Source organism: Morchella importuna, assembly GCF_003444635.1.
Source record: "Morchella importuna strain M04M26 chromosome Unknown Morimp01GS042, whole genome shotgun sequence".
NCBI lineage: Eukaryota > Fungi > Ascomycota > Pezizomycetes > Pezizales > Morchellaceae > Morchella > Morchella importuna.
In genome coordinates this window covers 301902-373545 of record NW_025763439.1, presented here as the reverse complement: position 1 = coordinate 373545, position 71644 = coordinate 301902, and the positions used below count along the sequence as shown (strand labels likewise).

Here is a 71644-nt window from a genome sequence, read left to right as displayed (position 1 = left end):
AAGGTAGGTAGGCAGGTAGGCAGTCGGGTAGGCAGGTAGTCGGGTAAGCAGGTAGTCGGGCAGGCAGGCAGCAGCGCGCAAAGGTAGGCATGGAGGCAGGCAGGCAGTCAGGCGCGGAGGCAGGCAGGTAGGTGGGCAGGCAGTAGGGCGTGGAGGCAGGCAGGTAGGTGGGAGGCAGTCGGGCGTGGAGGCAGGCAGGTAGCAGCGCGGAGGTAGGCGCGGAGATAGGCGCGATATATTTATATTAGGGTAGATAGTATATATAGTAATAAATGACGATTCACGGCATACATAGGAATTCGAGGCTAGCTTAGTGGCGTGGCGAGGTCACAAGCGTGACCTGCTTTAACTCGCGGAGACAAATTTTGCTCGCTGAGCGCATGGGGGAAAAATATATTTCATATTTAGCTCGCGGAGGAGAAACAAATAGGGTCGCTCCATGGAGACAAAATTCCTCCGTGTGCTCTGTGGGCTCCGTCGCCTCCATGGAGCCCACGGAGCAAAAAGATTTTTTGCTGATGTGTGTAATGATTGTGTAGTGGATAACCCTCAAAAGAATGTTGGCGAGTGACCATTTATGCGGCTGAGTTTTGATTCCACAATCTATATGTTCCTAGGAACATGTCATCGTGACAGCCAAAAATGGGGCTTGGCATAAATAATGGCTTCGGTAAAGTAACATCCTACACGATAGATAATTTTTCTAATCTTTCCTACTTTTTAAGGAGACCCCTTGAAGCTTTTAACTATCAAATAATAAGAATAAGGAGGGGATTGGTTGTGAAGATACACTGAGCTCAAGGTAAAGGGACGTGGTTTTGGGTCCCAAAAGGGACCCGTGACGGTCTAAGGGATACCCATTTTTACCCCAGAAAAGCAAACCTGACTGGTCCGTGGCAGTAATGCAGCAGAATTGCTAGAAATGGGCCCTCTTATTGGCCCATGAGGCCCTATTGCGGCCACAATTGTTCCACTTCCGTATGCCACCATATCACCTTTAAGAGTGTGCGCACCATATTTTTATCGATAGTTAAGAAGGCTGTAGTTATTCCTGAACAACGCATTTGTCCTACCTAGCGACTCTTGGCGCCAATCACTTCGCATTGAGGGCCTTTGCTGCGCCCCGGGTCGACGAGATGATTCGGTATGTGTTCTGGCTCCATAAAATCTCTTGATTCATTAAGTTCAATGTGTCGCGACCTGGTTGTGGGGGTGAGGCGTGTGAGGGAGCCGGCCCGTCTACCCTATAAGGCTCATCAGCCGGAAACCACAGTAGTGATAGGTCAGACAAAGTGTAGAAGTGCTAAGCCTTGTGGTCGGATCTTCATTATGAGCCTTCATTACGTACCCAAAGAGCTCTGATTTGAGGGTCGAAAGTATTGGGGAATGCGATGGTGAGGTGGACAGGGGGCGGAGTGCATTACATACATAGTGGCTGCTATGTACTCTACAATAGTTCCATTTGGCGGGCGGTGCTTTAAGGGTGTCGAAACTGAGGATACAAAGTACCTGCTAGAGTCGTTATTGGAGAATGTAAAGCCATAAATACATATAATTTTGCACTTATCGAAGGCCCGCACATCTTGAATACCCACACATATTCAATGCAGTACCTACATTAAGATGTAAATGGCTACACCGTTATCTCAGATTTAGTGATACCCGCCGGAAGGATCAAGCCGAACATTAAATACACTTTAATATTGCACTTGCAGTGATGAATATAAAGTTGAGCTGGTACTCACACCTACTAGAGACGATCTAATCCTTGGCCAGCTATCCTCTACTCAATGATCGAGTCGGACTACTGCTAGTATTCCGCCACTCGTCCATCCCCATATACATACTAGTACCTTTACAATTGCGATACAACGGTATATACAGTCATCACAATTCAAAACCGATCACTTGCTTATTCGTGGTTTGACAAGTCTATAAAGGTTTATTACGTAGCTGAGAAATCTCCATCCGATGTTGCCCCTGGTCCTATTCATTCAGCTTTATTGTGCTACGGCCGCAGCGACCACCGGATCCAATGTTACTGAGCCTTACGTCTCCTGGATGGCGGAGCTAAAAGGAAGGGGCACATGGGGACTGCTATTCAACTGCACAGTCACATTGATTCTATGTGTATGGAGCGTCATTCACATGTCGATTGCTATTAACTATTGAAGCGGCTGTATACTCATTGCTCGTGTGTTTATGATGGCCTTGATGCTTCTGGCCCTAGAGTTCTTAATCATGTCGGCTATTTTAGAGTGGGTTGAGGCGAAGAAGCTCCGTAGCGACATATACGCTAGCGGCGATCTCATTGACAGCGCCATATCGAAGAAAAAGATTGACATCGAAAAATGCTTTTTTATTCTTATGAATGGTCTTGCACAGGGTCCCGCCGACCATCTTGGGAACTATCCCCCAAAGGTGTCCAAGGACCAGTTTATCAGATTGTGGGAGAGCAGATCACGAGCGGCCCTATCAATCGATACACGAATAATTCGGGATAAAGTGAAGAAAGATGCAACATCCAAGTTTCTTGCTTTATCTCAAGCTCTCTTTGTGTTTGTTCAGTGCCTCATGCGCCTTCTCCATGGCTGTTCTAGAGCGTCATGTCATGATTCAGGTGATTTTTTTTTTTTTTTTTTTTTTTAAATCATGTAGTTTTAATTGATTCTAGGTACAAAACTCTGCATGCAGTCATAGACTATGGCATGAAAATACCTCTCCCTGGCTTGAAAAACAAATATCACGACCCCAGAGGAACAAAGGAAATATAAAGAAAGGGTTACTGCGCTAACATACTGACTGGCTGACGGCAAGGAGAACAGCAATCTTTGGCGGTCCATATCCGACATAAGAAATCCTTCCTGCTGGTTTTAAATAACCTGTTGCCCTTTAAGGGTCTTGTGGGTGTGGAGTTCCGTGTTGTGGTGGTGGTTTGCATTGGCTAGGTGGAGGAGGGTTGGCTAGGTGGAGGAGGGGGGGGAGCTGAGGGAGCTTGACGTCTCAGATCCGGACAGGAGGGGGGAGATGTGTTCCTTCCTAGGGAAGTTCGTTTTGGTGGCGGTGATGAAGGCTCCTAGAGCGAGTGTGTTGGTGTGGTTGCTCCAGATCTCTTCAAGGGTGCTAATTCCTGGGAGGAGTTGGGAGCGCTGGGCTGCTTTTGCTCGGCATGAGAGGATGGCGTGTTCGGTGGTTTCATGATTCAGGTGATCTGCATGGCTATCGTATACGGCTTTTGGTGGTACAAGACTCAAGGCATAACTACAGCCACCCCAATTTCTGAGAGAAACACGGATGGGTTGTTGGCCTTTTGATGAGGTGATGCTGTGTATGCCAGTGCCAGGATCGGTGGAATGAAGCTCTCTCTGATGTTGATGGAGGAAGGTGGGGTATTTCCGACGACTCTTTCTCTAGGCGACTCTTCATACCATTACCCAGCAGGCCAACCTCGGTTATTTTCATTTCACGGGCCAGACAAAACCATGAAAGACAAACGGGTCTCAACCACGATGGCTCAGTCACCATCTATGAAAATGAGTTCTTGATGCAACCGAATCTCCTTTGTATTCGAAGCGTCTATTATCCGTGCTCGCGAACCGCCTGGGACACCGGCAAAGTCGACGGTCGCACACTCGATCTACTCGTTCGCAAGGCTCATGCGATTAGAAAAGAATCGTTAAAGTTCCGCGAGGGTACGATAGGTGGGAGGCCCCAGTCTAAAAGATGTTTTTGGGAAGAGACATACAGCCAGGGTATCCCTACTCTCTTAAGCGAAGTTAGTGCCTATGTTGACGACCAGGCAACGGGAAACATGATGCTGCTTTGTGCATACGGTGCTATCCATTGTGCAGCATGGAATTTCTATTTTCCCACAGTCATTGAGATGCTCCTGTGGCGTGGTGTCTGCTTGGCATTGATTTGTTTGCCGTTCATACCACTTCTTCACGCATTTTTCTTTAAACTCCCGTACATCAACAGAGTGGAGGAAAGGACAGTGGACAGATTAAACAAACTCACCGGTAACTTAATTAGTTTCTTTATCTTCTTGTGTAGACTCTACATAATGATGGAGCCATTCGTAAGTTCGAGACACCTTCCGGCAGACGCCTATCGGACTGTGGCGTGGGAAAGTTTTTGGCCCCATCTATAGATACAAATCTTGATTGTGAAGATGAAATTTGAATACGGGCTATTGGCCGTAGGATATAATGGGAAGTCATGGGAATTGACCGTTGGATATAATGGGAAGTCATGGGAATTGAGTTTATTCTCGTCTGTAAGAATGGTAGGTTTTTTAGTGGGGCTTAGAATTGTAGTTAGTATAAACTGAAGGGGAATTGGTGAAATAAGCGGTCACATGAGTGGTAGAAGGTCTGGTGTCGGAAGTAAGGGCATGCGCTTGACTAGGGGTGGTCGGCGCTAAAATGTAGTGGCCGGTACCAGAAAGAAGGAAGGGGAAGATAACTGCTGGGAGAATCCACATGTATTGTAATTGCAGATTAGTTTGTAAGGAGCTCTGGAACCTATTTACTTGGACATGATATCGTCAGACTTCTGTTACCACCCACTACCATCCAAAGGCGTGACCTTTAACATATTGGATAATGTAGTGCTCGACTTCTTACACTATAAATATTAGGCTACGGTGATCTCGTGCCCATTTTGCTACCTGTCTGAACGGAGGTATATATAGGAGTTAGATTTGTAATATGGAAGACTCATAACTCAGTTTCATTTTCTTCGAAACTCCACTCTGTCAAAGAGGTCTGGGTTCGGACAGCCGAGTTTGTGGCTTCGTTAAGGCATTAGAGCAGAGTTTTTGAAACGTAAGCTACTTTTCGCTGTTGTAGACATAAATCCCAAACCCTACTACCAAAATCAACTTAACAATCAGGCCAAGTAAACTACAACTCTGTTTCAAAAAACCTATATCTACCACCACCTAACAGAGCAATTACTAAACCGAATTTGACACCTCCATTAGACATTCTAAGTCGAATGTAGTTGTATATATCGCAAACTTCAAGAATTAAACTGTCCTATGCATAGGGTCGGGATTCTTGGCGTTTGCCTTTATGAAATATGTCCAGTGACGATGTTCAGGCATATTTTTGCTGTGTAAATACCTTTTGACAACCTCTTTCCTCGCCAAATCTAAAGTGATCGAACTACGAAATGAACTCTCTCTGAGAACAAGACCTTGACCAGGACATGTATATGCTTCATGGGATAGGGTTGATGATCGAGTGTCACACCTCCGTTCTCGCTGGTAGAGATGGGCACAGCCCCAAACAAAACAAAACTAAAACAGAATATAATCTCCCTTTGATTGTCCTTTGCTGATGGATAAGGGTAGTCTTTCAAAGGTGCGCTGGGACGGGTTTAGTGAAGGTTAGGGTCTTAATGATGAGTTTGAGTGAGGATTGTGGTTTAAGGCTTGAAAATAAATAAGTTATCATTAGAAAAGAAGTCCTAAGACTTTTATAAAATATTCTCGAGGCTTGGTATATTTAGCGTTATTTTCTCTCCCCTTGTTCAAAGTCTCGCGATGGAGAAGAAATCTCGCCGGATCTTATCTTATGCCCATCGCGAGGAGCCAGTGTTTGGGATAAAACTAAAAGCGTTGGGTGAGATGAGAGATACACTTACTTCGGTATCCCCCTACAGCCCCGTGGTAATATAGGTGTATAGATAAAGCACTAGCTACGGTTATCGCACATGACGGTACCTTAAGGGAGTCTTATAACTTTTGAGTATTTATAACCAGATTTAGCTCTGATCTACCTGCATGTAATTAATGAATTAAATAAAAAAAAAAAAAAAAAAAAAAGCTCTGATCCACCGAAACTGAAGTCGCCAATAAGTAATGATGTATGAGCACGCGCGGTTTCTCCCACACTATTTCTCGATAGATAGCCAATTACTTCATCCGAGCTCCTTCGTTAAGAAAACATTGGATTTGATATCACCATGTGGGACACAGCTATCTCAATCCGAACGTCATCATTTTTTAACGTTTGATCAATCTTATGCGGGGCCGGAAGTTCGGCAACATCGAGTGCTATCAGCTTTCTTTCCTTGACAACTGCCATAAAGAACACTATTTCCTATATGTACCCACTCTTGAGTCAGGATGAATAAAACTAGCCAAAACCCGCCAACAATACAACACCAAGGCTCCGTGCTTCAACCTTTCATTCCCAGAGAAAAGCGTGATATTGGTACACAGAGTATGAGTTAAAGTATAGGTCTTCGCCTAGCCAAGGCCTAGGTGTTAACTCCATTCTCTGCGCGGGTCGTTTTGTCCCCTTGTACTGCTTGCGTCTTGGCGTCTTGGCACAACGTCGATATGCCAAGCATCTAACGACTTCTCTAACATTGTCAAGGAAGTTGGGAATGCATGAGTGTGATATCTTTCCTGGCTGCCTGAGATACGTTCATATGTGATTGGTGGGAAATGCGTAGCTATCAAGATAAATGGCACTCCCGGAAAACTTCATTCTCACGCTTCGTTACATGTACTGTTCCCAATGTCGGTATAGTCGATCCATTGAATGGGAGAAGACTTCGGAGGGATTAAAATTTACTTTATACGAGGAAGGGGGGGACAGTTCATGTACGTAGCGTTCTTTTTTATCTCTTTTCTCACGGTGGTGGCGTACATGTAAGCGAAAAAGGCATCAAGTTGTGGTTTACGGAAGCATGTAAATTGAAGTAATACCCGGACCCGCAATAGGAGAGGTTTAGCTGTTTATTTTTTTCTCTTTTTTTTTTCCTTCTTTCTTTTTCTTTTTTCCTCACGACCGAACGAAAAACAAAGACGATGAAAAACCGTTATAATTGAACTTTCACAGGTAGCTGCCAAACGTCATATGATACTGAGAAACAAGTATCGAACAGGAAATCTGAAACCAAAAGAAACCGAAATCCACCTTAATCCCGACGCCCAACCATCCCACAAAATTCCATTCCGAACCATAACCTTGACCAAACTTGAAGACATTATAGCCACTAGTTAGCAGTTATTTGAGGTGATTAAAGTGAGGCAAGACACGAACTACCTTTGAAAAACCTAACACACACATAAGGACCCGATTTATTCCCCCATTATTTGACTTGGAACCTATGGGTATTTGTTAGAGTGAACTGTCATGATGAGTGGAGGGAAAAGAAAACTCACCACTCGCAGTGGCAGAATATGAACAGGGTTATGTTTGAGACCTCATGAAGAGGCAAATCAAGCCTACTGCTGGGTCGAAGCCTCCGCCTTAAGAAGACGCAACTCCTCATCGTATTTCCTGATGAGAGGTTTGAGGTCCATGACCTTGTTGAAGAGAGAACTGCGTTCTTTCTGCAGCTGGGCTGCCTGAGCCGAGGTGAGCTCATTGTCATCCTCATGCAAGTCGATGCTGATCTTGTCGATGGACGCCCAGTATTGGTCGTTGAGGACCAAGATCTCCGCAATCTTGCTGTCCAATTCGCACATCTTTTCCTGCCTGGTTTGCTCGTGGATAGTGTCGGACATGTTTGGGGAAAGAAAAAAAATAGTTTTGTTCGAAAGGGTATTGAGGAGGGAAAAAAAATATTTTTTAAAAAGATATTGTGAGGAAAGGTTGTTGACAGAAAGTATTGCTGAAGGAGGGAAGTCACAAGCTTTTGTGTTGTGCGTGGAGATTGTCTTGGTGAAGGTGGGTTGTGTATGTTGGCGGGCGACAGCCGGTTACTTATACCATTTGGCTTACCCTGAGATTTGGATGAGCAAAACGCACCTCGTGCTGGCAATTTTTCACAAGTGAAGGTCAGCTGGTAAGAGGGAGATTAAGTTTTCCAAAGTCGAATTCGGAAGGAAAAGTTGGAGTCTTTCGTTTCTGCAGACTTTTTTCGGGGGGAATTTCCCGCGCATATTTATGTCACAAGTAAATTCACCGCTGAAAATAGCGTACTCTATGTACCCTCCACACAGACGCGGTTACAGTGTGGCATAACGTAAGTTATTAAACCTATAGGCATAGCTGAACACGATCATTCCATGACTGATAGTGTGGACATCTCTGAGTATTGCAATATTTTCACAGCCTTTTAATCATTGACATTTTGACCGCTCACTTATTCCTTCTCACAAGTCTTCACCTACGTATCACCAAGTAGTAATTGCAACTAACATACTTCATCATACGTTCTCTTCATCCACACCCTATTTTAAGGTCACTGCTATAGACAGAATACCCGCGGCATGAAAACCTAACCCTACGATTTTACACTCCCGGCCAGCTTCCCTACGAAAGGGTTTCTCTTCGCTATTCGCTACTCGTCCGAGGGCATCCTGTATTATACACCCCTCTATATTACGGCATGTGCATGATATTACTATCTGATCCTTCATCTTCAGCTATCGATCTACATCTCTATTGTTATATGTGTTGAGAGTTTACTACTGTCTTATCGATCTCTGGGCTCCGCCGCTCGCTGCTGAGTCCTCACCAGACCATCTCCTACATCCTGAATTATATCATTTTATCGCATATTACTTTAACCCCTCTCACTAATTCAACGACGTATAGATGTTCGTGTCCCTGTCCCATTGTACCGAGTGATAATCCATGATGCATATTACAAGCGCTAACTAATCAGACAAGCCTTCGAGGGAGTGAGACACAGAGACCACTAGGTATAATATTCTATATATTGATATCCAAAGAACTAGGTTTGAACCATTCCGACTACCTCCTACAAGGGCTTTAATGGAAACTACCGCCGCGCCACCACACAAGTCGGCACTCTTGCCCGCCACCCCAGGGAGTTGGAAACCCGAAAACTATAAGAGATGGCCCAAGCCTAAAGGTAGATCACAGCCTTAACCACAGCTGCCCTTAGGCTTTCAATGCGGAGTGGTTAGTTAAGAAACGTTAATTATTGTACAGTACGATGCCAGCCGTGAGGGTCAGGCGCAGCGTCGCAACGCCCCCCGAACAATCACGGGTACCAGCACAGCAACCACAATTGATCCTTTGGAGAGCTGAATTTTTGTATAGTTGTTAAATAGTAGATAAATAACAATAATTTGACATTTAATATCTTGTGTACCAACCTGCCGTGAAAAGGTTGTGGAAATCTGGTTGCGCGCGCGGCGTTGCGACGCCGCGCCTGACCCTCACGACTGGCATCGTACTGTACATTGGTATCCCATAAACCGTAGCTCGTTGAGGTCCCAATCGGGTCCTTTACAACGGGTGCCCGCGCGCGTATCACAACCACGGGTTCGAATTATATAGAGTTTTATTCAACGAATTACATAGTTACAGAGGAATGAAAGGTAATAAAACAATTGCGATCACTACTAAGACAAAGAGGCTCATCACATGTTAAGCATTTATATCTAGTTCTACCAACAACCCTTTTCTTTGAGTCCTTTTCTAGTCTACTGGACCACCTGCACTGAACGCAGTCTCTCCGCTCATCAACATGAACAGGAATGTGTTCACCATGCTGAAAGGGACGTGGTGCATCAGTAGAGTGTTCGCTTATGTGCCGAGTCTTTTTCTGGTTTTGCTTTTGGGTTGTTGGCGGTTCCTTTCTCTTCTGTACAGCGCCTTTCAATATCAAATCCCAACCAACCCGCATCCTAAATTCCTTATGAGATAAGTCCTTTTCCGCACTTGCATGATCTCCGTATATGATATAGGAATTAATAAGTATTGTATCCAATACCCAGAAGAAAATTGGATACCAAGTTCTTCTTGATATCATATGTGTAGCATAATAGGACCGGAGTTGGTCTGCAATATCAACACCATTCATATTGAAATTATAATCATATATGCATAATGGAATTGGAAGATTTGCTTTCCACTGCCCCTCTGCTGGCCAGAAATTCGAGGTTTTTACACCTGCCGCATTGGTGCTTTTCGGACCGGGTTTTTTTCGATCTGTGAATATTTCAGAGGAGCGGCCAGTAGTAGGATGCATAGTAGTCATGACTAGTACAGGCGCTGAATCCATCCAAAGCATGATAGCAACGCCATTGACAACAAGTGATGTCTTCCAGTGATATGGTAGTTTCGAATTTTTAGGTATTGATAGTTCGGTAGGGAAGTCTTTAGAGTTGGAGCGGGCCGTTCCACATGCTCCAACTCCAAGGCGTATTCTGAGTGCGGAAAAGAGGGGTAAATTTGTATAGAAATTATCCATAAAAACATCAAAAGATTGATCCAGGCCATACTCCTCACAATTGCGTTGCATGAGGTGAAAAACTAATCGGCTAGTAGCGCTCATCTCATCCACCTCGGGAAACCCAGAGGACGGTATTGGGTCAGGGCCAGAATGGTTCGATGTCGGGAAAAAATCATAAACATAACCGGCAGCTGCATAGCAATGGAACTTATAACCTTGATCAATCGGTTTACTAGGCATTTTGTACGTATCTTTAGAATGACCGGTGCATTGTATCATAGCTTCGTCAATTGACACCTTTGTTGGTGGGCGTCGGTACTTCCGTGATGCAGCCCGTAATTGATTCAAGAGGGGGTCAACTTTTGAGTGCCAAAGACGTCGTCCTGATGTAGTTTCCTTTGGTGCCTCGGGATGTGCAACGTGGAAATATCTCCGGATTTGTTCGAAGCGTGTAAGAGACATGTAATTTCTAATATGATGCAACGGATAAAGACCATTATTTTTCCAGTAGTCTTCCACGGCTGGCATACGGCAAACTCCCATGTAAATAATGATTCCGAACCATGTCTTCATTTCTTCTAAAAACACTGGCCTCCACCCACGTCCCTCTAGTCCAGCATCCTTCGTTGTAGCATAGCAATTGGTATTGAATGCAATTTCTGACATCAAAGTATCGGTGAGGAAAAGATTGACAATTGTACTGGGCTCAATAACTTTTGACTGTTGCAACCGGCGTGGCAGAAGATTCTGTGCCACTCTAGGAGGTTTTGAGTGTCTAATAGGTGAGAAGGGGGTTGATTTAGGGAGTGTATTCTCCAATGGGGGTGGTGAGTGAGATCTGGTGACCGGGATTTTGAGTATCTTTGTAGACTTATATTTTTTCCCTTTGGAGGCGGGTACTTCTGGGTCTTTTTCAGATGTCTCTAGCGAGTAGGAAAGATTAAGATTACGGGGGCGTAGAGCTCTAGAGGCCATGGTGGGCAAATTGAATGATATCGCTGCTGTTCAATTATTTTGTATGGAAAATCACCCTCCCCAACTGTTCAATTTATACACTCAAGAACCCCTCTAATTTCGAATTCTTATTATTATTATTATCATTGCTACCTACTCCATCATACATACAGTATAATGACATAACTTTCTTGTGGTGCTGGTTGACAAAGTGCGAGGGAGAATAGGGCCGTTGATATCATCACCCGATTGGGTCCTCAACTCCGTTGCTACGGTTCATGGGATACGCTTCAGTAACCGAGAATCCGGATTTAATTGCTCATAGTGGGTGTAACGTTGAATTTTGCCAAGCTCCACACAAACGGAGGTCTTGATACAAGTTTTAGGATTCTCCCTAGAAGGATGCGATAACCTGTGCGAGAAGCAACGTTAGTAAACGCCCCCGTCTAGCATTCATATGTACTGTACCGTCAAATTAATCATCATATTCGCGCAAAAAGCAACGAATCACATCGGGGTCTGCCGAGACATGAAGTTTACCGAGAGCGGAAAGCACCTCTCTAATATTGAGTGAATAGATAGAGATAAGTAGGACCAGACTCGGTTCAAGAGCTATGTGTACACCAGAGCTATTGAAGGAATTGGATGGAGAAGAGTTGTGTGGAATCTACGAAGCCCTACACAATTCGAGGCGGGTATTTCATGTAGATTGATGTTTTTACCAGAGATGGCACGTATTATGGTTATAAATGACATCAATTTGTCTTTGGTTTCAAGGCGGTTTTTTTGATGCAGATCACCAAGAAATCGAAATCGAAAACCAGTTGACCCCGCAAGATATGGCCACTTTCCCCCCGCCAAGCTAGCTGGACCCAGAATTTAAAGGGTATACAATGTTTGCAAGAGATATTATTATTATTAATTGTGACCAAAAATAATTTTTTTTAACGATAGAACCCTGGTGAGTATTATATATATAGCAAAGTTTATTGCCAGGTTGAGAGTGGCGATGTAAACTATTGCTGCTTTAAGGTTACTCGGTATAGTATTCGCCACTAAATCTTATGCACTATGAGGAAGAACTGTGCTATAGACACTAGACATCGAAATTCTCCTAATCCGGCTTGACTAACTAATCTAGGTGTTTATATGGCGCAAACAAGTCTGTTCAGATGCTATGCTAGTTTGCAGTACAAAGAGCATGGAACTGGTACAGCGGGAATTTCTACTGGGTCAGAAACAATAATTTCATAGGATTAGCTACTGTACAACTGCGGCCACCAACCAGCACCTTAATATGCTGCTATGTCATGGATCGGTGGGGGGAGGTAGAGCGATTCGTCTAGCGAGTCGGTTCCGCGCGAGTAGGTTCTGAGCGCTAAACATGGCTTTTCACATCACCATAGCGTTGCGAATGTTTAGCACACATAATTACAGGACACGATGAATACCGGTGAAAGGTAACCCGGGGTCGACGGAGGTGCATCATGACATATCACTCGATATCGTTTGCCAAACGTATGTATGTTAAAATCGGGCTTCCGAGCTAGGAGCCCTTGTTATTATGAGTTCACCGAGTGCTCCCAGCCAAGACTACATGGTGTCTACATGGATTGCTATGAGTATTAATTGATATTGCTATGGTTCCCGGAGATGGTGGACGGGAGGAGGGAATGGGCTTCGTCTGGGATCTGGGTTGATGAATAGGGTGGTAAACGCAAGTTGATGTCAGAAATAAGAACTTCCAATAAGTACAGGGCGCTGATCGAGGTAAAGCCTTGCTATAAACAGATATATAATTATAAATTCGACCTTTCTGACTCAAGTTTGTAGTTACGTGGTCAAGGCCAATTCATATTTCTGAAAACGGTCTGGTCCAGTCCGGAGCGAGTTTTTGAACTAGTCCTCGCCACTTCAATTCATACCAGTGGTAGTGGCAGTTGCAATGGACGCGGACGATACACTAGCTTACTATAAGGACGATCGAAGTTCTCTTTATTTCCCCAATGTGACGACGTGATATTTCTATTTGACTGATTGAACTTGATACTCCAACGGATGTGTATACCGGGATACACTCACAGTAACTTTAGGTGTAGTACAAGGCTTCATGGCATCACTACTCACTGCAAGATCAAACGTCCCTGCGATCGTAGACACCATCATAAAAGCATCATCATGATCATCGCCTAGTGATAATCGTCTCAAATCACAACAACCGAGCGATCACTACACCGCAAAGTGTCCCTTGGACATTCACGAAGCATGAAAACGATAAACTCTACCAGCAAATAATTTAATCTGTAAAATCTTGCTGAAATACCTCCACTGCACTACCCCCGGACGAAAGCCTTGTGCAACAAAAACATTCCGACCGCCGATAGCGACGGGAACTTCCCTCTTTATATACCGTGCTTCCAAAACCGATCCCCGCTTAAATACCCAAGAATTTCAGCATCAACTTCAAATGTAATGATTCAAATATGGTCCTCGACCTCACTTTAATCGCAGTCTATCACTCGCCGCGTGAGATCTCATGAATATCCCGCCCTCCCCTCATCTACTACCGCACCTCCGGCGTCAAATCGCCAGTATTCATCCGCACTGGATAGAGACACGCGACAGAAGAGTATCAGTTGGGGCGGAGGTGGTGTTGTGAAGACGGTTTGGTTTAATTTGGTTTGGATTGCTTACTACTAGCTAGGCGGAGTGGACATGAGCAGCGGGAGTGGCAGATAGAAGCCGGGGGTTTACAGAGAGAATGACTACCGGCCTGTGCTGTCTTGGTATGGCAGGGTAGAAGACCTATGAAATTGTGCAAGGGTTTTTGAATTATGGAAATGTCATGGAAGTAATTACGAACATGCTATCAAACCAAACCCGGACCCAAACCCAAACCACCAAAACAAAACAAAAGAAAACGTGAAAGCCCAACGCCACAGCCCCATAGCCACCTACGGTGCCCTGAACGCAACCCAAACCAGGAGCTAAACAAACCAAAAGAAAAAAAAAACGAAATAAAAAAAAGAAAATAAAGCCAAAATTAATTAACACTCTAATTCGCCTTTTCTAAAAACGTACCCGTCCAACCCGGCCATACGTACTCCCCACTCCTTCCACCCCCTCCTCCCCCTCACCAGCCCCCACCGCTCCTCCTCCCGCATCCCGCACTCGCCCATCACGACCGCCACCTTTCCCGGCCTCCCTCCATCCTCTTCCACCTCCCCTCCTTCCCGACCCCCCTCTTCAACATTTCCGACGTGCACTTCTTCAAAGGCAGGTCCGTACCCCCGTTCCCTACTTCTACCCCTACCCAGCTCAGCCTCTGTCCCAGTACCTGTTCCCGACCACGCACCCACCACTTCTCCAAGCTCACTCCCCCCCTCCTCCTAGATCCTCCCCCCCCACGGCACCACCAACCACCCTGCCACCGCCCTGATGCGCCTCACGCACCCACAGTATATGCAACTACAACAACAGCGGCCACACCGGCGGGAGCGACCTACATGCTCGATCGCAGCTCTAGCGGCGTGCTAGAGGTGTAGGTGTAGCGGGAGAGAGGGAGGAGGTACGGCCGGGAAGTGCAGCGTTATGTCATACTGGGGGGGGGGGGGGTTGTTAGCTGTGGTAGTGGGGTAGTCAGGGTGGAAGGGAAGAGGGATTGCTTACGCTGCTCACAATGCTGGCGTCGTAGTCGCCGCTCCATGTGCCGGAGTAAGGCACCGGCGCCATCTCGATCGCGCCAGTGTCAAAATAGCTATGCGAACGCGCTTCGAGGGTGACGATTCGCTAGCTCGCCGTCCCTCTCCGCGCCATCAGCCATCTACAGCGTCACCCACTAACTCTCCCCGCCCAAAAACAGCCCCAGAAACCCGTAAAACGTATCCGCCTTCGCGCCGCGCGCCAGGGGCGGGGTGGCATGCGCAACGTCGAGCACGCTCGGCTCCGTGATTGCCGTCAGCACGCAGCGGGGCGTATCCCGTGTTAGCGCCGAGGCGCGGAGGGTGCCGGAGCGGGCGGAGGAGCTGCTGTTGCGCGAGGGGGCGCGGGATGGCGTCGGCGGCGATGGCGAGCTCTGTATAGGTGTGGGTGTCGCGAAGAGGAACATGATGGGGCGGGGCTCCGCCGGTTCCGCTGAACGCCGCAGCGCGGATGTGATCGTGTCGGCGTATATTGCCAGCCACTGGCCGGTGACGTCGCCGCGTGCGAGACGGGTTACGAAACCGCCCTACCCCAGTGCCGCCCGTTCGCCCATTGGGCGGCGGCAGGGGTGTGGCTGCGCTGTTGACGAGTGCCGCGAGTTGGCTGTCGCTTGGTGGAGAGGAGGGGGGAGGGGCGGTGGTGCTGGGCGTGCGTGGTGCGGCGGCGGCGCTTGGAGGATGTGGTGGAGGGCGGGGCAGGGGGCATTAGGGCGGCGTCGGAAGAGGTGGAGGAGGGGGCGGGGCGTTTGGGTGTCATTGGCCCTTGGGTGCTGCTGCGGTTGGTGTTGACGGTGAGCGGTGTTGACGAGGCGAGGTGTGTGGCTGCAGCTGTGGCACAGGGTAGGTGCCACACCAAACCACGCAACATGCGCCACTCCCCGCCGGAAAAAGGGCGAATACGCGAGAGAGTCTGTCTAAGTGTAGAAGGAAAGGCATCACCGAATCTCTAAACACTAAAAATAAAAAAGAAAAACTAAAAAAATAACAGAACACAGAGCACAAATGGGTCCTTCCACCGCGGTACCCGGAGAGAACAAGCGCGAGTGATACTTTGTGACGCCTCGGAAATCTGCATACCACAAGACCGCGGCAACCAACCACAAGACCGCGGCAACCAACCCCAAAGCGGGTGTGCAGCCCATCTTTTTCCGGCGTGAGACGGTAACCCTACATACATAGGGTACATACTCTACATCCCATCCCGCGGGACTAATCCATTTCCGGGCGTGGTCACGCCATGACTGTGCACCCCTTCGCATGTCCCTCAACGGTTACCCCTTCGGACGAAGCCCTCAGAGAATACACACCTCCCCGTAGCAAGAGAGGAGATGCAGATACCGGATTGAGAGGAGCCCTGATGCTGTTTTCAGCGTGTGCAAACCAGCTGTGTGCGGTTAGGCCCCGTGAGAGGGCGGGAGGTGTGCAGGTTGGTGTTCGGTGGGTGACTAAGCTGCCGCCTGCCGCCTGCCAGAGCTGTGATGATATGTAAGCTGATTAGATGTGGCGTGCCGTGGGCGGTTATCGTTTGCATTCGGAAAGCGCCCCAGTCACTCCGCCTAATCCGGCCTGAGCAGTCCTATGATTCCTACATTTTGCTGTCCTTATCTCTCATATATACATTTAGCCACTCCGTTAATACCAAGATAATCGAACTTTATATGTCCCTAGTTCTTTTACAATTGCCATCTCATCACTATATCTGGGAGTAAGCTCGGTACTACGAGAGCGCAGGCAGACCCCTATATATCTGTTAACCAGGCCCAACTGAACAGACAGTTAATCAACCGCGATTTCACATCCAACATTGCCAGCAGTATATAGGAGTCGTTAGTCATACAGGGCCATCCAGGTACCGAGCAGAGCGGTCTGTAGAAAATAGTGTGAGGTCGATAACTAACCAGTCATCCGCGCGCCGAATGGTCACAGGCCGTTGTAATATTGGGGTTGAAATATATCACCAGTTCCCAATCCTTGGCCATTTTTTCGTTGAAAGCCTTTCACTCCCTCATAAAACACCATACAATCACAGCCCTAGGTACAAAACTCGTCATTTTAATTTAAACAGGGTTCCTTAGGATAACTTAAAGAATGCGGGTGATAAGCCTTGGAGTGGTAGTAGTCAAGCTTTGGAGTGATGTAGTCAAACTTCAGAATGTTTGAGTTAAACATTGTGTTGCTTGTTTGAGGTTTATCAAAACCCGTTGAGTGTTTAACATTACCTCTGCATAGCTTAACCTAAACACTGAATCGTTTGTTTGAGGTTTAATTCAACCGTTCAGGTGTTTAGCATTAGTAGAGGCACAGGGTATTTGGTAAAAGAAATATTCTTGACAGTTCCTCCAGCACCACCGCCAACTCATGTGGCACTCGCGCCAACACCAACCGAGGCTTGCACCAACCCAAACCCAAATCTGGAACCAACCCACTGTTGCTATGAGTGGCAGGTTCTAGAGCGGCTCGAACCGGCGATCTTACGAAAGAGATTAAACACCCATCCCATTGAGCTATAAAACATTTTATGTTCTGCCATAAAGTAGGACGCTACCTGTTCATGGTAAATTCAGTGTACAGGATGGCCTGTAGGGGTAATATCCGTCTATGGGACAGGAAAACTTCGGTCCTCTGGCGTCCGCCTAACCGGTAACCTATATAAAAAACATTTCTGAACAGGCTACCAAAACCATTGTATACGACTACCCAAAAAATTGTATATACCGAGGATGAGTAGATAATACACCACATGGGATACCCGGGTAGCAACAATATAGGTTGATTTATAGAGCGGCGAACCCAATGTCAAACACTTTAATAAGAGAACTAGTTTGTACATAAAAAGCGACAAATTACGGAAAATCTACCGGTGCAGCTGAATGGTCAAGGCCACTCATGCTGCAGGTCGCATAGGCCAAGGGTCGGTCGAGAGGCAATGGTTGCAAACTTATTAGCTAAAGTTCAATAAAGCATTCTTCGAACCCAACATCCTGCTATATATATCATTCACCCGAATTTGTGTAGCTTTTACTCATTTTGACATTCACTCTATAAAGAAATCCATGGCACTAATCTATCCCAGCCATATTTTACTCCACCCATTGAGTGAAGGTTCCTTTGACGGGCTACATACCCATATGGTAGACGGCTATTTATTTGCAATACCACAACCCATAGACGGAACATCAAGATAGGCACCTCCACTATATGGGTCAGAAAAGCTACATAGCGGTATGTGTACCCATATTGACAGCCAATCAGCAAAAGTGTTCGTGATATAGTTTAAATGTCGGTGCGCAGTGTGGCGCACCCGTAATACTGATGTTATTAAAGTTGAGATTCAAAAGAACGAGAAATATATAATAGTTCGTGACTATATATAAAAAGAGGATAGGTCATTGATCTTATTCTTCATTAACTTGGGCGCCATTGGTCACTGGAAATGTCTTCTCTTGGGGATTCTTGATGGCCCACCGCGATTACATATGGAGAAATGTCTCACTCCGAAATCGGAATCACGAACACTTTTTCAGAGTGGCTGTAGATATTTAAGTTATATCTAATACGTATACATGATTATATTAATGTAACCTGAACACTCGGGTGTTTAGCATCAAGAGTTTCAAGTTGGATATGTTTAATATGTGTAAATAATAGGTTTGATTTAAGGTAAGCCTCTAGAAGCTTAATACAAAAAGATGCCAAATCAAGCATATTCAAGTTAAACTATGTACTGTTTATCATGATATAAACAGTACAGAGTTGAAGTTAAAAAAAGTTTTATGACCGAAAAATTTAGAAAAGTTGCGAAGTTTAAAAGACTTCCGTTTTGATTAACTTGAGCACGCACCGGGTTTGGAGTAAACATATCCACACAAATTTTGTACCATAGGGCAGGCACAACCAATAAACGAAAGGAATATATACATGAAGATAATTATAAGCAGGATGCAATATAACAAACACAACAGGAATGTTTCGCCCGCGAATGGCTCCCCCATCGCTATATACTTAAATACTATTCTACAAAAGCCCCAGTCCCAGGGTGTCGGGCTGGGTGCCTTGGCGTTGATTGTTGCTGGGTCCTCACGGTCGTTGATCTGGTCTGACTCTTCGCGTCCCATGGATGCGATGCTGGCGCAGCGCTGGTCATATGAAATTACACTGCGGGCGGTGCGTGCGGTTGGGTTGTAGCGATTGTGCGGGGTGTGGCGGTGCGGGGGGGGGGGTGGTGCGGGTGTGGGTGGAGGTGGTACTGGCGAATGACGCGCGTCTCGATGTGCTCTGGTGAGAGAAGTGGGTGCGTGCTGAATGATGATGGTGGTGGTGATGATGATGGGAGGGGACCTAGGCATGTTCCTTACAGCGGTCTCGGTGGGAGTCGACTCCTGGGGGAGTGGGGCGGAGGAGCTGTGGCTGAGCATGTTCTTACACGCCACGATCTAGTCCCTCAGCGGCCGCGACTGTTCGGTCTCTGCGGAACAGATGCTCGCGATAGCGCTTTCAGAGGGTCAGCGTACACCACACCACACGTTTCTCTGCACCCCCGAAGACTAAACCTACAGGTTCACCGCAGTAAGCGTCATGTCCATCGCCAGCTTATAACTACGCGGCAATGCTATTCTTCAGCTGCCCATTCCCCTCCTTCTTTAGCGTCGGGCGATACCCCTTTCACAGGCTGCGCTGTCGCCCATCGCCAGCCAGACTTCCCCTTGGGTCCAGCGGGGATGTTGTAGAAGGCACCAAAGTCGGCCATGATTGAGCTAGTGCAATAGCTCGGCCAGCTGGTCGGCGGGGAGGTGTGTAATGAAGTGATGTCATATAGCCAGAAGAGCTAATTGAGGTCGCTGAGCGCTTTGCAGAGCGAGTCGAGCTCTCGGCTGAGGCAGACTAAAGTTTGTGGAGCGCTGTGGACGGTGCCGATGGTGGTGTAGAGGGTGTGATATTGAAGCCAACGGCGACGATACTGGCGGGGGAGGCGAGGGAGGCGAGGCCTGAGTGGGGTCGGACATTGTGGGGTCTGCGGGGTCTATGGAGGAGGGGGAAAGGACGAGGGGTGTGGATGTGGCGGTCAGGGGCGATATTTAGATGATGCTAGGCAACTATGGCTGCGCTGAGTTGTGATGGCTGCCAAGTAAAATGCATTCGCCAATTGTGCATTGCGGGGGATGCGTGGCGATTGGCTGCGTCTAGCTGCAGATTTACACAACGTAACTGAATAAACGTGCGGGTGACCGAAGTCTCCTATCTGAGGAACGAATAACATGCGGCACGGTGAAGCTTAGATCGATCAAGTCTTACGGCGGATCATGTTGCTTTCTTAAGCTGAACACATATGGGTAACCATTACCACAACGCAGTTTTTGTATTATTATTTGTAATGTGTTTGAACACCTATCCCGCTAATCCGCCTCAGAACATGGTAGGTAGGCTTTGCACCCCGGGGGCCTCGACCGAAGAATACTTCGTTTTGAAGCGCCAACCTGAATTACTTCACCTTAATAGTGAATGTATGGAATGACACTTTACTCGATCAGATTCAAAATATTGCGCCATTTCTATTGCTAGAAGTCAGGGCATGAATTAAACAAAAAAAAAAAAAAAAAGAAGCTACAAGTGAGGGCCCAGGTAGCGGTAAAACTCTTCAATAAACATCGCTTTATTTTACCGTAGGGGGCTGATAGGATCGCTTGGCTGATAATCATCTCGTGATAGGCGCGGGGTTAGGGCTCATAACGATGGCTTGGCCGCAGGAGAGGTATCCGCCAGCTAGTTCAAACCAATACTCAGTGGAGAACCTGACGATCCCCACGTCTCTGAGCCTAGACTCTTACTATCTATTATCCTAACTCATATTATACGTTTATCCTTCCCCAGAAATATCGCGAAATGGTAGGAGACCGGTATTCAAGCGTGACTGTTACTAGCCCGCGGCCAGCGGGGTTTGGGTATCCGCAATGGGACATGTGGAATACGCGTTGAGGTGGTAAGCATACTTGCGTGACTACTGTTCCCAGACGCCGGCTAATACGAAACGTTCCGAGGGTAGATGGATTCTTTAGAGGAAGAAGAATGTTTAACCATTCTGACCTCCGGTGGAAGGGTCAGGGGCGATTCTACGTACCGAGATAGGAGCCTAAGCAGGTTTGCTTTATTGTGGGGTTTTATGATGAACTGTTGTGCAAGCCCTCCCTTGTGGCAAGGCTCGACTCGCTCGATATGAACGTTGAGATAGGTTACGCATTGGTCGATGCTGCATCAATTAGTGCATCAATAGGATTACTGATTTCTGGATCGAGAATATGATTTATCACTAATATATTCGCAGCCTTGGGATTGGGGCAATGTAATGATAATAGAAATAATAAAAATAACAGTAACAAAAATAAAGCGAGAACTAAACAAAGAATATAGGCATCAACAGGCAATTTGATCAACAGAGACGTAGATAAATATGAACAAACTCGTAAACCTATATGGTTAAGCTCTATAGGAAAATACAACACAAATATACAAATGTCTACGAGAAATAGGTAGAGATGGCTCATGGTAGATATAGAGATCTAAAACCACCTAAATATTCCAGGGACGGTCTAAATGTTGCAGCATACTAATCAGTCGTATCTTGATAACAGACCTCAGAAGGATTGACCCCTTTAATTGAAAGTAACCCCACAAGCTCCTCCGACCCGGCCACTACCGCCATGTGCATTGGACACTGATATCCTGGAGTACAGCCATGCGGGCGTGCTCCCCCATTCAAAAGAATCGACACCATCTCCTTGGATTGCTTTTCGACCGCCATCTGCAATGGTGTCTTTAGAGCGCGCGCAGAGCATCCTTCAATATTTGCTCCGTGGGCTATCAGAAACAGGGCCATTTTCTTATCATCTATTCCTACCGCTATCTGCAACGGCGTTCTAGGCTCCTCGTATGTGTATCCATCGATCTTGGCACCTGAGGCTAAAAGCCGCCTCGCCATGCCCACAGAGTTTGGGGGTTGCATTTCTACAATAATCTGTAGTAACGTACGCCCAGGAGAGCAGTACTCCATTTCCACATGGCGTCCAAGAAGGGTGTTGAACATATCCAGATCCCCGTACCCGATCACCTTTCCGATCGGAGTGTGTGCACTCTCAGCGTAGCGGGCATCAATATCTGCTCCGAGTCCAACGAGAAGTTTGACCATTTCGTGGTCACGGTTATCGACTGCTATTTGAAGGGGTGTCCTGCGCTCCTGTTCTGAGCACTCTTCAATATCAGCTCCCTGGTGCAAAAGGCAGTGCGCAATGCCAACAGAATCTGGGTATCTCCCCATTGTCGCTGCCTGTAGTAGTGTCCATGGTAGCTTGCCGTACGCCTTTTCAGCATTGGCCCCTCGGAGAAGCAAAAACTGGATCATTTCGTAGTTTTCACAGTCCACGGCCAGCTCTAGCGGTGTCCTACGCTCCTCCTTACAGCACCCTTCAATACTCACTCCCCGAGCCAAAAGGCAGCGCGCAATGCCAACGGAATTTGAGTATGTCCCCATTGCCGCTGCCTGTAGTGGTGTGCGCGGTGGGTTGCCGTACGTCTTCGAGGCATTGGCCCCCGGAGAAGCAAAAACTGGATCATCTCGCCTTTTCCGCTGTTCACGGCCAGCTCCAGTGGTGTCTGAGGCCTCTCTTTACAGAACCCTTCAATATCCGCGCCCAAGTGCAAAAGGCATCTCGCAACACCAACAGAATCGCTGTATCTCCCCATCGCCGCTACCTGTAGTGGAGTGCATGGTGGATTTCCGTAGCCCTTCTCGGTGTCAAGCCCATAGAGAAGAAATAGCTCGATTATCCTGTTTCTGCGCGATTCTAGTACCAAGTCAATTATACTGTGCTCTGGCTCTTTCTGCTGTACTTCAATATGCGCCCCCCATTCTAAGAATAGCTCAACGATGTGGCTATTTCCTCTGCGGATTGCGTTTTTAAATGCCTCCACCAATTCAGTCCCAATCCAAACGCCAAAGCGTTTTTGAGCGCTCCAAGATAAAAGCAGCCCCACCAGGTGTAAATCATTATTAGAGATAGCCAAATCTAGCTTGTCCCTCAAGAAGCTGGAATATATTCTGGAAACCCTAGGATAGCGGGAGAGCTTTTTACTCAACTCCCGGGCGATCAATGGTGATTTCTTATTGTAATGCGAGAAGGCCGGTAGATCTCTGGATTCGTTCATTCCATCTCTTCGAATTTTCGGTTTAAGCCCGAAGATCGATAGTAGGATACATAAACCAACCTCTGGCAACTCTGGTGGAATATTCCCCCCCGGGTATCGCCAGTCGTTGTAAAACGTCATCCCATCGATCGGCAAGGATATCCGATGTATTTCTTTTACCTCAGAAATCCTCTTTGTATCAAGGTCTAACCTGCTAAAGGGCAAAGAAAATACTGATGCATCCGAACCGATTGTGAATTCAGACCATGGAGTTGCTCTTTGAGATGTAAGGACGGACTGGGCCGAACTATCAAAAGCTTTGGTGCCGGCGTACGGTTTGGTGTTTCGCAGTTTGGATCTCAAGGACTTGCCCGAAATAACGCTAAAGGGCTTCTTAACAGTCATCAGGGAGGCAGTTTCCCCACCTGCCGTAGTGGAGGCCCCTTGATTAACAAGGATTAATGTGTGGGAAATATCCCCCGACGAGCCGCCATGTAGGACGTTATCTATTGATGGATCCAAAGGTTGCGGAGGGCGCCTGTATCGTGGATCTAGAAGATCTTTTAAAGTGTCGTTTAAGAGGTCGTTCGAAGCCTCTGCTTGCGCAGCTGACTGGCTAGTTCCGTAAGCCTACATTGCAGGATAGTGGGTATGGTAGAATTAAGCGCAATGTATCACAAACCTCAACCATATCGTAAGGAGAAGATTCAGTGTCAGTTTATGACTCTGAATGCGGGTAAGAAGTTTTGCGAGGTCGCTATCTGCGAGACCCCATCTGATGCGGCGGATGTAGTCCATTTTAGACTGCGACAGTAATGGATCAAGTGTCTTCTCTACTTGGGCAAGTGTTGTCATAGAGGATGCCAGAGTAAGTATAAGTTGGCTCGTGTCGGTCGTCGCTCTTCCTAATGGGGTTATGTTTTTATTTTGCCACACGCAATCTCTGAGCTGCAAAAGGGCGTAACGGAAGTCTCGAATCTCATCGCGTGTAGTTTGGGCGATAATTGGCGCATCACGACATGAAGAGAGGAACGCATTCAGGGTGATATAAACCTGAGAGGCTGCAGTGAGAAGCCCCACTATGGATGCCGCCACCTCCATACTACGATGAAAGTGCTGGGGATGGTAGAGTTGATATTATAGTGCGACGCAAACTGGCGAGGCTTCCCCGCTTCCAAAGCATTCTAAATATAGTTTAGCCTGATTAGAATTTCTCACGGCAACTCGAGAACCCAAAGTGTTAACCCTGGTGCCAAGCAAACCTTCCTATACAAGTTAGACGGTGTGGCGTAGTCTTGGCAAAGCATATCAGGGTCATACATACAGTACGATGCGTCAGGGGCGGCATCGCAACGCCCTCGAACCATCACGGGTACCAGCACAGCAACCACAATTGATCCTTTGGAGAGCTGAGTTTTTATATAGTTGTTAGATTGTAGATAAATGACAATAATCTGACATTTAATATCTTGTGTACTAAACTGCCTTGAAAAGGTTTTCGAAATCTGGTTGCGCGCCTGACGCTCACGACTAGCATCGTACCATACATACCATTTATTTCAGAAGCCTACACCAATATACGATCAAGTCCCACAGGAAACACTCACGTCCTATACATCATCCCCCGCCCTAATACGGGGTTTATCACACCGAGAACAGGGGAAGTGCGGACTCCTGCAAAAGCGGTGAATATTGGGACCTCATTGATATATAGCTCAATTCCGGATATGGCGGCTCGGGCCTTCTGTGTGTGGTATGAAGTGTGGCCGAGGGGTTTATCGTAATTGGAGAATCTCGGCGGGATGGCCTTCGCACCAAAATGAAAATCACCAAAGTTGATTGCTTCCCCAACATGCAATCTCCATATCTATGCACACACATTCCAAGGGGCACGGTTTAGCAAACTATACTGCTTTGAGTTCCTGGTTTTAATCAGGACCGACCGTCTTCAGGCTGCTTCGTGATCTGTGGTCGCGAGGATGGGAGGATAATCTTGATTGATTTGCTGATGATGAGCATAAGCCTCGGGATATGTCCTTGTATACAGTCTTAAGCTAGTGCCAGATATGTACAGTTCGTACTGTACATCCTTAACCGGTTACACCCCATATCGCATATCCCCTCAACCCTCAGTAGGATTCCTCTGTAATAGTACACACCACTCCAACTCTCATGAAATATTCCCGCTCGATCTTTCCCGCTGCTCTCAACCCAGGCACCGCATCCGACCTCCAAAGCCAGCATGATGGCTCCCCACTATCAAAACCGACCTCACGACACTCAACAAAGCCCCCACAAGTATATGACTTTGTGTCCTAAATTAGCCTCAAGGAATCAAGTAATAATGCCTCTTTGTTGCGCCGGAATCCTAACCCTGCATCACCTAACCCATATCCCACACTAACGCGCCACCCGCCACCACAATACCACCCGCAAAGCCACCCCTAGCCACCCGCAAAGCCACCATTGTGATTAGTGGGGGAAGAGGAAGGTATCGCTGTTGTGAGTAAACCGGGAGCAATAAATGAGGAGTGGAGGAGCGGAAGGTGTGTTATGTGGCTTTTTGTCTTTGGGGTGCGTCCGGTGTGGGGGTGAGGCGAAGGTAAGCGGCATTAGGGGCGTTGTTTTTTGTAGAGATACGGGTTCTGGAGTGGAATGGGTAGGGGGAGTATGAGGATTGATTTCTGTTGCTGTAAAGCTCGGGATCGTCTTTGGGTCTCGGCGGCCTGCGGTTGGGTTGTGTCGGGGGTCGGTACTGCCGGAATATAGCTGGGGTGCAAGTAGTATATGCCGTTCGGTTCCAGAAGCCAATGTCAATGTCAGCGCCGCACAACGATTACCAAGCCGAACAGATACTAGTACTCCGTTAATCCCGTTATCGTTCTCTACAAGGTTGGCAACATAGGGAGACAGCAGCGACAGAGCGGATACCAGATGACTGCCTAGAACGGGGGTGGTACAAGCTGTCTTTCTCCTGACGTCCGCCTCTAAAACACGGGCTCGGGGTATTGCAGCAGTATTGCGACACCCCCGGAAGGGCGGGACGATGTGGAATTTCGGGTGTCCGCGGTGGTAGTAGCAGATCGGGATTGTAGCTGTAGCGTCAGCACCATCTCTCAGGAGTATACGTTACCGTCGTTGTGCGTGCTATCACAACCCGACGTCCGGTCAACCTTGTAGACCATAGACCCAGTGTTAACAAAATCACCGTCTCCAAATCTCACTCATTCGCCCGTACCAAGCGCCCTGGTGGAGCGCACAAGCTTGCCCGCGGCGGATCTAAAGCTCTTGACGCGTCGCGCTAGTAAGCGATGTTAGCGGGCTCTGGACAAGGTGGGGTAACTGTAACGAGTCGCAGGCCGGGTGCCGGTCTGCATTGTTGCTTGAAAGCTTGAAAGCATGAATGTGGTTTCCTGGTCAAGATACCCGTCTGGCAGCTTGTGATAAACAGTCGTCACCCCGCAACCATTACCCCGCACTAGCTAGTCCTACCGCGGCTTGTTCCGCGTTACACAGCCAGGGTTCAACCACCCTGCGTCCCGGCACCCATGTCCCGAACCGAACCGATCTTCCGCCACTGTTCCCGTCCGTGGTTCATATCCCTGGCGCCGGTGTTAAAATAAGCTTTCAAAGGACCCTGCATGCTCTTCTCCTTGCATGGTCGCAACGAAGGGTGTGCTGCTGGGTACACGCGGCGGGGTAACTTTGAGCGCCGTGCAGTGGTGCCCGGAGTATCGTTGGCTAATCGTGGGGTGATAGACTGACACTCGAAGCGCAACCTTCTTTATCACACCCCCAGAGCATCCAACAAGTGCTAATTCTCCATCGTTCCGTAGAACGTCTACATTGAATTCTGCACCCCCGCCACACCCCTCCTCCCCAAGCCACACCCCAGCGAGGCGCTAGTGGGTAAACCGTGGTCTCGGGGGAATAGTGGCAGGCAGGTTCGGCAGTGTCTATCATATGTCTTCAGCAGTCAGCCTACTCCGGCGATTGATGCATGACCCCCGCCAACCCAACGCCCGTCCCCGTAACATACTCAAATCCCACCACTACCTAGTAATGCGCCCAAAGGGGGGCGGAAGTACTCGCGACCAGCAACAAGAACCCGAAAATGCACGTCCTAATCTGCAATTTCCATTGGAGTAGAAGTCAAAAATACATCAAAGACTTGCAGCTGCATGTTCGGGTTCTTGTTTTTTTTTTTAGATCATAGTTTCATTTATTTCTAGGTACAAGAATATCGCATGGAGCCTAAGCTATGGCGTGAACAACACCTATGTTCGGGTTCTTGTTGCTGGTCGCGAGTATATAATACGGGTAACCATGTATGCATGGTGGTACGACATGTCAACACCCCCGTGCCCGATTACATAACCCGAATATGTGGTCCGTAGAAATGTGTCGCTCGCGGAACTCAACATATAGCGGGTTGGGGCGAGCACCCCGCGTTCGGCTGGATTTGTGTTTCGGCGATGGGGTCCTGAGCTCTGTCTGGGTATAGATGGCCTACGAGGCAATGGGGTATGGCTGCTTTGAAACGCGGCATTCATGTGTTCTTCAAGACTGTTATATCGCCACCCCGGGAACGCTTTACCCTATGCACCCCGCCGACCGGTTCAGCCCGGTGTCGGTCGGTGAAAAAGTCTCAGACCCATCGAAATAGACCGGGGTGGGCGGTATCCGAATGATGGGTTCGTATATATCTCACTATATATAGGGTCATAGGATGATTCTACTACGAAAAGGATGCAAGGCTATCTACTTACACATATCTACGTGACACGTCTAGTTAAGCTAGACTGTGACTACCGTTGCTAAAACTACCTTACGCTTACCCCCGGCGCTGGGAGCGCAAGAAAGACCTAGTCGCCAGAAGAGGGCGGGAACGCATTGGGGTAATCAGCGGTGCTCTTCTGCGGTGCTGTGGCGGTGGCAGAGGAGAGAGTGTGGGCGCAGCCGCTGTAGATTTGTACGCGGTTGGGATTCATGACACGAACGCGCTGATGTGGAAGAAAAAGAGAGAGGTATCACTTGTACTTCGCTTGTCTAGTATTAGGTCCGTGTATTCTTCCACTACTGCTACGAAGCCCTACCCCCTTGACCGGTACCAGCGCGTGTACTCAATACTATCCTTCGCCTACGATGCCAGGCGACATAGATAACGAGAAGTAACAGTCATAGGCTCGCGATCCGAGTTATGGGGACGTATTGTGACACTGTCGGTGTTCCCAGCCTGGTGAGGCTCTCAGAGATGTTGGTATTGCAAGGATGTCTTATCGATAAGCACGTGTACTTGCATGAAATGGGATTTGCTTAAGGTTTAGCGCGAGGCGACCCTTATGTCGATCGCGGGCGAGCTACAATCAACCTCCACCCACAGCACTCACCCATGTAGACTGCACAACCACTACATCTCTAAGATTCTACATGCTCAAAGTCGCCGGTGAATGCGAAGAGGTCAGTCAGGACTACTTTACCCAGCAATGGCGGGCGGATTGCTGGGCGGGATCAAGTCGTAAGGTTATCGGCGCAAAGAAGGCAGCCGATGACTCTGCACAGGCCTAATTAAAAGAGTCTATTCCAGACTCAGAGTGTGTGGTATTTGAAATAAGAATAGAACCGCAGAAGTACTCTGAGCGGTAGCCGCATACGCGTCATCCACTGCACCACCCCCGAAGATGGACGACGCCTCGTTCCCGCCGTCGCACGGTACCGGCACTCACTTCTTGACATTGCATTACCATATCGATCAACACAACTGCCGCAGGCCCGGGATATTTGATTCCTGACGAGTAAGTGTAGCACTTTGCACCAGAACCAGCTGTATATTCGCAACCAGAAAAAACTCAACCGGCGCGGAAGAGCGCTGAGGGCAGCTTCATCTGTATCTTTGAAATTTACTGATTTTCTACAACAAAACCCGCTCGTGAAAACCAAGGTCGGAGAGTGCGGGGAGTTGCTTTAAGATTAAGGCGGGTGAAAGAGTGTGATATGTGGCGCTACGCGCGCCGTTTCCCCAGCGATGGAAGTAGACGATGGTCATGCGAGTGTTCAGACATTTCAATATAACGGCTTGTACAATCTCCCAGCTTTGTCCGGGCGGGTTGTCCGGCCGCCAACCACCCGGTTCTGAAAAAGAAAGACTGTAAGATGGAGTGGTTTATATATGAAATGGCACAACGAAATGTAGGAAAAACGAGTGAAAATAACCATAAACGTAAAACAAGAAACAAACGAAAATAAGACAAGATGTGAAATAGATAACATATAGCTAATCGCCATGAAAAGAAAAAAAGAAAAAAAACATCCAGAAATACGATCGCGAGAGATAACACAAAAATGTGCAATGAGACAAAGGAAATGTAGACCACATTATCATTGTTAAGCAACCAAGCTAGCGATTTTGTTGCCTTAGAATTGGTCTAACCAGCTCACCATATAAATCAATTGGTGCCTGATCAATCTCTTCCAGTCTCGCCGGTAGGAGAACCCTATCCACGACTTCTACCAAGAAAAGGTGGAGGCGCGGGTGAGGAGAAATTACTATGAACGGTCACAAGTTAGTGTCCTGATGAAGAGGTAATCCGACGAGTACAGTCGATGGTTACATACCTCATCAGCGGCTATACGCTCGACCGGAAGCTGATGGACTGGGTCCGATACATTAGCCAGCTCCGCCAGCCTTGTCTCTAGCACCCTCACTACCTCCGAGTAGCCTTTCACACGCGCTTTATCTAACGGGGTCTCCCCATCGCTATTCTTAGGGTTCGCATCTACTCCCCCCTTCTCCAGCAGCAGCTGTACCACCCTCGCGTAGCCGTTCTTTGCCGCCCAAAATAATGGCGTCTCTCCATAGTTATCCTTGGAATCCGCCTGCAGCCCCTCCTCCTCCAGCAGCAGCTGTACCACCCTCCCCCGGCCACGCTCCGCCGCGTAGGATAATGGGGTTTGTCCACCACTATCCTTGAGTTCCACATCCGCTCCCTCCTTCTCTAGTAGCAGCTGTACCACCTCCACGTGGCCATTCCTGGCCGCATAGTGTAGTGGGGTCCAGTTGGTGTTATCTCCCGAATTCACATCCACTCTCTCCTTCTCCAGCAGCAGCTGTACCACGTTCTCATAGCCATTCTGCGCCGCGTAGGACAATGGGGTCCGACTACCCGCATCCTTGGAATCCACATCCACTCCCTCCTTCTCCAGCAGCAGCTGCACCACCTTCACATGGCCACGCTGCGCCGCGTAGGATAATGGGGTTTGTTCACCATTAGACTTAGAATCCACATCCACTCCCTCCTTCTCCAGCAGCAGCTGTACCACCTTCTCATAGCCATTCTGCGCCGCGTAGGACAATGGGGCCCGACTACCCGCATCCTTGGAATCCACATCCACTCCCTCCTTCTCCAGCAGCAGCTGCACCACCTTCTCATGGCCACGCTGCGCCGCGTAGGATAATGGGGTTTGTTCACCATTAGACTTGGAATCCACATCCACTCCCTCCTTCTCCAGCAGCAGCTGTACCACCTTCTCACGGCCATTCCCCGCTGCCCAGGATAGTGAGGTCCGACCATCGCGATTGCGAGAATTCAACTCTTGATTTGAGACGCGCAGTAGAAGCGTGTCAAGATACTGTAGCTCGTAATGACAGGCGACCCAGAACGGGGAAGCCGCCGCCTCACCGCCCTCCGATAGCGCTAAATCACCATCAACCTTCGTGATTGTGGAGCCCCATGCCTTATAGGACGCGGTAGACTTCCAAAACCTGTTAGAAAGATCCTCTACTTTCCCAGACGTAGCCTCTGACAGACGAACATGTGCTGCCCAGTTCCTCGCGGCGTAGGTATATAGATCTTGGACCGGGTCGCTCGCATGATGATATAGTAAGGTTGTAAGGCAAACCTTGGCTATATATGAATTGCAGGTTTTTTTCTCGTATTCCGCCTGGGAGAGTAGGAACTCTTGGACAGAGAAATGCGCGAACCGAAAGATGTTCAGAGTTTTGTCATGTATAACAAGGTTCTTACAGATTCCCATAATCTTTAGTACTGTCCAACTGAGTCCGCTCTTGTTCAAACTCTTCTTCTCTGGCTCTACTGCAAGAGCCTGGATGACGCTTCCCGTTGTACAAGCTTCCTGCGCATATAGTAACCACTTTAGGATCTCTTTTGCAACCCGATGGGCATTCCGGTCCTGCGCTTTAATCCTCTCCATGACCTGGAGGTAGGTTTCGTTCAAGGTTTCTGGCATCGTACTTAGTGCAGATCTGACATCTTCGGCAGTTTGCGCAGCGCACAACGCGTCAATCTGTAGGTTAACCCACATAAACCTAAAATGTATTTTTTTAGCCTTTATGAGGATACGCAGCAGTGGGACGGATAAATGCATACATCCCATTCGCTTTAGACCGGAGCGTTTCTGTTATTAAATCTCGAAGATCCTGGTCAACCTCTCCTCCAAGCAATAGCGCATCTTCACAGTGAACGTTACTCCCATCGCAGCGTCGCTTGAGTTCTGCCTCGATATAAAGATTAATATCGGCGGAATTATCCTTTGCTTCAATATAATAATTTGGGATCCCAGAAAAGAACTGGTGGATGTCGGCGTCATATCTGCTGGTCACAACAATCTTGACCCGGGTAGCCGTCTCCGCAATCCTGTGCAATGCAGAAAATAAAGCCCTGCGTGTCTGAATATCGCATTCATCAAGGGCATCTACAAGAATTGTTGTCGATTGGTACCCTTCGGAGAGACCTATTATTAGTTCTGTGCTCTCTTCCGTGCTAAGTTGGCCCCTCGCACCACCCTTTGCTTCCCTCTCCTTGTAAATTCTATCAACGAGTGTGGGAATTTTATTTTCTCCTCTTCCCTTGACGCAAAACTGCTTTACCAGTGTCCGTAGAATTGACTCGGTGCTCCTTCTGGTAGGTTCCTTATAATTGCAGTAAAAATACGCCACCACGTGATCATCGCTGGTTGATAGATGTTCAAAGGAATCGACGACAGAGGAACTACAGAGAATTAGTAACATGGTCTAACGGCAGTCCGGACGATCAGTCTTACGCTAGGATTGTTTTACCGAAGCCGGCTGGGGTCGAGCATTAAAATAGTCCTATACCAGAGGTGGGAATTTGCTTCTTACCATCTGCACGTAGCCAAAGAATTGGGTTCGTTTCCGACTCCCTCCATCGGATGAAGTGCCCGCTCTCCTGCAGCCAGGAACCTGTGCCGTGTAGTCGGCGCTGCACCGAGAGTAGGTGGTGACTCTCATACTCGACCTCCGATAGCCAGGTCAAGATCTTGAGTCGTCTATCGTCTGAAAAACTTAGTATGTCTCCTACCGAAGGGAGGATTCAATCTTTACATACTTCGAACTTCGTTGTATATAATTTCTACCACGTGCAATGTCCCCGCGATTGGCTCCTGTATTTCTATCAAAAGCCCTCGCAGTTTCTTTATATTTTTGTCCTGGTCTTCGAAGCAACGATTAGTACTTCGCAGCAGAAATCCAAGAGATGGTGGGGGCTTACCAAAACGGTTTGAGGCAGAGGCTAAAAGGTAATTAGCAGTTTCCGATCACGTCAATGATAAAAGAGGGCCTCGGACCTTCTTTCTCCGCAACATCTATCTTTTCCTTGAGCTCTTGCTGTTTGGATTTAATATCGTTCAGTAAGTCCTGGATTTCCTGGGAAAAGCTCCTGATAATTCGGCCTATCCGAGTTTAAAGCATTAACGTTCCATATGAACAATGTGAAAGTATTATATCTTACCTCCTGTATTATGATTCAGATAGATACTCATTTTACGGAGATATTTCAATATAGATGCATAGAGATTCACAAAACATTTGTTGAGATCTTCTGATATGCCGAACTTGGTATTGCAGTATAGCTTCTCGTATATATCGCAGCAGCAGAGAAGCTCCACCAGGTAATCCAAACTTTCGGATACTGAGCGCATCAGATTGACGTATGCAATTCCAGCCTAAAATAGTCAATAAAAGACTCGTAAAACCCCGAGATTCCAATTTCTATACCTGGAGAAGTCCTCGAAAGCCTGCCCAGACTAGGGCGACTACCTCCGGGTTGTGTTGAAGGGCAATGTCACCAATTGCTGCATATTTATTTAGTTGTACCAGAAGATTGTCGACGATAAAGACCTTCCTGTCATCCTTTATAATAAACCATCGCTTATCGTCGCATTGTTCCTTTCTCTCTTTCAAATCGTTGATGATGTTTTCAACCAATGACCCTTTAGGAAATGTCTCATCCCCTGAGTGGCCATTGTTTGGCTCTCGTATTTTGGTAAATGCCTTTTCCCACAGAACTGATGGCCTCCTAAATAAGTCAGTTAGTCAGGCCCATCGGCGATGCTAATAAGATGGGGTATATACTTTTCGGTTTCAGCTTCGGGTGGCTGTGATTCGGCAACTGTAGGGCCGGTCATAATATCTGGGATGTATGTGGTAAGTATCGCGACTTGGTTAGTAGGAGGGGACGTAGAGGTATCGGAAGCCGTCATGGAGGATTCGGTGAGAGTGAATAGATTCTTCTCGGGTTGGTCTGGAGTGACATCTGATGGAGGAGTAAGACTGAGGAAGTTCGGTGTTAGTCGAACCAAACCCCATGAACGTAAACCCTCAAAACCGACCGCGGTGATAACAGCAGATGACACCTACTTCTCAGACCTCTGAGTATCCAAGGGTCGTGCTTCAAAGACCGTGTGGCCAGCCACAGAATTGGCCGGGTAAGGAGCCGTTCCGGCGTAATCAGCGACTGGGGGTATAGAGGTGTCCGAAGATGTTATGGAGTCTTCGGTGTGAGTGGATTGATTCTTCGAAGGTTGGCCGGGGTTGACATCGAGAGGATAACCAGTGCTATAGAGGTATACGGCGTTAGAGTTGCTAAATATCAGCGAACTACATCTCATTAACATACCTCACTACCGTGTTTTGTTTATTTCGTCGCGAGCTCGGCTTCTGTTCGGACACCCGTGCATTGTCGGCGCCATTCTCCTCCCCAGAAGTCGGACAACACTTAGAGCATATACAACCCATCGGTCGGGATGTCTCTCGATTTGTGGGCGTTCGGAGAAGAGTGGGTTAGTTGTTGATTAGATGGGTGCTAGAGTATGTTGTTCAAAACCTCGCGAAATGGGTGTAATATGTTGAGAGAAACTGAGAAGCTGAGATCGCGTAGCTGAAGAGGGACAGCGCATCAGATCTACCGCCAATAGGTGTAGACGTCAGTCTCACACATCTGATACATGCAGTCGCACTCAGTAAACCTTCTGGGCGTGATACATCCCAGCCATTAAGTGCAAATGTGCGCGTACTCGTGCGCAGTGTGGTCCTACACGGTATAATTGGCCAATGCTGTGAGTATCGCGGAGAACTATACCCGATCCAGATCGCCACTGACGCCACTGACGCCACATACCGCCATAACTCGAAAAATTGGCTAGCTTCCAGAGATCAAAATTACTTGTGTGGGAAACTTCTGATGCAGATCGATGCCATACAACCAATCACTCGAGCGATAATCCCTGGCCGGAGATAGCCAATTTTTCGACTTTTGGCGGTACATGATGCGGACTGCATGTCCCAATGTGATAGTGCTTACTTGCATGTAGCACAACCAACCCCGGAGCCGGGGAGGCCAGCCTGCATGATATGCACGAAAGACATACTCTTACAGTTGGTGAATGGTTTATTTATTTCAGCCTAGGCAACTGCAAGTTCAAATATCTCCATTCATTCGACGCCGCATAACTCGAGAGGTGACAACTGGGGTACAGAGGTCGAGTGTTATCCGGCAACTGTTATCAGCACGGCCAACCGTCCAACTCTGTCAAGGATTGATTTGAGTGGCGGGTTGCAAAAAGAATTGAGTTGGTTTGCCAAGTGCTGCACAATTCTTGGACATTTGTGGTTGTCCACAAACGGGAGTCTCAGGTGGCATCAGTAGCTAAAACCAAAAAACCTACAGCTTGCGGTAAGATTATTGTAGAAATATGGGAGGAGTCCTATTGGCTTGCCCAGCCACAGAAACCCTGTTTTTAGACCCCTGTTTCTACAAAAAATTTTCCTCTCGCTGTACTCCCGTGGGGTGAGGCTCAAGACAAAGTTGCCAAGAATTGCAAATCAAGTTGCCGAGAAATATTTTGCAACCCACAATTCCAGTTGCAATCGTTTACAGTTTGCGGCAAATCCATTTATTAATTCAATTCTTGGCATCAATTGATCCCGATGTCTACCGTTGGCCGGCTGCACGGCGTAGTTGTTGGCGCCCCTGACTGTTATGTCGGGTATGGTGGGCGACATGACATCGGGGTCGGTAAAAGTAGACGAACACCAAATCCTTCTTGTCAACCACAACACAAGATATTAGTAAATATAGGCCGTACTTTAAATATTTATGATTAGAATAAGAGATCCACGCCCTTAAATCAAGAAATAATGCACATGGGAGTGCATAGTAGTGGGGCAAAGATACCTCAATTTAGGCGAGGGGGAGGGGAAACTTTACGCCAAGAGATGGGTGCAGGGGTGTTGTGCAGGGATAAACCGAGTGATAGCCCATGAAGGAGCGTTTCTAACCAAACCTGTCGAACCAAACCTATACTGTTCAGGTCAACAACAATAACAGAGAAAGATACCTAACTATATCATTGAAGGGTCTATTTGATGTGTAGAATCACCTCTCAGTCTCCATTTATGCATATAATGCACGGTTGCTGAGCTGTAAGCTTAATAGATACGGTACCTGCAAATACTATTTGTTTCCACCAATCATAGGTGGGTCTTTTAGGGGAACAGCAATGGGCAAGGGTACCAGACAATATGATTTAAAGGCATATTTTATGTGTAGGATCACCTCCCGGTGTCCGTTTGTACATACGATTCACGGTTGTTGAGCTATAAGCTTAAGAGATGCTGCAACCGTAAATATACCTATTTTAAAAAAACATACCTGGATCGTTCAAAGCAACAACAATAGATAAAAGTACCAGACAATATGATTTAAAGGCCTATTTAATGTGTAGAATCACCTCCCGGTGTCCGTTTGTACATACGATTCACGGTTGTTGAGCTATAAGTTTAAGAGATGCTGCAACGGTAAATATACAGTACGATGCCAGCCGTGAGGGTCAGGCACAGCGTCGCAACGCCCCCCGAACAATCACGGGTACCAGCACAGCAACTACAATTGATACTTTGGAGAGCTGAATTTTTGTATAGTTGTTAAATAGTTGATAAATAACAATAATTTGACATTTAATATCTTGTGTACCAACCTGCCGTGAAAAGGTTGTGGAAATCTGGTTGCGCGCGCGGCGTTGCGGCGCCGCGCCTGACCCTCACGACTGGCATCGTACTGTAAATATTTTAAAAAACCATACCTGGATCGTTCAAAGCAACAACAATAGATAAAAGTACCAGACTATATGATTTAAGGGCATATTTAATGTGTAGAATCACTTCCCAGTGTCCGTTTGTACATACGATTCACGGTTGTTGAGCTATAAGCTTAAGAGATGCTGCAACCGTAAATATACATATTTTAAAAAACCATACCTGCATCGTTCAAAGCAACAACAATAGATAAAAGTACCAGAAAATATGATTTAAGGGCATATTTAATGTGTAGAATCACCTCCCAGTGTCCGTTTGTACATACCATTCACGGTTGTTGAGTTATAAGCTCAAGGGATGCTGCAACGGTAGATATCCATATTTAGTAAATCATACCTGGTTCGTTCAAGGCAACTATAGGTAAAGATACCGAACTATATAATTTAAAAGCATATTTAATGCATAGAATCACCTCCCAGTGTCTATTTGTACATACGATTCACGGCTTGTGAGCTATAGGCTTAAGAGATATGGTAAACGTTCAAAAAATAGTTCTAACAACTAAAATCTTGCCACTTGATATGATAGATAAGAGTTATCAGAATGCTGTGCCATCATTTCTAGACCTAAATTACATATAGGATTCATCCCCATTGTCCATTTCCAAGTGAAATATACGGTTGTAAAAATATAAGCAAATACATACGGCTAAACTAGACTACTTTTATATTCCCTTCTGTGCGATCGATACTGTTTATCAACAAATTCTTTCTGTTCTTTAGTTAACCCGTCAGCATAGGCCTGAACCCAGCGTCTACTTCTATTGGCAAACCTCCTAATTGTCTTTAGACTTACTGATTCGAGTCCTTTCCAAATGGTTTCTTTCAGTTCCGAGAACGAGTAAGAGCAGTTTTCTCTAGTATACCTTTTTACTGCAGCTCAAAAGAACTCGATATAATTGAGTTCACAGTGGAATTTAGGATAGAAAATCACTTCATGTCCTCTCTTTGTAATTTCCAACTCCAGCAAAGATTTCTCACTTTTGAAATCGGTTTGAGCCTCTAAAATCCGAAGACAACAGCAATTTCTACCTTGTACACACTCGTCTATCCTTCTTTGATCTCGTTCCTCCTCAGTCTCCCCTTCTCTTCTATCCATTTTCTTCTTATCCGACCCGCACTGCTTTAATAAACCGATCCTCCACAATTCTCTTTCTTGTAAAACCTGTTTCATGCCCTTTGGTGCGGTAATAAGACCAGCTGAAATTGGGATTGTGGTATCCCAAAAACAGTCACCTATACGGAATACCATTGATTGTACGTTTCCGGCATAATAGGTATCATGCATAATTGGTTGTTTTCCGCCAGGATTGATATTTATTCGACTTGCCACAAGAGCATCTGGTGCCTTAAATGAATGTCCGCTTGAGTTATCAAATGCAAAGACTCCCATATGATTAGGGAAAGCTTTTTCAAATATAGGAATTGCCTTTTCCAAAACCTGCTTTACCATTTTATTTGAATCCCACCAACCGTTATCATTTTTACCACTCCCGTATTTTATTATCTCGAATGCATACTGTCGGGACCCCAATTCGTGATCGTAGATGGACAACCGACCAGTAGCTTCAGTCAAAGATTCAGATTTCATTATACCTTTCCCTCGTGACTTAGGTTTCAACCATTCTTGGCCCTTCGGCTTCCAGGAATATAATTTGCCGTCATTTGCATTAAACGTTGACTCATCATGGGTAATAAGTATACGTCTTTTAGCACCACAAGGTAGATTTTTATGTATCTCTCCATTGTCATCATACTCCCGTAGCGTTATCGAAATATCCTGTAAATAGTAAGTATGTATTTTCCCGGTCTACTATTATTTCAAAGACTTACTTTCCAACGAGGATTAAAAACGTTTGTTGTATAGTCCACTACATCCTCCCGTTCATGACCTTAAATATATCCTTTTTTATTCCTACTGTAAATCCAACCTAACTTTGCGAGCCAACGTTGTACTGTCCTAATACTAATTTTGATTGTTTGAGTAGAGTTCGGATTATCGTTTAGAGCAGGAATAATAGACAGAGCGTAATGATAATGGTTTAAAACAGCAGCTATCCCCATAATATTGGCTGCTTGACGTGTGTATAATAATTGGCCAATCACTTCACAGATTCCTTGTGGTGTAGCTTTTGACATTGCAGTATTGAGATACTCTCGTATAACCAATATTACCTTAATATTTGGGTTAGTAAAAGATAGAATGAGATATCGGTTATTCAAACTTACACCTTCATCATGATATAAGGTTCTAACAGTCATGTATTGACCTTTTTGTATTTTAGGTTGTGGAATTTTAAATTCCTGCCAGTCACAGTGCCATCTGCACAGTGTCTTTGCCCACTTATTGCCCTTTCCTTTTGCCGCTGATATAATTATGGAATTATCCACCCAATTGTGATCCCGACCTTTTTTAAGCTTAACCTGAAGTAAGTTTATTAAAGCATGTACCCTGTTGTACCACTCGCCAGTGGGATTATGTTTCTTGACCCAAACTTGTAGCTTCCGAATCTCATTTTCAATCCGGTCTTTTGGTAATGCCATCTCAAAATCTGGTGGAGAAAAAAATTTTGTGCTAACCGGGAGCCTACTACTGGCAGTTGAAGATTCCAGAGCAACAAGGAAGCGGGAGATAGACCCATATATCTCCTGCATATTCCTTCGCGTCTCTTCATTTTTCTTTTTGTGGTAGTGCAACAACTGCCTAGAGGGAGTGGCTGCAGGATTTGTGCCAGGAAGTTTGAACTCCGTTAAAATCCAACCACCAGCTGGTTGCCCTATTTGGAGAATATCTTCTTCAATATCGCCAAGGGCCACAATCACATCATCTTCTTCAAAAGCCGATACTCCTACATAACGGGTAATTATAATAGATTAATTACAAATGCACCCGGTACTGAAAGTCTTACCAGGAACTTCCCTAACTTCCTTCTGAATTCTTGACTGTACCCTGAATGCTGCACAACCCGCAATCGAAGCAGTTCTTTTTTGTTGCTTATTTTTTGGAACTCGAGGCATGATTACTGACCAACAACTGAGTGTAGTAGGTGTAAATCTTAAGTAACCGATTAATCCTCCTCCTGAAAGCTCTTTGGCTACTCCTGAAGACCCCCAAATAGGCTGAGACATACATATAAGTCATCACAACGCTTGATTTTTACATGCGCCAAGACCGACCCCGATATCGTGTCGCCCACTATATCATTCATGATTCTTGGCTATTCGATGCATTCTTGGCAATTACAACATGAGCCTCAGAAACCCCAACACCCCTGTTGTGTAATTTGTAAAGAAAGTATCAGAGAGTTATTTGTTCCTCAGGATAAACTCATATGTTGATATTCCGAGCAAAAGTATCATTTTGGGGGGAGTTGAGTGCTTTAAGATTATGAAGGTAATCTTTTGAAAAAGATTGGAGACAATTGAAGATTATGCAGCCCTCCACAAGTCAATTCAATTTTTAGCAGGATTGAACGATTGGTTTTGCTGGATGCCACCATCCTACCAAACATAAAGCAGTAGTTCAGGGTCACCACCTATTCTAGTAAATCCTACCTAGAGATTGGCACTCTTGATGAAATAAAGAATCTGAACCCTGGCTGTGGCACATAGAACCCTGATACTCTACTACAGTAGGAAATGTATCGTGGTATTAAATCAGGAACTGCATCCCGTTTCTGTACACAATGATCAGAATAATGCGTTCGTATACTAATAAATTGGCAAATGCATCCCCAGTCCCACTTTACGATTTTATTGCTGAATTTATTATTTAAATTTCAGTCAATTGGTCAGTCAATTGGGCAGAGAGTTCATCAGTTAATTTGTCAGTCAATTTGTCAGTCGATTTGTCAGCCAAATCGTCAACTAATTTGTCAGTAGATAGATCAGTAAAAATAAACTTGAATCCAATGTTGGAATTGAACTTGTACTATTTTGCTTAAATATTTCACATCATATGAATTAGGCTATAGCTATTGTTTGATAAATTGAGGCAATAGATTGTTGCTATATCAATTAAACCCTACTAGTAGAGTCACGTACATCTAAAACTATGGGTGTACCACCTCGGGACCATGAGTTGTTGGATTATGAGTACCTATCATGATTAAGTAAATATACAATGTATATGTAGAGGGAACTCCTTCCACACCGCCCCCTGCTTTTCCAATACCCAATCCACCCTTTTCACCTCCCCACAGCTCCCCCTCCCACTCCAGCTCTCCCCGCTCCAGCTCTCTCTTCTCCCCCTCCTCTCTCTTCCCTTTCCCCTCCCCATCAGCAAGATTGCACATATTCATGAGTCTTCCAACAGTCTCCTGGGTCTCCTGAGGTTCTCCTGAGACCTCAAAACGGATTTTAATTCTCTGGAGACACAGGAGAAGCTTTACAGAGTTTGTTGAGCTTGCTGATGCCCCCTCCCCCATCCCGCTCCAGCTCTCAGTCCAGCTCCACCTCCCGCTACAGCTCCAGCTCCCCGTCCTGCTCCAGCTCCAGCTCCCCCTCCCGCTCCAGCTCCAGCTCCCAATCCCCTTCCAGCTCCTCCTCCCACAATCCGTCCACTTCATCTACCAACTCCTAATCTCACTCAGATCATATTATATCAATATTTAATAATAGAGCTTTTTAATTTAATTATACAAAGATAAAGACTCAACGGTGCACTCCCATGCCCAAATATTATCAGTTCCATGCTCGGATATTCGCGATTCCATGCTCAAATATTCGCAGTTTCATGCTCAAATATTGATTTTTGTGCTTATTAAATACCCTATCGTTCTCGACCAATCAGACTGCAAGAACCTCGAAAAATCATTATTCTAGTACATAGTAGAAATGCATAAAAATCTATTGAGTCCAAAATTGGGAGAGTATGTCAAATACCTTGACGGGGAGCATATTTTAACACCAATTTGTAAGGTCACTGTGAAATCACTAATGAGTTTTCAGACTATAAATCTATGACTTTACTGATGATTTTCCAGCAAGAACACTTTTCTGATTAGTTTTGTCCAGAAAGTCTTGGGAAAAGTCTTTGAGTAAATATTAACTGATGTATATACTTCCTAGAACACAATTACTAAAACATTTACAAATACATTTTACGCATCTATTAATCGAATGAAAACATCTATCACGAACCTCATTTCGACCCAGCCCAAATCCCTAAAATGAATTGATTACGCGAAGAGGAGTGAGTCATCGTTTATTTCTGGAAGATTCTGTAGTGTTAGTAATCGGTTGTTATCTTCTTGTTATATAAGGGTCTCTCACCCTTTCTTGTATCTCTTTCCTTACTTCTATATGCAGCATCTTGTATTTTACTTTGGATTATCACTATGGGGGATTTATTTCGCTTCAATACAGACTCTATCTCAAGCAACGTTATGTCTGCTGATCCAATATGACCATCTCGATCGTCATTGCTGCCCTCTGGGCATTCTCTACCTTTGCTGTCTACCTCGTGCCCCTCGTCACTCTTATCTCCCCCCTTTCGGTCATAATGACTTTCGCTGCCTATGTCACTGTCCTCGTCCTCGTACAAGCCACTCTCCACATCATCCAGTGCACCGCTTTCCCTCGTCTTAGTTCGAGCCCCTCTCGGTGTTTTTCAACCCCTACCGCTATGCCTCGCCCATGGTTCCTTACAACATTACACGATAACTTTAACTATTACTTCACTTACTAAATATGGTAGAAGGACAGAGTTTAACCGTTAACGACTTTCGATATGATTTTCCATACGATTTTCTCAATGAGTATCTGTAGAAAACTTTTCAGTAAATGTGTTCTTCGTAGATTATCATTGGTAAAGTTATCCATAATGCATGCACCATACGATTTTACATAACCCGCAACAGGATATGCATCAGTTGATGCATTTACGTGCCCGGCTGACGTGTGAAATGCATCATTTGATGCATTTACCGCCGTGGTAGAGGCATACATAAGTGCGAGAATAGGTTTCACTGACTGCGAACATAACTCTTATGGCACGTGTCTCCGAATAGGCAAAGATCGTTGTGTCGAGTTAAAAATGGAGGTAGAGCCGAAGGAGATTGAAACTTTCATTTCCCCTCGTATTCCCGGATGAACACGAACAATATTGTGTGGCATCTAAACACGCATAATGAGAGGTAAATACCTTTATGCGAGGTAAGGGTTAGGGCTATTTCAGCTGGTCTCCAGGGCGTTCACTCCCTCAACGGATTGGTACATAATAGTAGCTGACTCTACTTTTCTGTCTTTCCCGGGACAATGATGGGTCTTGTCCTATGACGAATTGACCACAGAAGTCAACTCTATGGTTAGCTGAAACTCACCATTCGCCATTACCCAGTTTCGACATCGTACAAGAAGGTACTATAATACTAACTATCCTTTCTATAAGGCAGCGCAGCAGAACAATGTCTGGGTATACTCTTATGAAAAAAATTTTTTTTTTTTTTAAATCATGTAGCTTTATTGCATGAAAGCACCTCTCCCCGACCTGTTGAACAAGAAAACACAACCCCAGATGAAAGAACAAAGTAGAAAACTGAGACGCGAACGGAAATCACTCGAAGTACAAAGGAAAGATGAAAACACCCTGGCAGCCCTTATTTCCGACATAGGAAATCATCCTCCATGGTTTTAATGATAAGGATACCTTGATTTTATACGCGGGGCCTTTGGAACATTGCCGAGCCAGCTCACGTGCCGCCCCTCAGTCCCTGCGCGGTTAGGGCATATCACTAAACATAGGTATCTTGGCACACAGAACGCTTGGCGCTTCACCACCTGTCCCATTTGTCGAGGGCACCCCCCACGACACCAACATCTGCGCCCAACACTCCAAACACCCCAATCTCCTCGTCAGTCTACAAACAACGAGCAACTCTAGACACCAATCCTGCCCAACAAGCCCCACCGACGCAGACACTCTAGTGCAGCGATCGACCTTTACGTGGATGTGGTCCACCCGGCGGGCATGGCGGCGATTGGTCAATAAGCGCATCGAGGACAACCATCAATGATAACAAAAGTGAGAATCGGCAAAGTACGCTTCTTTCAACGGCATACTTGGTGCTGCTGTCGGTACACTAGATTGCGGCGCGGTTAGGAACCCCCTCCCTACCCTCCCACCCCAGACGGATAGCTACGCGTATGGGCTGAGCATGGTACAAAAGGCCCTAGAACAATCAACGCTACTCCGCAATACTAAGCCTAGCTCCGCAATACACGCCTCAAAGTGCTGACACCTGATACAGGCCCGGTTATATCCGCGTACACCCCCCCAAACCACGCGCTGCGGAAACGGAAAGCCAAACAACCCCCAGTCTGCGGCGAGATAAGCGCTAGAAGACCGCCGCGTGGCCAAGCACGACCGCCGCCGTCCCGCTACGTTACCCCACCTCGCCCCTAGCGTCCTGGCAACGCCCGCAACGGTCAAGACAACGCTACATGCAACATCACTCCCTCTGCCATCCATCCCACCGCACCACAGACATACCCACTGCCGAATATGGCCATGTTGTGACCACAACCCCTGCGTCGCGCTGCGCTGGTGGCGTAAGAGGTAGTGAGTGGTGTTGAAGAAGGTTCGCGGTAGTTAAGGGACTTTTTCTTGAAATAGGACGCTCGACACGTTTCATAGTTCTGGAAGATTCTCATCATTTCATTATAGTATTTGTCATCGGCGTATGACTCACTTTCCTATTAGTCATCCTATTACTCACACGTCTATGACTCATTGTATTTCTTTTGTCCTACCTTTCATTAGTATAAATACGGGGCATTCCCCCTTAGCTAGAACAATAACACGATCAATTACTTTACTTCTCCTACATACTTTCTCTAGGTTATGAGCCCGGAGACCACTCACGCTTATACACTCTTCACCATTTTTACCACAAAGTACACTTTCTCGTTTCACTTTCAATCATGTCTGAGAGGAGCATCAAAATTCCCGCACTCCCATGCAAGCTGGATGGTCTAGGCCATTACACTGTATGGAGGGACCTTGCTACCCGCATGCTGAAAGTTCACGATCTGTGGAACTTGGTCAATGGTTCGAGCAAGCGTCCCGTGTTGACAACCACCACCACTACTGTAACTACCACGGCACCACAAGCATCAGGAAGCAAAGCTGAGGATGAAGAAGACGAAGAAGAAACCTCCGACAATGCCGAAGAAATCAGCGACTGGGACAAAAAGGACAATCTTGCGGTTGTATTCCTTCAATCTAACATCGAATTCGAAGTTATTCTCACACTGACACCGGCCGACACCGCTCATCACCTCTGGACTCAACTCGAGGACAGATTCGATCGGAAAACCGTCGCCTCCCTCCACTCGCTCCTCGCCAATGTCGTCACACTACAGTACACACCCGACAAGGGTATCAAGGAACATCTAACCCAGTTCAACACTCTTTGGTCATCTCTCCTCACTAGAACTAGTAACTCTACGGACAAGACCAAAGACCCACTCGGTTACCACCTTCACCAACTCGCATCTGTCTCAGAAGCGAAGGCATCCTTCCTACTCCTCTCACTCCGGCACGAATCCCTCGAATCAGTCGTTGACAACCTGCAAACCAAGCCCAACGTCACCTTCGATGACGTCTACGAAAAGCTGTTGGATCTGGACTCACGGCGCAACAACGATGGACAGGCGGCTGGAGAAGCCTACACAATCAGGCGAGGAAACCTAGGACACGGAAACAACAACAGAGTCAGGAGGCCACGTAACAACGAAACAGGAAATCAGGACGTCACATGCACCTGGTGCACCAAGAATGGAGAATATGCAAAAGGCCACACGCACAAAAATTGCCGGAAACTCAAAGCTTTCAGAGACAAGGAGAAGTCCGCTGCATCTGGCAACCTCAACGTCGCATCTGGTACTGCATTTCACACAAAACTCGACCTCTCTTGGATCCCCGATCCTTCTGGCCTTCCCGCACTCGAAGAAACCGATGTGTTCACAATGCCGGTTGACTTCGACTTCACCAACTTCTCAGATGACACCTCGGATATTACCATGGAAGATTACTTTGGCTTCATTGCAGGACCTTCCACCACCGATAACAAGGCGTGGATCTTCGACCCTGGTGCAACCAACCACATGACCGGAACGCTGGTTACCGACCCGACTCCCTATACTGGAACAGTTACTGTTGGAGGAGGTCGCAAACTCCAGATAACCGGAATTGGCAACGTCACCATCAACGGATCACATGGCCTGATCACTCTGCAGAAAGTATTCTTGATCCCCGAATTAGGCAATACCAACCTGATGTCTTGGTCTTGCATCGCTAAAAGGGGATTCACAACAATTGGGACGGAAGACGGCTTCACCATCTACAAACCGAATAGCAAGGAAATCATCGGGATCGCTAACGCAAATAGTACAGGTCTCTACATTTTTGAAACCAAGGAACCCTGCGCACACCTCTCTGCCGCCACCAGCTTCTATGACTGGCACCAACGGCTCGGACATCTCCCCGCTTCCTCGCTCTCACGGCTTCGCACCATGGTGGCTGACCCCAAGTCTCTCCCCACATCTGGTAACATGGAAACATGCAATACATGTGAACTCGCTAAATCAACCAAGTCTCACCTCGCTCCTCTCACCGAACCACAATCCAAACAACCACTGGAACTAATAGACTCAGATCTGAGCGGCAAGTTCTCGACTCCTTCTCTGGGCGGTTTCAGTTACTATATCACATTCATCGACGATTACTCCAGGTACGCTCACCTCTACTTCCTCAAAAAGAAGTCAGATGCAACAGCTGCCACAGAACGATACATCGCGTATATGGAAAATCAATTGGACAAAACGGTTTAAACGGTTTCGAAGCGATAATGGTGGCGAGTACACCTCCAATGACCTTCAACAATTTTTCGCCTCTAAAGGCATAAAGCATGAATTCACTGTACCTTACTCTCATGAGTCAAATGGAACAGCAGAACGCTTTAACAGGACTATAGCAACAATGGCACGATCCGCCTTGCTCGACCACAACCTCCCAAAAAATCTATGGGCAGAAGCGATCAACACCATGGTACACGTCAAAAATCGACTCCCGCACAAATCACTCCCGAATATGACACCATACGAAGCACTCACCGGCAAGAAACCCTTTATTGGGCACCTCCGATCCTTCGGTGAAACCATGTTCATACACATACCCGTCGAAGCACGACCAGCTGGAACAAAACTGGATGCAAGGGCTATAACGGGACAATTCTGCGGATACGGAGATTCTGAAAAAATCTGTCGCGTCTACATACCATCACAAAGGAAAGTAGTTCTCTCTCGTCATTTTAGGTTTAAAGGTACATCCGTAGGGGAAGAAATCGAAGTCAAAACAAAAACCGACACACCCCCTAAACCAAAACAAATCGAGATCAAACAAGAACCATCCTCACGTCCGTCAACACCAAAACAACATAGAACATACGACGACGACCCAAGTGACGATGACATGATCAACCAACAAATAATGCGCGAAACCATGGAACATTTCTCCGACACTGATTCGGAAGACCACGCAAGTATAGTGAGGGCCGGCTATACGAGGCCCGCCACTGAACGTACCCCGCATGATGATAATAAAACAGATACTGATCAACCGAGACGTAACCCAGTACGGGAACGGAAACCTCCGATCAGATACGGACACAACATTCAGCATGACACTACCCTAACAGAACCAACAAACTACCACCAAGCGATCAACAGTCCCGACTCCGAAAAATGGCAGAATGCTATGAGAGTTGAACTCGACTCACTGGCAAGAAATAACACATGGAATCTGGTCAACACACCGGATCACCGCAAACTGGTCGACTGCAAATGGGTATACAAAATCAAACTCGGGCCCGATGGCAACCCCATACGGTACAAAGCCCGACTAGTCGCAAAAGGTTTCTCACAGGTCCCTGGTCAAGATTTCGATCAAACCTATGCCCCCGTCACCCGATACGAATCCATCAGACTACTCCTCGCTCGCTGCCTTCAAACCGGCGGTCAATGCGATCAGATGGACGTCACAAGCGCATTTCTATACGGCGAACTTAAGGAAGAAATCCACATGAAATCTCCTCCAGGCTACCCCACTCCCGGCAAAGCATGCAAACTAATCAAATGCATCTACGGACTTAAACAATCATCAAGGGAATGGTATGCCCGCCTCTCAAAAGCGCTAATCAAAATAGGATTCAGAAAAGCAGACTTCGACCCTTGTGTCTTCATACACAAAACAGGGGAAGTTGTCATCGCAATATATGTAGACGATATCCTCATCTTCTACTGGTCCGTTGAACGCAAAAACCGCGTCAGCCTCCTCCTCCATTCTGAATTCGAAATGACGGAAACTGGCACAGCCAACTGGGCACTCGGAATCCACTTGATCCACACTAAGACTGGTATCATCCTATCACAGGAAGCCTATCTCAAGCGTGTACTTATCAAATATGGCTTCGACGAATCCAGACCTGTGGCAACACCCATCGACAACAACGTCCACCTCCAAAAAGGAACGGAAGCTGAGAAAATCGAAGATCCAACAATATATCAGTCAATAATCGGTTCACTCATGTATGCAGTAATCGGCACTAGACCCGATCTCGCCTACACCGTCACCATGCTCTCACAATTTTCTTCCTGTCCCACTAAGGCTCATCTAGCTGCAGTCCATCGCGTCCTCCATTATCTCAAAGGTACCCTCGATTGGTCACTCTTTTACGCCAAAACGCGACCAACTGCACTCATCGGCTATAGCGACGCAAGCTATGCCTCCGACATCGACGATCGCCGTTCATTCACCGGCCACTGCTTCATGTTAGGGGAAGCCCTCATCTCCTGGCGCTCTTATAAGCAACGATCTGTCGCCACTTCTACAACTGAAGCGGAATACATGGCCCTCTCGGACACCAGTCGACAACTGATCTGGTTAAGGAATGCAATCCACGAACTGGAACGAAAACCAAATCTCTCTTTCATTCTTCGAGGCGATAACAACGGTTCTCTCTCCTTGGTTAAAAATCCTGTCTTTCATAAAAGGTCTAAACATATTGACGTACATTTTCATTTTGTTTGGGAACGGTTTGAGGATGAATTATTTGAACTGGAATATATTTCTACGAACGAGAACGTGGCGGATTTACTCACTAAAGGATTGGATAAAGGCAAACATGTTTTATTTTCTTCTACTATTCACTGTGGCTCACGAGGGGAAGTCTTGAAATAGGACGCTCGACACGTTTCATAGTTCTGGAAGATTCTCATCATTTCATTATAGTATTTGTCATCGGCGTATGACTCACTTTCCTATTAGTCATCCTATTACTCACACGTCTATGACTCATTGTATTTCTTTTGTCCTACCTTTCATTAGTATAAATACGGGGCATTCCCCCTTAGCTAGAACAATAACACGATCAATTACTTTACTTCTCCTACATACTTTCTCTACTTTTGTGTACCGAGATGCGGGAGTCTGTTTGGCGCTTAGGTGGTGGGAGGTTGGGAGGTGATGTTTAAAGGAGTCCGGATGGTGGGGGGGGGGGGTTGGGCGCTGTGTGTGTGTGAGGATGGCGGGAGGAGTGCTTAGAGTATGCCGGGAATGCTGCGGTGGGTGTGTTTTAAAGTGGAGGGAACGGTGGGGAAGGTTGGATAGATGCTTTCACTATGATCGGTCGGTACTGTTGCGCCTCGATGAACCTAAGGGTACGTCAACAGACATACACTCATCCGGAGGCGTCGGGGACGTGGTAGTATGTCCATTTGGTGGTTAGGATGCTTGGCTTGTGCATGTAGGTAGCTTTTAATATATACACACTCCCATATCGATGTGTGGGGACGTTTGGAGTCCCCGCCCTCTGCAACCCACACAAATATCACCTCGGTGATCAAGATGTAAGCGGTGGGGATGTACGAAGTCTTGTATTGTACGGTGCGTGCGTGAGTGTGTGCGACGCCGCTAGATCCGGCTTTATGATTTTTTATCCGTGACTTTGGCGGGAAAGGGGGGGGGAGGTATTTACGGTGGTGGTGGGCGGTGGGACTAGGCGGTGGACTTGGCCGGTTATCTGTTGCTGCGGCAGTGGATATATGTGGATACAATACCAAGAGACATAATATTCACTGCACATTGAAGCGCGGGGAGGAAGTGGACTTTAATGCCCTAAATCTCCAAACCGCCACATCCTGAACAGAATAGACAACTTCCGCTCCACCCAGCTCACCGCACCGCACCGTCCGGCTAGGTACCAGGTACTATCCGGACAATGTCATCTCTTCCAGACACGGCACATCACCACCACCACCATACCAATCACAACAGCCATATCAGATACCACCGCGGCCAGAACCGCTGCAAAATTCAGCGCTGGGAAGAACAGCCGAACACCTGCCTGATGATCGGTCACACCCCGCCACCCTAACGATAGCGGAGCTCCGAACGGTGCAACGCTTAAGATGCGAGGGCCAAGACTCGCGGTACCGGGAGCTCCTTGGATGACTGGTTACGTGCTAACAACCCCCCCCCCCCCCGGCTCATGGATAGTAATGAAATATCTCGTATCAACGTAATCAGAGAGCTAAAGATCCATAGAACATACCTCATGCGTATGGATCCCGATTGCCGACTTTGTGGGTTATTCTTTTAGGAGATTTCTGCTGGTCGGTATGCGGGAATCACGAAAACCTTTGTCGCGCGGCGTTATGTTGATGGGCGGATGGGTATCTATCTCGATGGGGTCGGGTACACGCTTGCTATGTAGTTCTTTTCTGTCCCCCGCGAAGCGATCAGGCGTCAGGAGTGCTGCGTCATGTCACCTCCTCCACTCCCCCCCCAATCTCTGCAAAAGCAAAACACTACAACATGCGACCATTCCCCCCTCCGACCATCCCTGCTATCTCACCGCACCGGAGACCCTATCAATTGCTACATCTGCACCTTTTTCCTCCAGGCAGAAGGAAAAAGCGTTGTCGAGAATGAAGTAGAGTCACAAGTTGTCACTCGCCCCGAATATTTTGTACGAAATTTTTTTTTTTGTTTGGTTTGGTTTGGTTTGTTGGTTGGCCGTACTGTGCGAATATCACAGGAACATACGCAAACTGACTGATTACAACTCATGCCGCGCACCCCTACGGTACACTTGCTTTGGTGTAGAGGAGTCATTTCATCCTCACAGAAAGGATGATAATCGGCCTAGTGAGGTAAAGTCGTACTCTTTTGCTCGTTTGTGGTAATTCACCGGAATTATGAGATTTAGGGGGTGGTCTTTCCCTATTGGGAGGAAAATAAGGTTCAGTCTGCTGTTTTGGGACTTGGCGAATTTTCTTATCAAAGTATCAAGCTAGTCTTTGGGGGTTATCGGGGGGGAAGGGTGAACTACCTTTTCCCTCCCACTACCCTACATCATATAGTGATAGAACACATACCTGATATCTTCTCCCATGGCCCAGATGGTACAGCTTCTATTCCACATCTACAATGATGCAAGTTCAACCCCCGGTTATAGCTGCAGTATTTTATTTCTATTTTTGATACAATACCAGTATGTTACTCACTAGTATCATAGCATAATTCACCACCATATTACCATTGTTCATCCAATTAGATCTACTATTGTTTTGGATTTCGTCCTTAAATGCGGGTAACCTAGGCCACCTCGTATCCGTGGTAATTTACCATTTCGAAATTGTACCGTAGGGGCTCTATGCTTATAAACACTGTATGTAATAGAGCTAGGTTGGGCGCGCTGGAGATTAGTTTGGGCATTACTTCCGTAGTGCGCCGCGGCTGCTTCTTCTGGTGCGGGATTGTTTCCACAGCGCCTTCCCGAATCCGCGTTGTTTCTTTTGGTAGCTGTCTTGCTGGTGGTGGTGGGATGCCCGTGGGGGATGGGAGGCTGGTGGCGCTTGGTATGGACTCCAGAGGGCGGCGGCGGCTGCGGGGGTGAAGGTACTGGCAGTATCCAGCATGCCGTCTAACTATTCCCGGGCGGAGGGACCGAGAGGTGTTAGTGCTAAACTACCACATCACGGTGGGAATAGAACACCACCGATAATCGAGACTCTACGGCTGCACAGCTCCCTGACTCGCGCGATATACCGCTGCGCGGCGCTACACGGATTGGTCTCGGGGTGCCGGGTAGGGCTGGGTGCGCATCGCTGCGTGGTACGCTGTCCTGGAGTGGGATACGTACCTCAGCTTGGTGGCATTGTTATCGTGTCTAGTCGGGTTCTGCTTATCGCGCACGATCGTTTGCAGCTGTCGCTGTACGACCTCCGCGGCTCTCCCTACCCCCAGCGGACGCTACAAGCTGCTGCAGCTTTCACGCCCCGGCGTCTCGTTGTCGCGGAGGAACACACTCCCAACACCAACCCTCCCCTCTCTTCCCACCCGCCGCGAAGCCGCTCTCCGCCGACCATGCGCCCCACACCGTCCAGGCCACCACCTCCACACCGCCGCTACCATCCCACCACCGCAAACGTGCCGCCACAGCAGCACCGCAACCTATGCCACAGAGCCCGCACCCGACACACGAGCGCATCCACGCCACCCCGCCGGGAGCATCTACCTCGCAGAGCCGCATCCCAGTCTCGCGGGAATGCATGCATGCATGCTGGGATTAGTCATGATCTGCGTTAGCGATGCAGGTACGCTCGCTACCCCGCTGTCTTGGCGCGCGGGGTCCATCGCGGGGAGGTGATGGACAAGGGCTAGCCGGGACTCGGAGCGGGACGGGCGAAGGAGGAGAGTGGGAGGGAGGAAGGAAGGATGGATAGATGGATGGAACAGTTCGCAGGGGGATGTGCACTTCTGTCTCCCGGGCGATGCCGCATGGAGATGGAGGGAGGAAGGCTTTCTACCCATCCTCTCTAAGTTAGAGACGACCACCTAACCAACAGAAGGCTCGGTCTCCCGTCCCGTTATACTTTGCTTCTTGCACATCCCCGTACGGTTATGGGCTCCACGAGTGCCGACGAGGCCTCGCCTACCCCACGGCTCGATCAACCCTGCTGTGTTTGATTCTGCTGCGTGTGTGGGGAAGAGGCGGTACGTACCCCTCCAGACCGCAATTCGCGGAAGCCATCCTGTCGCGGGCTCAGTAGCGGGACTACAGAGCGGGAGCCGCGGCGGTACGTTCTCCGCCCTCTACTCACGAGCACAAGCGACGGGAGATATATATCGCGGGTGTCTCGATGTTCGCTGTATACCGTCTGAAAGCTCGCTGCTCATGTGCGGTGCGCTCGGCGGCTACGGTACCCTTATCCGCGGCACCTCTTCTTCGGACTCATCCAACCCCCGCCCCCACGTAGCCTTTAGCATTAACCCTCCCGCAACCCCCACCGCAATAAACATAATCCAAAGGGCACAAAACGAGAATATAACCTCCCAACCGAGCATACAGCACACCAACGAAAATCTCTCCACCCTCCTCCCTCTCTGCACTGCGCGCGAGTTTCATGGGCTCACAATTCTCGCCCTAGATCCGGTCTCGTTCCCGGGCTCGCACCTCTTCTGGTGGCCGACGATTTCCGGGCGATCTTGTACCGGCTGCGCTGACTTCCAAGTGGTTTCGGTACCCGTGACCCGACACCTAAGCAGGTCGGGAGGGCAACTTCTATGTGACCCAGAAGAGCGCTTGCCGTGCCAACACCGACTTCTACGACAACCTCCGGCGGCCAAGTCATGCTTGTAATTGCTGTACGTCATGTTTTTCGTTCTAGTGCGGGAATGCGCGGCTTGATTGGCGGCGGTAATCGCTTTCCTCTGAGTTGTGATGGGATGGTGGTTTTGGCGCCTGGAGGGGGGTTTGGTGGGTGGAGACTGATGCATATGGGCACTGAATGCGTGTAGGACCCCCATTTTTCAGTGTGGAACAATGGGGTAGTGTTCTCCCGGCTGTTGGAGTAGGATTCTCGATCCTTTGGCTCCACTGCCAGTGCCACCACTGCCCGCCGCCACCACTGATAAACCGCCCAGTTATCGAAACCCCCCTCCTACACAAACCTAGCTCGATCGAGAAACAAACATCGCACACCAAGCCCAGCACTAATCCCTCAAGCGCAGAGATCATCTCAGTTGCGGCCCCCCTTATTTAACCCGAACGCTCCGCCAGCGACCCTCCGACTCTACATCGACACAGGTGGATCATGCCTAGCTTAATTAACCGTTCCTTAATTCCAGCCTCCTGTGCGGCTCCGTCGGCGGTTGGTGTGTGCGTATAGAGGGCGGAAATGCGAGAGTGCGGAAATATTCTCGGAAAGGGGGGGGGGGGGATTTTCAGTGGGGGACTAGGTGCTGGGAGGGTGAGAGTGTGGGTATGGCGAGAATGTGGGCTTTTTTCTTTTGGAGGGGGGGGGGGGGGATGGAGGGCGGGAAGGCTTGAAGGCGGGGAAGGTGATAAGGGAGCCGGTGCGTGTGGCGTGCTCTCTTGCAGCCACAGACGTGTACCATCCAGGAACGCGAGTTAATACCGGAACGTCCACGGATGGCCTGCAGGTTGTATCTCCACGTATTGAGGAATGCCTGATAGAGCGAGGCGGTTTCTAGGTCTTGATATCTATCTGGTGCGATAGACAACAACTTAATTAATATGTGCGAAGAGATTGTTCCCAAGGGACTTTAAAACTCGTCGGCGTGTGTGCCGGTCCTTATCTAGAGATACGGGATCTGTTAATATCCGTTCATATACCTACTAAATTAAATAGAAATTGGTCAGGCCCGCCGTATGGGACTGTTCATGAAAGATTGATGGTCCGAGAGAAAGAGAAACTGCCCACAAACATGGCTTTGGAATTATGCTGAGTATAGCAGTGCATTCTTCAATTGGGGGCTCAAATTACGCCTTATACGTGGGTGGTTTCCGGGGGCGGGAAAGTGGTGACAACACTCTTGTACTTTTGAGAGCGGATGATTTTTATTTTCTTTTCGCCTTTGCCCTATCTATTCATAGCTGTGAAACCGTTTCTTGCAGACTGCTAGAAGGAGTCCTCCAAAGTGAAACTACGTAGCTCATCGGTGAAAATAATGGAAAGATAAAAGAAACTTAGCTTGCATGGAAGGAAATTACAATTGTCAAAAAGAATAAATGAAAGCAACCATAAATGAATATGAGCTCAGAGAGACCGAAAATAGAAAGCGAACAACAATGCATGCTCTACTAGCAATGAATCAAGTGATGCATTACCCGCCAAAGCGAATAGGGTAAATGAATCAATTGCTTCGTTTACCGGGGACGTCGTTGGTAAGTGACACAAGTGATTCATTTACCCCAAGTGATGCATTTACAGAGTGACTTTTCAAAATGCATTAAAGCAGTATTTTCACTATGTTCCGGTTATTTATGCATGAAGATCTGTATTATGTGGCGTAGGTGGTATAATGTAGCGAGTGTTCCTTAATTGAGTTCGATCCCCACTGCGAGCAGCGTTTTAATTGCTTTTTGGCAATGTGTTTAATCATTATTGAATGTGTCAAATAAAGGGGCATATTGAACTAAGGGATTCATTTCCTGATTCATTAACACATAGTAAAAACGTGACATTTCCCAATGTCATTAACCACCCAATCTAGATGACTCATTTCCCACCAAAATCCTATCGTGGCGAAATGATTCATTTACTCATTCATTTACCTACCCCGTAGAGATGCATATTCTTTTTTTTGTTTAATTCATAATGCATGCATATGCAATCCCACCCACAATATCCCATGGTCTGCAGCAGAAGAAGCAAAGAACCCCACCATGTCCAAAGTACCATCTTTTAATGACAGTACAGAAGAAACTAGAAATCGGTGCCACCGTATATTTCTCCTCACAGAAGGTATGACCACTAAATACATATTTCTCCAACCGGATCAAACATGCGCAAATGAATATGGGGCCATATGTTCTTGCCACTCAGCATCTTGAATCACTATATCCAACGAATCCTCGCATTTAGAATCATCCTGACATTCTGGCCTATCCTGCCTCTTTGTGGTGCGATTGTCCCCCGACTGTCCCTGGCAGCTCCAGCGCTGGATAATCTCAGATCACTGGGGGGCGGTGATTGATATCTCGTCGCTTCAATGAGTATATTCCTAGTTCGTTCAAGTTTTAACCTGTGAAGCCGGTGTCCCCTGATAAAGTGTCTTATTAATACGAAGGGCGTTCTTTCGCGTTCACCCAGCGAGTTGGATACGTGGTTTCGAGAGACCGATCTGTATATGGACTCGGAGGCTATGCTGAAGTTTTCTGATTGTAAGAACGTTTTGCAAGAACAGAAACATATGGGGCGTAGCACTTCCTTCAACACCGCCTCCACAAAATCAAGAGGTGATTGCCTATCGATGTGTCCAGAGGTAACATCGGCACCTGCTTTTATTAAGAGCTTTGCAGCAGCCTCGCTTCCAGTATATGCTGCCCAGTGAAGCGGAGTGAATTGCTGGTGGTCCAGAGCCCGATGGCTGGCCCCGTGGCTTAATAAGACGTCAATCATCGCTTCGTCATCACGTCCTGCCGCCCAATGAAGTGCTGTATGTAATAGGTTGTTTTGAGCGTTGTTGTCCGCGCCATGAAAGAGTAAGGTTTGTATAATACCAGGCTGAGAAACCCTCGCAGCAAGAAGAAGTGGTGTATTGCCATCATTGTCACTTAACTCGAGATTAGCGCCCCGCTCGATGAGAAATCCAAAAACACATTCCTTCCTGATTCGCGTGGATGGATGACGCTTAGTTCTCGCGGTCTCTTGGTACATGTTTAGGCTCCAGTCATCGCGGTCTGAATCGTCTCGATAGTAGGAGTTGAGAATCGTTATACAGTGTAATGCCGTCCGCCCATGCAAGTCCTGGGAATCAATTTCGCATCCTTTTGACAACAGGTATTCCACAACAGATTCATCACCGGACTCTGCCGCTAGATGTAGTACTGTCAAACCACGGTTGTCCTCGCAGTGAATGTTGGCCCCAGAATCGACTAGGGTTTGTACACCACTTAGATTACCGCAAGCGGCGGCTTTATGTAAAGGAGTACAGTTATCCTGGTCTAGGGATTCTATATCCGCGCCCTTTCCAATCAAGTAGCTGATGAATCTTGAAGAGGCGCGCGCTGCTATATGCAGAGCCGTCTGCCCTCTGAATTCTGGTAGGTCGGATCCACTGCATATAGAATTAATATCAACACCTATATCAAGCAAATATCCGACACACTCTTCATCCTGGTGGGTGACCGGGATATGAAGCAGATCCCCGCCATGACTGTCTTCAGAGTTGGCCCCGTGCTCAATCAAGATGGGTAGAATATCTTTTTTACGGCCACGTGCCGCTGACAGCAGTGGAGATTGACCTCCCACCCCCCGGTGATGGATTCCGGCGTTATGTTCACACAAAAGACGGACAATTGATGGATGGTCCGCAGTTATCGCCTTGTCTAGTGCCCTCCACCCCTCAACATCCTGCGCTTCAATATTTGCACCTCCCTCAAGGAGTAAAGACGCTATAGCTCTTTTTCCGCACGCTGCCGCTATATGCAATGGGGTATTTCCATTGTGGTCTCTGGATTCGATGGATGTTGCTTCGTGGAGGAGTATATATTCTACCATAGCCCGGTGCCCAATGAATGTTGCTATGTGAATTTGAGAGTGAACTCTCCATAATACCGAACGTTGGATATCCCCCTTCAACATCCATATATATTGATATAGGACTTGCAGGTAGATGGTTGTTTGTTTGGGTTCAGAGAGAAACTCACGTATGTATGGGAGTGTTTTTAGCTCATCGAACGTGAGGTGGTAAGATAGACTAATCGCAATATATTCTAGTAGCGGATGGGACCCAACGCATTTCTCATAGGAGTCGCTGTCGATCATGACATCTTCGTAGTTTGTACTGAAGTAACTATTGACCACCTCATACTCGATCAAAGGAAGATCAAAGGAAAGATATGTCAAACTTGCCCGAGCAATGATTTGATGCATATCATCCGCAATTATTCCCTCCTTGAGCAAATATTGATGCACAGTGAAATGTGTCAAACGAACCTCTTTACTTATCTCATTGATCATGACAAGGCCACAACATGTATCTAGTATGATAGCCGGAGGAGGCACACGGTCCTTGTCAAGTTCGTTGTGACCTAGCTTGATTGCAACCGCGTCTTGGAGCTCTTGGAGTGTAAGAAGTCGGCGAGCTGCGACCAGCCGTGTGAGGATCTTGATGGCAAGCTTAACAGATCGGGGGTTCTGAGCGCGGATACTGGTCATTATTCTGTCGTAGGTCCTATCCATTCTCGTTTCTTGGTCCCCGGCGCTTCGGATCTTCGAAAGTTCGGCTAATATATCGTGTCGAGTTGGCTGCTGACAAAGAAAGTCCACATTGAGACTAATAAATAATATCCTGGCCGCCTATCAGAATCATCTTTGAGGAAGATCAAATCGAAAACTGTACATACACTCCATTCGCAGCGCTGATAAGATTTGAAATGAATTGATCTTCTATCTTGCTACCCATAATCAGACCCTTCGCCCGCGGCATCATGTCGATTCTGTTGTCGATGTAAACTTTGATATCTTTATCCTGCGCCACGTAATTGATACAGGGCACATCCCTAAACGAATCCTGAATATCGATTGGGTGTGGCCGACTCGTCACTAAGAGGTTGAAACCATTGGTTTTGAGTTGATGAAATAAGGGAAGTAACGCCTCCCTTTGGTCTTCCTGGTCACATTCATCCAGGGCGTCTAAAACTATAAATGAACGCGTGAAGAGTTTTGCCAACTGCAATAATAAGGAACGAAGTTCCTTAATATCTGGTCTTCTTTGGTATCCAGTGCACTCATCATATAACACCACCAGTTTGTTGGGAAACTGGGGTAGTTGACCAGCTAGCTGTTTAATAACACTGGACATGATATCAATGGGCCTTTGGTGGTCCCTCTCTTTGTAGTCAAAGTAAATGTACGAAACTCCGACACTACCAGAGGCTTTAAAGCTTTCAAATAGATGATCAACGACTAATGAGCTGTGGAGGAAGTTTAATGTTGGTTTTAGACCAATGTAGGTTTAAATAAAAGATCTTTCATACCTGAAGTACGTTTTGCCTGATCCGGCTATAATGTTTTCAGTTAATATCATTACGAACGTAGAAGATAGAAAAGTAATGGTACTCACCAATGCCCGCAACCCAAAGCAGTGAGGATGATTCTGAGTCCCCTCCCAACCACCGAGAGAACTCAGGAGTACTCAAAGCCCATGTACCGATCCCATCACGACGCTTATCGGATAAGTTCTCATGTCGCTTTGCTATATCTTCCAAAAAAAACCAGTCCAAGATTTTCTGCGCCTTAGATTTTGCTATAGACATAGCCATAGTTAGCAAAGTCCGCTTTGTGGAATTGAATGGTCCTATTTGTTACATACCACGTTGCGATAATGTTTCTGTACCCCGACCTTACGTATAATCAATACTTTAGCAACATACGTCCTAACACATTATATATCCTCTCTGCTGTACTCACCGGATAATCTTTGGAGACTGTCCACCCATCTAGTCATGTAGTTGACAACCGATCTATACGGACTATCTACCCCCGCAGAAAACTTGACAATATCTCTGTGATTACAATCCACAGGGATTCGGTGCTCAAATGGCCAAAAAAGCATTGCAGAGTTTTTATTCACCATCTGAAGATCCTCGCCATCTCTAGCCCAAGAGCCTGACGAACCCTTGATCCAAACCTTAATAAGCGCGCGAGGCATATCATAGGCTTGATTTCTTTGGAACCTACCTTGCTTACAGTCGGCGTTCTCTTGATTTCATAGAATGTAGCAATTTCAATATCGGATACGGACTCCCAAAGGCTGCTAATATCCTCCCGTTGAGTATCCAGAAAGTATGAACCTTCATTAAGTTGTTTGATGAACTCGGTCTTAGATCCCGATCCTGTATCGTGCGCCATTTCCAGGAGCTGCTTGACATAAAGGCCTTGATGTGGAGTTGCAAAAAAGCTGATGGCCTTCGTACAATCAAACAAAGATCTGTACTGAAGTCTGGCCTTGGCTTGGAGGAGTACCTATCATCGATGAGCAGAGTGTAGATAGGAAATAGTTGAAGGGAATTAGCCGTATAGCGTACTTGGAGAATTAAAATACCACCCATACTATGGCCAATGAATATGATTGGTCTCGACTACAGGAATTAGCGTCATTATTCCGCGATGCTAATCGACCTCGAGGTTGAATGTTTACCTCAACCTTACTCCTCGCGTCCATCAACGCATGTATAAAGCTTCTTCTATAATCAACGAAGGTCTGCTCGACTGTGTCTCTGGTCAGACTAGAATTATAACCATAGGTCATGACCCGAATGCTCTGGAGATCAGCCGGCAAAAGATCTTGTAACCACATGCAACCGGTGTGGTTACTACACCAGGATCCAAAAGCATGGCCAGCTAAACCTGTTACTGCTACCACGCTGTAGGTGGCCCGTAATTAGCACCTATATATATATGACACATTTATCCACGTTTTTCTTGAGGCTTACTCTACAAGAACATCGTCCCCTGCAGCGTTGAGCGGTGTTAAACCAAGGAAGTGTCTATCAATGACCAAATAAATATCGGGGTCCCCCTGAATCAACTCGTACTGCTCTTGCCTTGACTCCATGCGCCGAAAGTAATCAGAGCATGTAAGCGGATCTAGTCGAAGTAGGGCTGTTAGAGTACGACCACTGCAAGCTGGGAAAAGCGAGAGCTTGAGGGCGTCCTTGAAATCAGGGTCAAAGAGCCTGAGGGCGCGAACTAGGTCATCCTTATTCCAACTTACGGGAATGCCACTGATCCGGAAGCATGTCAATTTCGACCTCGGCTTTGCCGTCGACATTGCTGCACCCGAAGATGCTAGTTGATTTTCCGTCGCGCCCTCCTCGGAAGGACCTGGCTCGGTGGGTGGACACACGCGCTTGAGGTTAGGCGTATTGTTCTCGGGTTCTAGTGAGTTTCGCTCTTCGTATGTGCGCTTTCCGCTCGATGTTTGAGCGGTATCTGCCATGATTGCTGTCTGGGGGGAGTAGTAGCAAGCGGTATTTCCAAGCTCCTCGAATGTTGATGTTTCTGTGCGGCGAGAAGGTGCTGTGAGTAAATATTAAGAGATTTGAATAAGCGGGTGGGTCTAAGTCAGGCTCCTCCGCGGGGTATTCTAGTTCAGCAGTGGGTTGCACAGCCTTGTCGAAGACAGATATGGCCCTGCACCTCCGCCACGACCGGCTCAAGTGAGACGCTTGCGGAATCTCAGAGATCTCATGCATAGCTTGATCTATTTAGGAAGAGATTGGCTGAAATAAGGCTGCGACCTGCGGGAATAGGAGGTTCAAGCAGAGTTTGGACGCGAGTGCGAACCCCCCAACACCCCAAGTGCTTGGTGTGGCAGTGCGGTCCGAGCACCTTCCGGATTGAGATATGGTACTCAAAATACCCTGTTAAAGAATATATAGTCACACACAGTTGCTACCAGAGGTGGTGTAAGATCGAGAATGTTGTTAAAGTTGGTTATTTTCATCGAGAATGAACACCAGAACCACTCGTAATGAAAAAAATTAGTAATTTTTAGTCTGTCTCTAAATATATCTATAAGCATACTAGTTATTTTTAGAGGGATGGTACCGCAGAATCTCAGGAATAACGAATCGAACTGGGCTGGAATACCACTTACCCATTGGTCAAGACGACCAAAAGTTACGCTTTAGGTCTGTCGGATTGAGGCTCAACAAGCATTTGACCAATCCGAAGCCCAATATTCCAGTCCCGTTCAATTCATTATTCCTGAGATTTTGCGGTAGTGGAAAATCACGAATTTGAGGCTTGCAAAATCGAGTGCTTTTTTGTGCTCAGTTATGTCGGCAACCTTATGGTCGCGTCCTATCAACACATCTACACCAGGAATTTTCTCTCAAAATCACCCCTTAAACTCTGGAAAAATTCGTGAAAAATTGGAACAAACTATATATAATTATACTATGACTATGAAATTTTACCTGATTTTTATCAATTTTTATCTAGTAGCTACCCTACCTGCCTGCCTGCTTACAAAACTTCGGAGGGCGTGGCTGAAGGTGGCTTTACCTGGGCCTCAGTGCTGCCATGGTTGTATGCGCGTGGTGAGACAAAATCTGAGACCATGCCGCTTGAACGTATTCCGCGTACTACAGGGGGGGGGGGGGAATTATTGTACACACTTACCAGCGTAAGAAGCAGAAAATGCAGTAGCTCAGGGCAAGGATAATTTGTATGGAGTGGCTTCGTTCTCTCATACAAATAATCCCTGTTTCCGTTACTTGCATTTTCTGGTTCTTTTGAGGGTAAGCTGTAGAAACAGGGTCTAAAAACAGGGTTTAAGTGGCTGACTCGGCCAATGGGACTCTTCCCATACTTCTACATTAACTTCCCCCCCGCTGTACCGGGTGTTGAGGGTAAGTGATCAGAATCTGATAAGTGAATGTTACGGTGAATAGGTGTATTTGTCTCATCAGATTCTGATCACTTTTCGCTACACCCTAGTACAAGAATACTCTGACATCTCCTCACCCAAATTTCGATATCACATGACATTTATGCATGAGAGAGATTTCGCAAATGTCTCACGCGCCCAAGGGAAAATGGTTGATCCCTTGGCTCTATTGCGCGAGAAGGCATAGGGGTGGGTGTGTCAACTTCAGAGGAACTTTTTTTGTATGGGAATTAGAGAAAATTCGACTGTTGGGCTAGGCGCTAGCTCCTACATCACAATTCAGAGCCCGATATCACATTTCAGAGGTCGACATTTGTCGGGAAGATAATGTTCCAGACCTTACGTCTCTCCGGAAAGGCGTTGTGACTAAACAATGACTAAGTCGCAACTCAGGAGCGACCCCTATTGGACCGCCCAGTTCAAAATGGTTCACTGCGTGGTATGTCTTGGCGTCTAAGCGGGGTTAACAGCCGCCCTTCTGGGATTTTTGCGAAAAGCTTCCAAGACCTACGACAGAAGAACAGATACTATGGAGGCCGCGGCAGCCATTATCGGACTGGTTGCGATCGGTGCCAATGTGTGCAAGACTTTAGGAATCTTCATCTCCGTTTGTAAGGATGCACCATCTATTGCTCAGATTACCCACAACGAAATGCGCGACTTTGATTTCGCCCTTCAAAAAGTTCAGAGAATCTTGTTAAAGAAAGGCACAGAGGGAATAAGCGAGCTCGGAAAGTCTATCACGGATGTCAGCCACCTGACCTTTACACTATTGACATGCGTGTCTACGCTCTCGGAGATGGAGAGAATGCTGGACCGTCTCTTACCACGACAGGAGAAGATGCTGGCTGGCCCATCTTCTCTCCCACAGCTGAGCTACGTTAGACGGATACGGTGGACCATGGCTAGCGGGGATCTCTCTCAACTCATCAGACGCATTCAACAGAATAAGATTAGTCTAATTCTACTCATGACAATGTGGCTGACGTAAGGTTCACCCTTGCTATGATAGGAAGATCGTTTGAGTAGACTAGAGATTGATAGAGATTAAAGTGACTCGTCAGCCGAAGCAGAGCATTCAGTTGATTGCCTAAACGATCTTTTGACAGACCTGAGCTCTGCGGGAGACAAAGCAAAACCATCGATAGCTTTCAACCCTTCCTTTCATGAATCGTCATTCAACGGCGAGCAGCCGTCATTCCCAAACGTTCACTTGACGAGGACCTCTAAAAGGTCAAATGCAAGCTCGGTTATGACGCAGAGGAGCTCATGGAGCACTGGCTCCAAAAGGTCCCTCGCACTTCTATCGCAGCTGCTGCACAACACAAGGCCGTATAGACGTAGTTCTGGACTGAGTTCTGAACTGGATAACACGAACCTATCTACTCGCACATCTCAGCGCTTAGGAATGCCCTTTACTCGGTTTACCGTTGGCTCGAATGATTCTATCATCTCATTATCGTATACGAAGTTTGAGCAATCTGGAAGAAAACTCGCGCAGGAAAATGATGCGGCTCGAATACCTGTGGAAATATCTCCCGAGTCCTTGTACAACCCCTGGTGGTATGCAGTTCCTTCCCTGGAATCCCAAATCAACATTCAAGAGTCTCCGACGAGTAAGATCGTACAATCGTTGTGTGCGGTTATAAAAGAAGCTACGTTCCGGGGCGACACAGCCGTCCTAGCTGCAGAACTTTCACGAGCACACATGGATACCTCGTATTCTCTCTTTCTTTTCTACCTAGGGACCGCTATATCGAATAGTGATACCACGGTAGTTAGCTGGTTATTGTCATGGATGATGGAGAGAGATAAGGGTACCGGCTACGCAATGGCTAGCGCGACTCTGGACCGAGCCCTATCCACCAAGAAGGATCAGGTAGCGATCTATCTGTTCAAGTGGATTATGAAGGAAGATCGGGTCTCGCTCATGGGACTATTTGAAGTTACTTTACCTAAAGTAATAGGGCACGGTGATACCACTTTGATCATCAAATTATTCGATGCGATCAAAATTACGTTAGGGTTAGAGGACATGGTCACGACTGAGATGATTCGGCTTGCTCTAGTGACTACGGTGGATAAAAAAGAATTGGATATGGTTATTCAACTCTTGAATTGGATCAAGCGCGAGCTCCATGATCTCAAGCAAATATCTTTATACGCTCTCGCCTTTAGACGAGGTTTGAGGATGAAACACGTTTCAGTGGCCCTTACTCTACTCAACTGGGGATTTGAGTATAAGTGGGTCCCGTTCTTTGAATTGCAAGAAGAAGGCTTAAACACCGCCGGGAGCGGTGGGGATGTTGATATGGTAGTATCACTCTTGGAATGGGGTATCTGGGCTGGTCGGACTAAGGCAGAGACCCAGATCCTGGCACGTATTTGTTTTGAAAGTGTCGTGTTGAATGGTCATATTGCGACGGCTGTTGGTGTGATGGACTGGATACTGAGGGATGATTCCGAAGAGGCGCTGGATATGGCAGTCAAACTACTGGACAGCGTGAGAGTGAAATCGATGGCGTTAGATCTATACCCCAAAGTATTCAAGGCTAGCCTGTCAAGGAATGATCTCACTACAGCCACAAGGATTTTGGATTGGATGATGGAGGATCCTAGATTGTGGCGGCACTACTTGTGTAATGAACACTCGCGAGGTGTAGCACTAAACGCGAGTCGTCCTGTGATGGCCGAGGTGTTGGACCTCATGGCAGAAAAAGACATGGTCGAGGCCGTCCGGTTATACACAAAGCTACTTGACTCTAGTTTATGGCAGAACAACCGTAGTACACCGATAAGGCTACTGTACTGGATGATGAGAAGCGATCCGATACGAGACTTTGCACTGTCCAACGATGGCCTGATTTCTCAGTTAAACAGCCAACAGGACACGATGATCGAGATGCTGGACTGGATGCAGACGAGTCTGAGTGGCATGCCGCCTTCACTACTTCCAAAGCTTTCGCACATAGCTGTATCGAACAGTTATCTCACGATGGCTGTGAGATTGCTTGATTGGATTCAGAAGAGAAATGGGGTTACTGGCGCCCACGATCTACACATTTCCTCTTTGACGACAGCCGTTGAGAATGGAGACGTTGCCGTGGCCGTTGGGCTACTAAAATGGAACCAAGGATCGAAGTCGAGAAAGCAGAAGGTTACACTATGCCAACCCTTCCTCGAGATCGCATTACATAAATGCTCTCGTCCGATGGTAGTCGCGATACTGGACTGGATGGGTGCGAGTGATATGGTTAGAGCAGTAGTATTACAGAAACGCGCAATCCAAACCGCAGTATCACTGAAAGCTTCGGGGGTAGTCACCGGACTTTTAGAATGGATAGAGCAAAACGATCCGGAGGAGTCGAACCGGCAATATGGAACCGTTCTCGAGGCTGCTCTACAGGCAGATGCTGTTGAGATGGCAATAGAGCTACTTGGATGGGTTTTTCAAAAGGACAAGGACAAGGCATTATCATTGTATTCACGCTCCGTACAATCTACGCTATCGAACCCCCAATCGGCTATGCATCTCGCCCTGCAAAGTTGGGATGCGATAAAACCATAGACGATATCAGTAAGTAGTATCCTATTTTAATGGTGAGAGGTATATAGTACGAATTTGGGCCTGTTGGTATCAAAGTGATTTATGGTTATGTTTTCATATGACGAGCATGGTGTAGGAATTTGTGGGTTGAACACTAGGATTGGTAGGTTTTTTGAGTTCGTATTTCTCGCTCCTAATGTGTTGTGTTCACTACTTTTCTTGAAATAGTACGCTCGACACATGTTATTATATTCATCATCATGTCAACCATGAGTAATTTTCCTATTCAGCATAGTATTTTTCATACATCTTTCTTTATATTGTTGCATCATGCTCAATTACTACACTTCTCTACTTACATTTTCTCCATTTTCTGTAACTTCGATCGAACATCTTTCACATAACACGTGCGGTGCATGGATGATATTTCCGAGTGGGTCAGACAACCTCCGGTAGCCTGTGGTTCTGCGTGGGTGGTGGTACCCAGGCAGAGTTTCTGATGCAATAGCAGATAAATTACCAATGCGTCACCCAAAGGAACACAATTCGAGTACATTACCGATCGCGAAGCTAATACCGCAGTAATTCGTCTCAGCGGACACTCATATTGACGTTGTAATTACTTGTTCTGGTCATTTGTCTTGCAAACGTCCCCTTAATATTTCCTCATACGGGCTGTAAAAGGCAACTTCCACGTCTGTGTAACCGTCCGCTGAAACGAATTACTATGGTACCATCAACACATTACCGAACCCAATACTATTAGTATATTACCGGTGCATTGCGCCGAGGAGATCTGGGATACATTTACAGATCCATTTCTTCCCGTGGTAGCGACCAAAACAGGACCTGGTATGCCCTAGAACATCAAACCTAGAGCTCAAAGCAGTGGAATGAATGCTAGATGTCCGCTGGAACAAGAAAACCTAATATGTGCAAGGGTTTTGGCAGCCAAATCAATGCTTGGCATCGCCAAAACCAGCAAACCCCGGCAATGATAAGGGTTTGTGTGTTGATTCAACAAAGATTCGTACTTTGCATTGCACCGGTCAAATCACTGAACCCGAGCAATAACTAAGGTTTGCGGTGGCGGAGAGAGTAGTCCCCAACGAAAACTCAGGGTTAGGTTTGGCGGAAAAGGAGGTTGGAATTGGATAGAAGGACCGCGATCATGCAGGAGCGAAGCAAGGGGACGCGATAAAGAGATGGAAACCATGAACATAGCTGATATTGATCAAACAAGAGCTAGTAATTCCTTTTTGCCGGTTGCGTGGGGGCCGTAGAAGGACGGTTTCGCGATATGTCGGAACACTCCCGAAAGCGGGTACCCTGCTTAGGAAGACGTATACGACAACCGAGAATCGATATTCCCGCCCACCTTAATCGCACGAACTATATGCACTACAACCTGGCGAGCAAAAGTAAGGTCCTTCAACATATCGAGTGATCGTCTATGTCCGAGTAATACCTTATGACATACGCTCCCGCACTCAGACACGCCACTTCGTCCGTGCCCGTGAATCACAGCATATTAGCCTGAAAGCTGCATAGTAAGCAAGCGGAACATGACGACGGTTATTGAAAGCTCTACCTCTCGGTTGATGAGTTTTGCGTGGTAAATGCGGTCATTTTGCACCGCCGAGTGGTACTTCCGGGGTTTGTCTGGTGGGTACCGGCCAGGAGTGCTCAATGCAGATGAAAAGATGGGCACCACGCCGTGACGAATGCAGCTTGTGGGCTGGCACCTGCGCCAATACACGCTTCTGGCGCGGCGGGGGTAGTGGTGTTGCTCGGTGCCAAGCGCTCTATCGGCAACTGAGAGACACCGACCCCCTGAGCTGACGTCACGGTATGGGAATGGCTGTCCTTACTCCGGTGACATCCGCACTCCCGCTCACATTCCCCCTCACCTACTCTCGGCCATATGCAAAGGTTGTTTGTTTACGGAGTACTCGAGTGTGGTGTATGGCGGGTGCTATATCGGGATATTCGGTCATGGCGGTGCTTTGGGCTGTATGCGAAGCTGGTAACTTGGGAAGGTTGTCGGATGGTGGATCGTCATATCGGAATGTTCAGACATGGCGGAAGAACCTCGCTGTTTCGGGGGTTCCTGGATCGCCTAGCTGCCTTTGTGGGCTTCCAGTATCGCCCGAAAAAAAACATCTCCGAGCGATGTGGCGCTTGATATCATTATACAGGTTGTGTCAATTGCCACCGACTGGGAGTACTTTAACGAAACTTGGACAGTGGCATGACGTTGATTGATGCTCATCGGTGAGGTTCAGAAGTGAACTGACTGTACTTGCTTGGATCACGTAGGGTAGATTAGGCATGGTGCCACGCCTAAACGAGTATCATAGAGCTCTGGTGACCGCCGTAAAAGGCACAAACGATACAATATTTCACAGCGCCATATGAGGAGTCCAAATATAGACTACATAGCCATTGGGGAGCTTCTGTAACGTAGAATTCATCCCTGCCATCGCTAAATCTTCCGGTGTGGGGAGCCCGCCAGATGAAAAAAGCTTGTCGAGCTGGCAATCGTGCCATAGGCACCAGAGCAAGGAGACGATTTAGATTACCAATTCCGACAAACGGCACAAAACATGTTCTCAGTGCTCCTAATCGAGATTGGGACAACACCACATTCTACATCCTTCGGATATCAGTGCCAGTGGCCATCAGGGTGCCTACCAACGCACCCCTCGAGCCGCGAATTCGCCTTATCGATTATAACTCACGGATTGTCACTCGCTGGAGCGCCGAATCGCAGATCATCACTCGACCCCCGCGCATACCACGTCGACAGGGCGCAGACAACCGACTCCCAGCCGCCGTATGTCTAGACAGTCACAAGCTACCACCTCATACATTCAACACACATTATCAACCCGGCGAGATGAGTACGCACACATGAATAATCACCCGGTTCGGGCGTCATAGATTATCCCTCGCAAGGCACATCTGTAGCCACGAATGATCACTCGGCCGTTGGACCATACGCTCTCACTTAGAATGGATTCACAAAGAATCACTCTGTACGCTGTAGGGCACGTGCAGTCATCCGGAGATGAACTCGTACGGTATCATTCACTGTGGGTGACGGGTTGGTAAACTATCAAGTCTGGATTTCCCAGCCGTGGCCTATCACTCGGATGGGGAGGTTGGGCTAGTGGAAGGCACTTGTCCCTTCATTCGCCTCCGGCGATGAAATAGTTTTTGGAAGTGTTTCGGGAATGTTGTAGCTCACATCTTTCGCGGTTCGTCCCTTTCTAGACCGATCTAGGCCACTGGAGTCGATCCCGGGGGTGTCTAGTCGGTTCCATATCAGTGTTTGCGTGCTTCTGTCAAGTCCTAGAAGATTCTGGTCCGTAATTTGGGTGATTATCGTGGGGTCTAGAATCATCTAACACGTTGTTTGCTTGTTTGTGAAGGTCTCGAAGGGTGTTGAGCAATGTTTGTCTGTTACCATATCGTTCTAGATTCTCTGGACCAATGTTTGCGTTTACATTGGAGGCCTAGAAGGGACTAGTCGGGTGTTTACCTATTCCTATTGTAATCTGAAAACTTCTAAAGCATTGTTTGCCGGTTTTTTTGGTGGTCTGCAAGGGTCTAACTTGATATCTGCTTGTTTTCTCTACTATGGTGGGAAATGTATCGTGGTAATGCATCAGTAAATGTATCCCCCTTTCGTGCACCATGACCAGAATAATGCATCCATTTAATGGATCGGCAAATGAATCCCCAGTCCCACTTTACGATTTTATTGCTGACTTTATCATTTATGTTTTCAGTCAATTCGCCAGTTTATTGGTCAGTTAAATCGTCAGTATATGGATCAGTAAATGTGTTCTGAGTTTTGATGGTATAAAAATAACATAACATGTCAGAATCGAACTTGTACTACTGTACTTAATTGGCCCACGTTTATATGACGACTTTAATTATGTGATCCTAACGAGAATACATTAGCTGACGACTTTACTGATGATATCCCAACGAGAACACGTCAACTGATGTACTTACCTTATAGAACACATTTTCTAACACATTTACGAGTATTGCGGGTTGTCAAAAATACTGGGACGCAACGGGGCAACGAATATAGCAACAACAACCCAACCCCGCCACCAAGGAACGACAATACTAACGAAAATTCATTTTGGGTCTCCAGTAGTTCCTATTATCACTTATACTGTTTGTGGTCTCTTTGTGGTCGGTCGTGGTTGAGAGATTATTATGTTGAAATGAAGCCTGTTGCGTCCCATCATTTTTGACAACCCACAATACATTTCTGCATCTATGTATACAATGAATACATTAAACGAGAGCTATATCTATTACTTTACCTATCAATTATGACAGTCGGACAGATTTTAACCACTACCGACTTTCCGTGCAATTTTCCAGATGACTTCTCCCACGAAATTCTGGACAAAACTCGACAGTAAATGTGTTCATGGTAGATCATCCTCAGTAAAGTAATCGATAATGCATCGATAATCAACCATACAATTTTACACAACTCACGACAGGTTATGCATCAATTGATGCATTTACTCGCCCCCTTCATGTTAATATTGGTAATGCATCCATTGATGCATAAACCGGCGTATCAGAGTCTACGGAGGTCCAGAATCGTCTAAAGCGATGTTTGCCTTCTATGGGGGTCCAGAACATTCTAGACGACCTTCCGTTTGCTCGGACGCCTCCTAGACGATTCTAGATGAAGCTATGCGTGTTTGCATTGTGTGATCCGCGCACTAAATCAACATACCTTTGGTACTCAAACCCTGACCCTAACTACAGGAGGGGCGGGGTTGCGCACACCAACCCTAACCCAGGTGGTGTAGTAATGCGGATGTGCACCTCCAGAGTACGTACTATATAATAAGGGCATCCTCCCCTCCCTATCCTCCTTACAAAGCTCAGCTCCCGCCAAAAACCGAAACCCGGTAAAGAAAAAATAAGGTAAGTTGTCCTCAGTCTTACTCTCCATTGTTATGCTCGATCGGCGCCCAAAGGGGCAGGCTTTCCTATCTGCTAATCTTCGAACTGGAGAGGTTGTCTGGTGACGGGACCCTTCAGAACGATGAACTCATGGGCATCGGTTCTTGGAACCCACTAATCTTCGAGTTGGAGAGATTGTCTGGTGACGGGATCCTCTAACTCCATGAGCACCTGGAACTACCTTTAGGAACTACTTGCTAATCTTCGAACTGGGGAGGTTTTCAGGCCAGAAAACTCCTCAGTCCGATGAGCCCGAGGAACTATCTACTAATCTTCGGGCTGGGGAGGTGCCGGCGACGGCACCCTCCGGCCCGTTTAGCGCGTTAGGTCACATTTACTGGCACTCTACTAATCTTCGGGCTGGGGAGGTGCTGGAAACGGCACCCTCCAGCCCGTTTAGCGTTAGGACCCTTTGTGTATGATAAGAATGAATTGAGTTGTAGGTTTGAAGCAGGTATTAAGACAAAGATTACTATCTCACGCTTCCACTCTCTCTACCACGGCGGTAAATGCATCAAATGATGCATTTCACGCGTAAGCCGGGCACGTAAATGCATCAATTGATGCATAACCTGTTGTGAGTTGTGTAAAATCGTATGATCGATGAATTATCGATGCATTATCGATTCCTTTACTGATGATAATCTACCATTAACACATTTACTGACGAGTTTTGTCCAGAAATTCGTGCGAGAAGTGGTATGGAAAATTGCGTGGAAAATTGTTAGCGGTTAAAATCTGTCCTACTGTAGTAATTAATAGGTAAGTATTAGGTATAATCATCGTTTAATATGTTCATCGGATGAATAAATGGATGAATGTGTTAGTAAATGTGTTTTATAAAGTAAACACATCAGTTAATATGTTCTCGTTGGGATATCATTAGTAAAGTCGTCATATAGGCGCGTGTTGAAATATGCTGCCCGTCAAGGTATTTGACATCTCTCCCAATGTCGGACTTGGTAGATTTTTATGCATTTCTTAGGTGTACGCGCCTCTAGTCTGTAGTTGATATAGCACCGATTTATTGCCTCAATATATCAAACGATAGCTATAGCCTAGTTGGTACGACTTGAGATACTTAAGCAAAATAGTGCAAGTTCAATCCCGACATTGTATTTTATTTTTACCGATCCACATACTGACGAATTGACTGACGAATTGACTGACGAATTGACTGACGAA

At 47.0% G+C, this 71644-nt stretch overlaps 10 protein-coding genes across 10 annotated transcripts; 2 read left to right on the top strand and 8 right to left on the bottom strand.

The window, feature by feature from the left end:
- Positions 1-7243: 7243 nt before the first annotated feature.
- Positions 7244-7525, bottom strand: LAJ45_10165 (uncharacterized protein; the record flags this gene model as incomplete). The annotated part of the gene is made up of 1 exon (XM_046119694.1): positions 7244-7525. One exon carries the CDS (start codon positions 7523-7525, stop codon positions 7244-7246), a length of 282 nt encoding a protein of 93 aa, XP_045967144.1.
- A 7132-nt stretch (positions 7526-14657) lies between these two features.
- Positions 14658-15693, bottom strand: LAJ45_10164 (uncharacterized protein; the record flags this gene model as incomplete). The annotated part of the gene is made up of 4 exons (XM_046119693.1): positions 14658-14723; positions 14794-14881; positions 14964-15258; positions 15357-15693. 4 exons carry the CDS (start codon positions 15691-15693, stop codon positions 14658-14660), a joined length of 786 nt encoding a protein of 261 aa, XP_045967143.1.
- A 5733-nt stretch (positions 15694-21426) lies between these two features.
- LAJ45_10163 (uncharacterized protein) lies at positions 21427-22218 on the bottom strand (the record flags this gene model as incomplete). The annotated part of the gene is made up of 1 exon (XM_046119692.1): positions 21427-22218. One exon carries the CDS (start codon positions 22216-22218, stop codon positions 21427-21429), a length of 792 nt encoding a protein of 263 aa, XP_045967142.1.
- Positions 22219-22289: 71 nt separating this feature from the next.
- On the bottom strand, positions 22290-24101 carry LAJ45_10162 (uncharacterized protein; the record flags this gene model as incomplete). The annotated part of the gene is made up of 2 exons (XM_046119691.1): positions 22290-23616; positions 23683-24101. 2 exons carry the CDS (start codon positions 24099-24101, stop codon positions 22290-22292), a joined length of 1746 nt encoding a protein of 581 aa, XP_045967141.1.
- Positions 24102-25206: 1105 nt separating this feature from the next.
- Positions 25207-26377, bottom strand: LAJ45_10161 (uncharacterized protein; the record flags this gene model as incomplete). The annotated part of the gene is made up of 6 exons (XM_046119690.1): positions 25207-25306; positions 25374-25444; positions 25841-25855; positions 25932-26095; positions 26239-26301; positions 26350-26377. 6 exons carry the CDS (start codon positions 26375-26377, stop codon positions 25207-25209), a joined length of 441 nt encoding a protein of 146 aa, XP_045967140.1.
- A 3166-nt stretch (positions 26378-29543) lies between these two features.
- Positions 29544-34053, bottom strand: LAJ45_10160 (uncharacterized protein; the record flags this gene model as incomplete). Its single annotated transcript, XM_046119689.1, has 13 exons — positions 29544-29546; positions 29616-31326; positions 31388-32008; positions 32061-32085; positions 32140-32313; positions 32366-32470; positions 32528-32548; positions 32604-32708; positions 32768-32981; positions 33034-33334; positions 33391-33588; positions 33676-33873; positions 33935-34053. The coding sequence occupies 13 exons, from the start codon at positions 34051-34053 to the stop codon at positions 29544-29546; spliced, it is 3795 nt and encodes a 1264-aa protein (XP_045967139.1).
- Positions 34054-43422: 9369 nt separating this feature from the next.
- On the top strand, positions 43423-43815 carry LAJ45_10159 (uncharacterized protein; the record flags this gene model as incomplete). Its single annotated transcript, XM_046119688.1, has 2 exons — positions 43423-43507; positions 43661-43815. The coding sequence occupies 2 exons, from the start codon at positions 43423-43425 to the stop codon at positions 43813-43815; spliced, it is 240 nt and encodes a 79-aa protein (XP_045967138.1).
- Positions 43816-51188: 7373 nt separating this feature from the next.
- LAJ45_10158 (uncharacterized protein) lies at positions 51189-52027 on the bottom strand (the record flags this gene model as incomplete). Its single annotated transcript, XM_046119687.1, has 3 exons — positions 51189-51401; positions 51617-51621; positions 51796-52027. The coding sequence occupies 3 exons, from the start codon at positions 52025-52027 to the stop codon at positions 51189-51191; spliced, it is 450 nt and encodes a 149-aa protein (XP_045967137.1).
- Positions 52028-55337: 3310 nt separating this feature from the next.
- On the bottom strand, positions 55338-60447 carry LAJ45_10157 (uncharacterized protein; the record flags this gene model as incomplete). Its single annotated transcript, XM_046119686.1, has 10 exons — positions 55338-57795; positions 57851-58420; positions 58484-58508; positions 58570-58752; positions 58819-58848; positions 58917-59124; positions 59187-59471; positions 59534-59587; positions 59647-59872; positions 59942-60447. 10 exons carry the CDS (start codon positions 60445-60447, stop codon positions 55338-55340), a joined length of 4545 nt encoding a protein of 1514 aa, XP_045967136.1.
- Positions 60448-62431: 1984 nt separating this feature from the next.
- LAJ45_10156 (uncharacterized protein) lies at positions 62432-65470 on the top strand (the record flags this gene model as incomplete). The annotated part of the gene is made up of 2 exons (XM_046119685.1): positions 62432-62889; positions 62956-65470. The coding sequence occupies 2 exons, from the start codon at positions 62432-62434 to the stop codon at positions 65468-65470; spliced, it is 2973 nt and encodes a 990-aa protein (XP_045967135.1).
- Positions 65471-71644: the final 6174 nt, after the last annotated feature.